The 72,089-nt window shown below is 40.8% G+C and overlaps 2 protein-coding genes and 1 pseudogene across 2 annotated transcripts; 2 read left to right on the top strand and 1 right to left on the bottom strand.

Annotated features, from left to right (window-relative positions):
• Positions 1-29,593: 29,593 nt before the first annotated feature.
• LOC116744793 (SNRPN upstream reading frame protein-like) lies at positions 29,594-29,782 on the top strand. The gene has a single exon (XM_032614865.1). It carries the CDS (start codon positions 29,594-29,596, stop codon positions 29,780-29,782), a length of 189 nt encoding a protein of 62 aa, XP_032470756.1.
• A 223-nt stretch (positions 29,783-30,005) lies between these two features.
• Positions 30,006-30,727, top strand: LOC116744739 (annotated as a pseudogene).
• Positions 30,728-34,912: 4,185 nt separating this feature from the next.
• On the bottom strand, positions 34,913-35,316 carry LOC116744521 (programmed cell death protein 5-like). The gene has a single exon (XM_032614361.1). It carries the CDS (start codon positions 35,314-35,316, stop codon positions 34,993-34,995), a length of 324 nt encoding a protein of 107 aa, XP_032470252.1. The 3' UTR covers positions 34,913-34,992.
• Positions 35,317-72,089: the final 36,773 nt, after the last annotated feature.

The raw sequence follows: 72,089 nt of genomic DNA on the forward strand, positions 1-72,089 counted from the left end.
GTGGCCTTTGTAGGAGGTGTCCTATGGGGCCCAGCAGCACACTTCCCTCTGATCACTAGAGCTATATGGTCTAGGGGTACCCCCTGAGTGGGCCGTGTGAACCCTTCTGTTGTGGTGGGGCTGACTACTGTGGGTATGTTGGTAGGTGGGACTGGCCTCTGGCCTGGTTGGCTGCCAGTTCCTGCCTCATGCAGCCTCTACTGGCTGGTTGGTGGCAAGGTCAAGTTCCAGGGGATCCCAGGGGGTCCTGATGCTGGTGTTGGCCTGCTGGTGAGTGGGGCTATGTCCCCACATGGTTGGCTGCTTGGCCTGGGGGGTTCCAGAACTGGTGCCAACTGGCTCGTGGGCAGGTAAGCCCCTGGCGCTAATAGGCTAGGGAGAGGACTCCAAAATTGCACTTGCCAGCACTTGTGTCCTCGCGGTAGATCAAGCTCCCCATAATGGCTGCCGCCAGTGTCTCTGTCATTAGGGGAAGTCCCAGTTGCCTCCTGCCTCTCTGGGAGGCTCTCCAAGATCCGCAAGTGAGTCTATCTCAGGCTCCATTCAAATTACTGTCTCTGTGCGGGATCTTGGAGCATGTGAGATTTTGCACTCACCTTTTAAGAGCAGAGTCTATGTTTCCTGCAGCCCTCTGGCTCTCCCATATGCAAGCCCCACTGGCCTTCAAAGCCAGCATTCTGGGGGCTTATCTTCCCAGTGCAGGACCGCTGGGCTCGGGAGCCTGATATGGGGCCCAGAACTCTCGCTTCTTGGGGAGAACCTCTGTAGTTGTGATTATCCTCTTGTTTGTGGGATGCCTACCAGGGGGTGTGGGTCTCGACTATACTGTGTTGCCATCCCTCCTACCTGTCTCATTATGGTTCCTTCCTTATATCTTTCGATGCAGAAAATCTTTTCTGCTAGTCTTCAGGTCACTCTCATCTATAGTAGTCTGTAAATAGTTGTAATTCTGGTGTGCCCATGGGAGGAGGTGAGCTCAGGGTCTTCCTGCTCCATCTTGGCCACACCTCTGTCTAGAAGTTCTTAGAGTCTGTGCAGGCACAGGGCTATATCCTCTAAGAAACCCTGCAATTCAGAAAGCAGTGATACTCTGTGGTCTTTGTGACAGCTGCTTCTTTGGAGGTTCATTACTAAAGCTTTGTCATTGGGATCTTTTCTTTTCCCCTGTGTATGTCCTGTGCTTCTTCCCTCTTATGGAACCTAACTGGCAAATGAAATCTTATGCAGAACCATAATATGTTGGATGCCAAATAAAGTCCCCCTGCTTGAATTAGATAGTTTCTTAGAGAACTGAATGCTAGAAAATGGAGAAGAAAGGGTATGCGGACCCTCATCTGATCTCTTTTGGATGCCCCTGAGGTATTTAAAAAATCCACTAAGAATCAAAAGAGCAGTTAGAAAATGATTGCCTTGGGGCATGAATTAAAGATTCTGGACATTGGAGCTTTTACCACATTTAAAGCCAATCTCAAAATGTGAGCTACATGAAGGCAATGACATTGTTGTATTCAATTGTGTATTTCCAGAACTTCTAAGCATGCTTGGCACATGCTAGATCTCAGTGTTTGTTGAATAAGTGAGTGACTGCTGTGTTCAATGTGCTGTGCTACTATTTGTTTTTCAGTAAGTTGGGAAAAGCTAGTTTTGGTTCAATACTGATTTTTTTAGTCCTTCGTCACTATCACCATTTGTGAGATGAATGGCCACGATTAGAACATAAGTCTGTTGGCCTCAAAATACAGCAGTACTAACTGACTTTGAAGAGTCAAATCCATGACATCAGTCTACTGAGAAATATCCTCTCATTGAGAGTTGGTCAAACATAGAGGTCAAAATGGCCTGGGGAGGAATGGGGTCCATTAAACATGGAATCTGGAAAAGAACAAACGTGCAGGAGGACACAGTCATGAGATCTCATAGAGAAAAATTAAATGTATTTAGCATAGACATAATGCTGGGATTATTTTGACTCCTGTATAAAGAAAAATAAATAAGTAAAACCCTGTGGTAAGGGACTGGCAGTTCTAGAAAGTATATCTATCAGAAATCCTTGATTGGTCCTATGACACTGAAAGTATTCCTGTAGCCATCCAAAACAAATATTTTTCTTGTTTAAATGTTTAACTTGCACATTACATGTTGCCATATAGAAAATATGTTCTCTGTTGATGATGTTAGCAACAATAAAATTAAATATATCGACAATATTTGAGTTACCACCAAACTTCTGGCTACAGAGAATGATTTATTCAATGAGGGTGGCAAATGGCAATTCCTGGCGGCAATCCTAGCAATGGTGGGTTTACCGTAAATACCTTGGAATTTGCTTTTTATATCTGAAGAGGAAGATTACCTTTGTGTATTACAAAGGTTGTAAAGATCAGTTTGTCATTGGAAATCCTTGTCTCTGAACAACTTATATTGTACTATATTTTTTGGAAAAATTGTTTCTACAGTGGTGTGTTTTAACAACAGAATTGTTCATGTAGGATCTATCAATAGGGTATCACAATCCTGATAAAGTCTTGTGTGGAATCAAACAGTCTCTCATTTTACATTATACCTTTGTTGTTTTTAAATTATAATTTATTTTTCAATAATGGAGTAATACTTGCTCGTTGTAAAGAAGTAAGGGGAAAGCATAATCCTAAACACCTAGGGACAATCACTGCTTTCATATTTCTAACTTTTAATTTGTCTTGAGTATACAAGTTAAACATGTTTAGAGAAGAAATTTAGAAGATTCAGACATGCAAATATGAGAAAATGAAATCACTCACAATTTCACCACTAAGAAATGACACTTTCAACATGTTGGCCAAAGTCCTTATCTAGATTATATATTTGTATACCAGATATTTAAGATATGCATTTTATTTTGAACAAAAGAAACCACACTATTGGATGACAATTTTTTATTGTGATTTATTACTTCATTTTCATATTTCTAGGCTAATAAGACTCTTTTATAATACCACTCTTACTGAATCTATAGAATTCTATCACACTACGATTTATTTTAACAGTCTCCTATTATTGGCATTTTATATACAAACCTCTGAAATATTTCTTCATTAAAACTTTACACCTACTCTTCGTTATAATTTTTGGATAAATTCCTACAAGTAAAATTTTTGTGCAGGAAAGTGGAATAATTTTCATTCTCACTGAGAGTGTATGAATTGTTATGTATACTGTATATCATCATGCTTGGGGATTATGTATAATTATATAAATATATATTAATGTCCTGGACAAAAAGGGGAATCTGACTGTGTCCATGTCGTTTGGTTGGAAGGAACAGATTTCACTTACGTTGCTTCATGTAATGAGGATTTTGTGAGGAAGCTTGTGTTAATTGGGCCTCATAGGATCATAGAAAAGCCAAGCACCAAGGAGTCTGATGCTGAATGTGATAGAGGAAGGCTTTTCAAGATGAAGTACAACTCTAGCTATCAGATCTGGTCACCTTCTGCCCTTGGTAAGAGATTTAAAAAATATATTTTAGGGGCTTCCCTAGTGATGCAGTGCTTGAGAGTCTGCCTGCTGATGCAGGGGACACAGGTTCGAGCCCTGGTCTGGGAGGATCCCACATGCTGCGGAGCAACTGGGCCCGTGAGCCACAACTATTGAGCCTACGCATCTAGAGCCTGTGCTCCGCAACGAGAGGCCGCGATAGTGAGAGGCCCATGCACCACGATGAAGAGTGGACCCCGCTTGCTGCAACTGGAGAAAGCCCTCGCACAGAAACGAAGACACAACACAGCCAAAAATAAATAGATTAAAAAATATATTTATTTTAACTTTTTATTTCATCTAAATTTTTAAAAAACTCAGCTTTTGAGGGGGGACCTTGAAGATGGCGGAAGAGTAAGACGCGGAGATCGCCTTCCTCCCCACGGATACACCAGAAATACATCCACACGTGGAACAACTCCTACAGAACTCCTACTGAAGGCTGGCAGAAGACCTCAGACCTCCCAAAAGGCAAGAAACTCCCCACGTAACTGGGTAGGGCAAAAGAAAAAACAGAGACAAAAGAATAAGGACGGCACCTGCACCAGTGGGAGGGAGCTGTGAAGGAGGAAAAGTTTCCACACACTAGGAAGCCCCTCCGCGGGCGGAGACTGCAGGAGGCGGAGGGGGGAGTTTCGGGACCGCGGAGTAGTGCACAGCGACGGGTGCGGAGGGCAAAGCGGGGAGATTCCTGCACAGACGATCGGTGCCGACCGGCACTCACCAACCCGAGAGGCTTGTCTGCTCACCCGCCGGGGCGGGCGGGGCTGCGAGCTGAGGCTCGGGTTTTGGTTTTGGACGGAGCTCAGGGAGAGGACTGGGGTTGGCGGCTTGAACATAGCCTGAAGGGGTTAGTGCACCACGACTAGACGGGAGGGAGTTCGGGGAAAAGCCTGCACCTGCCGAAGAGGCAAGAGACTTTTTCTTCCCTCTTTGTTTCCTGGTGCGCGAGGAGAGGGGTTTAAGAGCGCTGCTTAAAGGATCTCCAGAGAAGGGCGTGAGCCGCGGCTAAAAGCGCGAACCCCAGAGACGGGCGCGAGCCGTGGCTGAGGGCGCGAGCCCCCGAGACGGGCGCGAGCCGCGGCTGAAAGCGCAAACCCCAGAGACGGGCGCGAGCCGCGGCTAAAACCGCGGACCCCAGAGACGGGCGGGAGACGCTAAGGCTGCTGCTGCCGCCACCAAGGGGCCTGTGTGCGAGCACAGGTCACTCTCCACACCCCTCTTCCGCGGAGCCTGTGCAGCCCGCCACTGCCAGGTTCCCGGGATCCAGGGACAACTTCCCCGGGAGTACGCACGGCGGGTCTCAGGCTGGTGCAACATCACGCCGGCCTCTGCCGCAACGTCACGCTGCCTCTGCAGCTGCAGGCCCGCCCCGCACGTAGTGCCCCTCCTACCCCCATCCCCCAACCCCCGGCCTGAGTGAGCCGGAGGCCCCGAATCAGCGGCTCCTTTAACCCCGTCCTGTCTGAGCGAAAAAAACAGACGCCCTCCAGCGACCTACACGCAGAGGCAGGGCCAAATCCAAAGCTGAGCTCCTGTGAGCTGTGAAAACAAAGAAGAGAAAGGGAAATCTCTCCCAGCAGCCACAGAAGCAGCGGATTAAAGCTCCACAATCAACTTGATATACCCTGCATCTGTGGAATACCTGAATAGACAAGGAATGATCCCAAATTGAAGAGGTGGAATTTAGGAGCGAGATCTATGATTTTTTTCCCTTTTCCTCTTTTTGTGAATGTGTACGTGTATGCTTCTGTGTGAGATCCTGTCTGTATACTCTTGCTTCCACCATTTGTCCTAGGGCTCTATCCGTCCATGACTTTTTTTTAAAAATTCTTTTTCTTAATAATTAAGTTTAATTGTGATAACTTTATTATACTTTACCTTCGTTCTTTCTTTCTTTCCTTCCTTCCTTCCCTCCTTTAGACAACGAATCACCCCAAATTGAGGAGGTGGTCTCAGGGAGCAGGATTTATGATTTTTCCCCCTTTACCTCTTTTTGTGAAGGTGTATGTGTATGCTTCTGTGTAAGATTTTCTCTGTATAGCTTTGCTTCCAACATTTGTCCTAAGGTTCTATCCGTCCCTTTTTTTTTTTTTTCTAAATATTTTTAAATTCAATAACTATATTATACTTTATTTTATTTTTACTGTATCATCTTTCTTTCTGTCTTTTTTCCTTCTTTCCCTCCTTCCTTCCTTCCTCCCTCCCTCCCTCCCTCCCTCCTTTCTTTCCTTCTTTGCTTCTTTCTTCCTTCCTTCCTTTCCTCCTTTCCTTCTTTCTTTACTCATACTTCTACTAATTCTCCCTACTTTTTCTCCCTTTTATTCTGAGCTGTGTGGATGAAAGGCTCTTGGTGCTCCAGCCAGGAGTCAGGGCTCTGCCTCTGAGGTAGGAGAGCCAACTTCAGGACACTGGTCAACAAGAGACCTCCCAGCTCCACATAATATTAGACGGTGGAACTATCCCAGAGACCTCCATCTTAACACCAGCACCCAGCTTCACTCAACGACCAGCAAGCCACAGTGCTGGACAACCTATGCCAAACAACTAGCAAAACAGGAACACAACCCCACCCATTAGCAGAGAGGCTGCCTAAAATCATAATAAGGCCACAGACACCCCAAAACACACCACCAGACGTGAACCTGCCCACTAGAGAGACAAGATCCAGCCTCATCCAGCACAACACAGGCACTAGTCCCCTCCACCAGGAAGCCTACACAACCCACTGAAACAATCTTAGCCACTGGAGACAGACATCAAAAACAACGGGAACTACGAAAGTGCAGCCTGCAAAAAGGAGACCCCAAACACAGTAAGATAAGCAAAATGAGAAGACAGAAAAACACACAGCAGATGAAGGAGCAAGATAAAAACCCACCAGACCTAACAAATGAAGAGGAAATAGGCAATCTACCTGAAAAAGAATTCAGAATAATGATAGTAAGGATGATCCGAAATCTTGGAAGTAGAATGGACAAAATGCAAGAAACAGTTAACAAGGACCTACAAGAACTAAAGATAAAACAAGCAACGATGAACAATGCAATAAATGAAATTAAAATCACTCTAGATAGGATCAATAGCAGAATAACTGAGGCAGAAGAACGGATAAGTGACCTGGAAGATAAAGTAGTGGAAATAACTACTGCAGAGCAGAATAAAGAAAAAAGAATGAAAAGAACTGAGGACAGTCTCAGAGACCTCTGGGACAACATGAAACGCACCAACATTCGAATTATAGGGGTTCCAGAAGAAGAAGAAAGAAAGAAAGGGACTGAGAAAATATTTGAAGAGATTATAGTTGAAAACTTCCCTAATATGGGAAAGGAAATAGTTAATCAAGTCCAGGAAGCACAGAGGGTCCCATACAGGATAAATACAAGGAGAAACACGCCAAGACACATATTAATCAAACTGTCAAAAATTAAATGCAAAGAAAGCATATTAAAAGCAGCAAGGGAAAAACAACAAATAACACACAAGGGAATCCCCATAAGGTTAACAGCTGATCTCTCAGCAGAAACCCTACAAGCCAGAAGGGAGTGGCAGGACATACTGAAAGTGCTGAAGGAGAATAGCCTGCAACCAAGACTACTCTACCCAGCAAGGATCTCATTCACATTTGATGGAGAAATTAAAACCTTTACAGACAAGCAAAAGCTGAGAGAGTTCAGCACCACCAAACCAGCTTTACAACAAATGCTAAAGGAACTTCTCTAGACACGAAACACAAGAGAAGGAAATGACCTATAGTAGCGAACCCAAAACAATATATAAAATGGAAATAGGAACATACATATCGATAATTACCTTAAATGTAAATGGACTAAATGCTCCCACCAAAAGACACAGATTGGCTGAATGGATACAAAAACAAGACCCTTATATATGCTGTCTACAAGAGACCCACTTCAGAACTAGAGACACATACAGACTGAAAGTAAGGGGATGGAAAAAGATATTCCATGCAAATGGAAACCAAAAGAAAGCTGGAGTAGCAATTCTCATATCAGACAAAATAGACTTTAAAATAAGGACTATTAAAAGGGACAAAGAAGGACACTACATAATGATCAAGGGATCGATCCAAGAAGAAGATATAACAATTGTAAATATTTATGCACCCAACATAGGAGCACCTCAATACATAAGGCAAATACTAACAACCATAAAAGGGGAGATCAACAGTAACACATTCATAGTAGGGGACTTTAACACCCCACTTTCACCCATGGACAGATCATCCAAAATGAAAATAAATAAGGAAACACAAGCTTTAAATGATACATTAAACAAGATGGACTTAATTGATATTTATAGGACACTCCATCCAAAAACAACAGAATACACATTTTTCTCAAGTGCTCATGGAACATTCTCCAGGATAGATCATATCTTGGGTCACAAATCAAGCCTTGGTAAATTTAAGAAAACTGAAATTGTATCAAGTATCTTTTCCGACCACAACGCCATGAGACTAGATATCAATTACAGGAAAAGATCTGTAAAAAATACAAACACATGGAGGCTAAACAATACACTACTTAATAATGAAGTGATCACTGAAGAAATCAAAGAGGAAATAAAAAAATACCTAGAAACAAATGACAATGGAGACACAACGACCCAAAACCTATGGGATGCAGCAAAAGCAGTTCTAAGGGGGAAGTTTATAGCAATACAAGCCCACCTTAAGAAGCAGGAAACATCTCGAATAAACAACCTAACCTTGCACCTCAAGCAATTAGAGAAAGAAGAACAAAAAAACCCCAAAGCTAGCAGAAGGAAAGAAATCATAAAAATCAGATCAGAAATAAATGAAAAAGAAATGAAGGAAACAATAGCAAAGATCAATAAAACTAAAAGCTGGTTCTTTGAGAAGATAAACAAAATAGATAAACCACTAGCCAGACTCATCAAGAAAAAAAGGGAGAAGACTCAAATCAATAGAATTAGAAATGAAAAAGGAGAAGTAACAACTGACACTGCAGAAATAAAAAAAATCATGAGAGATTACTACAAGCAACTCTATGCCAATAAAATGGACAATCTGGAAGAAATGGACAAATTCTTAGAAATGCACAACCTGCCAAGACTGAATCAGGAAGAAATAGAAAATATGAACAGACCAATCACAAGCACTGAAATTGAAACTGTGATTAAAAACCTTCCAACAAACAAAAGCCCAGGACCAGATGGCTTCACAGGTGAATTCTATCAAACGTTTAGAGAAGAGCTAACACCTATCCTTCTCAAACTCTTCCAAAATATAGCAGAGGGAGGAACACTCCCAAATTCCTTCTACGAAGCCACCATCACCTTGATACCAAAACCAGACAAGGATGTCACAAAGAAAGAAAACTACAGGCCAATATCACTGATGAACATAGATGCAAAAATCCTCAACAAAATACTAGCAAACAGAATCCAACAGCACATTAAAAGGATCATACACCATGATCAAGTGGGGTTTATTCCAGGAATGCAAGGATTCTTCAATATACGCAAATCTATCAATGTGATAAACCATATTAACAAATTGAAGGAGAAAAACCATATGATCATCTCAATAGATGCAGAGAAAGCTTTCGACAAAATCCAACACCCATTTATGATAAAAACCCTCCAGAAAGTAGGCATAGAGGGAACTTTCCTAAACATAATAAAAGCCATATATGACAAGCCCACAGCAAACATCATCCTCAATGGTGAAAAACTGAAAGCATTTCCACTAAGATCAGGAACAAGACAAGGTTGCCCACTCTCACCACTCTTATTCAACATAGTTTTGGAAGTTTTAGCCACAGCAATCAGAGAAGAAAAGGAAATAAAAGGAATCCAAATCGGAAAAGAAGAAGTAAAGCTGTCACTGTTTGCAGATGACATGATACTATACATAGAGAATCCTAAAGATGCTACCAGAAAACTACTAGAGCTAATCAATGAATTTGGTAAAGTAGCAGGATACAAAATTAATGCACAGAAATCTCTGGCATTCCTATATACTAATGATGAAAAATCTGAAAGTGAAATCAAGAAAACACTCCCATTTACCATTGCAACAAAAAGAATAAAATATCTAGGAATAAACCTACCTAAGGATACGAAAGACCTGTATGCAGAAAATTATAAGACACTGATGAAAGAAATTAAAGATGATACAAATAGATGGAGAGATATACCATGTTCTTGGATGGGAAGAATCAATATTGTGAAAATGACTCTACTACCCAAAGCAATCTACAGATTCAATGCAATCCCTATCAAACTACCACTGGCATTTTTCACAGAACTAGAACAAAAAATTTCGCAATTTGTATGGAAACACAAAAGACCCCGAATAGCCAAAGCAATCTTGAGAACGAAAAAAGGAGCTGGAGGAATAAGGCTCCCTGACTTCAGACTATATTATAAAGCAACAGTAATCAAGACAGTATGGTACTGGCACAAAAACAGAAAGATAGATCAGTGGAACAGGATAGAAAGCCCAGAGATAAACCCACGCACATATGGACACCTTATCTTTGATAAAGGAGGCAGGAATGTACAGTGGAGAAAGGACAGCCTCTTCAATAAATGGTGCTGGGAAAACTGGACAGGTACATGTAAAAGTATGAGATTAGATCACTCCCTAACACCATACACAAAAATAAGCTCAAAATGGATTAAAGACCTAAATGTAAGGCCAGAAACTATCAAACTCTTAGAAGAAAACATAGGAAGAACACTCTATGACATAAATCACAGCAAGATCCTTTCTGACCCACCTCCTAGAGTAATGGAAATAAAAACAAAAATAAACAAATGGGACCTAATGAAACTTCAAAGCTTTTGCACAGCAAAGGAAACCATAACCAAGACCAAAAGACAACCCTCAGAATGGGAGAAAACATTTGCAAATGAAGCAACTGACAAAGGATTAATCTCCAAAATTTACAAGCAGCTCATGCAGCTCAATAACAAAAAAACAAACAACCCCATCCAAAAATGGGCAGAAGACCTAAATAGACATTTCTCCAAAGAAGATATACAGAATGCCAACAAACACATGAAAGAATGCTCAACATCATTAATCATTAGAGAAATGCAAATCAAAACTACAATGAGATATCATCTCACACCAGTCAGAATGGCCATCATCAAAAAATCTAGAAACAATAAATGCTGGAGAGGGTGTGGAGAAAAGGGGACACTCTTGCACTGCTGGTGGGAATGTGAATTGGTTCAGCCACTGTGGAGAACAGTATGGAGGTTCCTTAAAAAACTACAAATAGAATTACCATATGACCCAGCAATCCCACTACTTGGCATATACCCTGAGAAAACCAAAATTCAAAAAGAGTCATGTACCAAAATGTTCATTGCAGCTCTATTTACAATAGCCAGGACATGGAAACAACCTAAGCGCCCATCATCGGATGAATGGATAAAGAAGATGTGGCACATATACACAATGGAATATTACTCAGCCTTAAAAAGAAATGAAATTGAGCTATTTGTAATGAGATGGATAGACCTAGAGTCTGTCATACAGAGTGAAGTAAGTCAGAAAGAAAAAGACAAATACCGTATGCTAACACATATATATGGAATTTAAGGGAAAAAAATGTCATGAAGAACCTAGGGGTAAGATAGGAATAAAGACGCAGACCTACTGGAGAACGGACTTGAGGGTATGGGGAGGGGGAGGGGTGAGTTTTGACAGGGCGAGAGAGAGTCATGGACATATACACACTAACAAACGTAGTAAGGTAGATAGCTGGGGGGAAGCAGCCGCAAGGCACAGGGATATTAGCTCGGTGCTTTGTGACAGCCTGGAAGGGTGGGATGGGGAGAGTGGGAGGGAGGGAGACGCAAGAGGGAAGACATATGGGAACATATGTATATGTATAGCTGATTCACTTTGTTATAAAGCAGAAACTAACACACCATTGTAAAGCAATTATACCCCAATAAAGATGTTAAAAAAAAAAAAAACAAAAAACTCAGCTTTTATATATAGTAATGACATAGATAGTAGAAAAGACTAAGAGAGAGGAACTCAAACAGCTTAACAGCAGAAAAACAAATAACTCAATTGAAAAATGGGCTAAGGACCTGGATAGATATATATTAAAAAGAAGACATACAAATGGCAAATAGGTATATGAAAAGATGCTCACCATCACTAATCATCAGGGAAATTCAAATCAAAACCACAATAAGATATCACCTCACACTTGTTAGATACCTATTATTAAGAAGACAAGATAATGAGTGTTGGTGAAATGTGGAGAAAAGGAAACCCTTGTATACTGTTGGTGAGAATGTAAATTGATACAGCTGTTATGAAAAATAGTATAGAGGTTCTTCAAAAAATTAAAAATAAAACTACCATATGATCCAGCAATCCCACTTCTGGGTTTTTATCCAAAGAAATAAAATCATTATCTTGAAGAGATATCTACACCCTCATGTTTACTGAAGCATTATTTATAGCATTTGAGACGTGGAAACAACCTGTGTACTTCAACAGAAGTGTGAATAAAAAGAATTACACACACACATACATAAATATACACATACACACTGGAATATTATTAAGCCACAAACAAAGATGAAATCCTGCCGTTTGTGAGAACATGGGTGAACGTGGAGGACATTATGCTAAGTGAAATAAGCCAGATACAGAAAGAAAAATAGTATATGATCTCACTTACATGTAGAATCTAAAAACAAACTCTTAGAAGCAGACAGTAGAATGGTGGATACCAGGGGCTGAGCGTGGGGGAAATGGGTAGACATTGGTCAAAGGGTATATAAGTTATAAGATGAATAAGTTCTGGAGATCTAATGTACAGCATTGTGACTATAGTTAATAATGCTGTATTGTATACTCTAAATTTGCCAAGAGAGTTGATCTTAAGTAACAGAATTTTTACTAAACTTCAGCACCCTTCTGTTTTGGTTTCTTACATAATATTTCTTACTGCTTTCTGCTCTTATTATCAACTTTATATACTCTCTATTTCTCATATTTAAACTTCTAGATAAATAATATCATTGGGTCAGAGCATAATGAATGTACCTCCTGGGTCATGCTTTTGCTCCACACTGCTTCATAGGTCAACTGGATTTCCAAGTCCAATGGGCTATGACCTGAGAAGCAGGGCAGAGATACAGAGAATGGTAAACTGTGTAAGAACCCCATCCACAGAGGGGTATATTTCTGGCAGAAATTAGGAGCAAAATAGGCTTCCCTCCTCTTTTTTATTTTAAATTACATTTTACTGTATATAAACAGCAGTGGGGCTTCCCTGGTGGTGCAGTGGTTGAGAGTCCACCTGCCGATGCAGGGAACACGGGTTCGTGCCCCGGTCCGGGAAGATCCCACATGCCACGGAGTGGCTGGGCCCGTGAGCCATGGCCGCTGAGCCTGCGCGTCTGGAGCCTGTGCTCCGCAACGGGAGAGGCCACAACAGTGAGAGGCCCGCGTACCACAAAAAACAAACAAAAAACAAACAAAAAAACCCAGCAGTGAATAAATGTTATATAACCACTGGTCATTTGTATTTCTTGTTTTGAAAATTTAGTGTTAATATATTGTATTCTAAGATTAAAATAAATGGAAATGCAAACATTATTATTTAACAGGAAAATGTTTAGTTAATGAAGTTTTTATTTCCTGTTTGTTTGAATCAAGTACCTTTGAAGTTGGGAGAGTATTTTGGAAATCCTTAAATCACTTAAAATAATTTAGACCTGTTATTAATTTTACATCACAGTGAGTAGTTAATGCACAGTTAGCAAGTTCATCACTGCTTTTTAATTAAACATGAGTTGATTGTGTAGAGAGAATATTGAGCATTTGAGAGATATATCTAATGGTTCTATAATTAGATGAAAATTACATAATCAAGGAATGCCCAATTTAGTTCTTGCTATATATTAGCTGTATAAAAAAAAGTCGATACTTCATTTACGTTGATCAAAATAGCCTACAGCAAGATAATTAGGGATCACTTTTGCAAATGGTGGTGCTTAATAGACATATTAATTGATATCAATCTTCCTTCAAATAGCCCATTAAGTGGAAAACTATTACACAGAAAATAGTTTATCAATAAAAATAAAAAATGCGTTTCTTTTTTATGCAAAGCTAATTGACTGCACTCATATATTTTCATTTATTAAAGTTAAATAATGCTTTGTTGATGACTAGCCATAACTGTCAATGAATCTCAAATATTGATGGTAGTTAAAAATCACTTTATAAAAATAATAATGATATACCGCATAATCAGAAACAATAAAATGTAAAATTATTATATTGAAATAAGAAAACAATGAGACTGGGACTTCGCTGGTGGCACAGTGGTTAAGAATTCGCCTGCCAATGCAGGGGAGCTCTGGTCTGGGAAGATCCCACATGCCTCAGAGCAACTAAGCCCCTGAGCCACAACTACTGAGCCTGTGCTCTAGAGCCCACAAGCCACAACTACTGAGTCCATGTGCCACAACTACTGAAGCTTGTGCACCTAGAGCCTGTGCTCTGCAACAAGAGAAACCACCGCAATGAGAAGACCGCACACCGCAACGAAGAGTAGCCCCCGCTTGCCACAATGAGAGAAAGCCCGCACACAGCAACGAAGACCCAACGCAGCCAAAAATAAATAAATTTATTTAAAAAAAATATATATATATAACTGCATCTCTAACTTCTGATCAATGGAGCAGTTCTCAGAGCTTCTTAGAATCTGTTTCCTGTGTTATCGTCCTCAGTTTGGCTCGAATAAAAAATGCTCTTTAAAAAAAAAGAAAAGAATATGACTTAGTTTATTTATTTGTGCTTAAGATTAGGTAAACTTCTAATAATAATTTTCAAAATAATCTCTTTTTGAGGAGATTTCAGTAAATTGGTGGAATATCATACCAGAACTTTTGTCTTCTGAAAGTGCTGGATGATTGAGGTCTGTCCTTAAAAAAATGAACATTTCCAATCAATCCACATTATATATCAGATACCAGTTTGTGATAAAATTCACAAAGCTGAAAAATTAAGTAAATAATAATAGCAAATTCTACAATAATAAATAAAATTTCAAGGTTTGGGAAAAATATAACTAACTTATAATTAGTCTTTGGATCTACTTGATTACTGTAAAATTTCAATCAAATAAAATCACAGCAAAAGCCAGGGAAAAGACTGCAATCTCAGAAGGAGGTCTTAGAATAAATGGATTCAATTAACATTACATAATTTTGTTTTTCTAATTGAAAGTCAAATCTATTAATCATAAAATTGATTTGAGTTACATAAGCATTAATAATAAAATACAAAAAAATCAGCACCTATAATAACAGTAAATATATTGCCATTAGATTTTTTTTTTTTTTTTAGATTCCATATATATGTATTAGCATACGGCATTTGTTTTTCTCTTTCTGACTTACTTCACTCTGTATGACAGACTCTAGGTCCATCCACCTCACTACAAATAGCTCGCCATTAGATTTTGGTTTTAGTTATGTACTTGATGCGTGTGCGTGTGTGTGTGTTGTGCTGCATGGTGATGGTGATATAAACTATATTTCTATTGTAGGTCACAGCCTGTATTAGTAAGGATTCTTCAGAGAAACAGAACTAATAAGATCGATCTATCTATCTATCATCTATCTATCTATCTATCTATAGATATAGATATATCTATTAATATATAAATCAGCTCATGTGCTTCTGGAGGCTGAGCAGTTCCATGATCTGCAAGCTTGAGAATGAGAAAAGCTGGTGTAATTCAGTCTGAGTTCAAGGGCCTGATCGCTGGTTTGGAGTTCAAGGCTGATGGTATAAGTTCTGATCTGAGTCTGAAAGCCCAGGAACCAGGATTGTAGATGCCTAAGCCAGCAGATACATGTCTTAGTTCAAGTAGAGAGAGAGAGAGAGAGAGCGAGCGAGCAATTTCACCTCTCCTCCACCCTGTTTTTCTATTTAGCTATTCAACAGATTGGATTATTTCCATTGGTAAGGTTCATCTTTCTTTACTCAGTTCACCAATTCAAATGCTAGTGTCTTCCAGAAACACCCTCACAGGCACACCCAGAACTAATGTTTTGTTAGCTATCTGGGCATCCATTAGCCTATTCAAGTTGACACGTAAAATTAATCATCACACAGCCAAAGTTTGAAAAATATATAAATGTATTATCTCTTGTATAATGATTAAAATTTTTATAGTTTGTGATTATTATAATATGTTGTGATATACAGGTGTGGATATAAATTTGAATCAAACTATCCAGGTTTGAAATATGGCTTCAGCATTTAAAAGCTGGACGTTAAAGAGCAGTTTTCCTGAACTCTTTGTTTCCCCATTTATAACATACGTGTAGTAATAGTATTCAACTGACTGGGTTGTATATGTGTGTGTGTGTGTGTGTGTGTGTGTGTGTGTGTATGTGTGTGTGTGTTGGTGGCATCAAGACTTATTATAAAGCTATAATAATCAAGACAGTGAGTTATTGGCATAAAGATAGACAAACAGAACATTGGAACAGAATAGAGAGTCTGAAAACAGACCTGTACACGTACAGGTATACATGATCATAAAACAATGATTGAAAACGACTAGATTTTATGGTATGTGTGTGCTTTCTGAGCCTAGAAATGTAGGCAGGGGTCTTGAATATCGTTTTGGAAAGTTTGAGTGTATTATCCTGAATGTAATATATAGTCATTGAAGAATAAAAAGGGAGAGTGACAGGATAAGATTGACTTTAGACACATCAGAAAGAAGTGATATGGAAGATGGATTATAGAAGGGTAATGTTTGACTCTGGCAGTATAATTAGGAGGCAGTGAGATTGAGGAAAGAAGAGGGGGTAGATTTGAGATGTATTTAAGAGGATAGAACCAATGGTCGTGTCTGGCTGATGTAATGGGTGAAGGATAATGGAGTAAGAGGTATAAAGGACAGCTCATAGATTTCTGTCTTGGGGTTCTGAGCACAGACCCATGCCATTCACTGGGATAAGGGACAGGAGAAGAAGTAAGCTTTGGAGGGTACTTGATGATGCAATTTTGAATTTGTTGAGTTTGGGGTTCTTTGAGGACTGCTAAAGGGAGTTTCCCAGTACTCAGAAGGATATTTGGGACTAGAGGTGAGTGGAGAAGACTGGTATTATGCTAAGAATTTCGAAGTGTTCAGCATATGTGTGGAAATTGAAGCCATAGACTTGAAGCTTCACAGAAAGAGTCTATATAATAAAAAGAGAAAAGCATGGAAAAGGTCAAAGGTAAATCTAGAAAGTAACAGTATTTAAGGGATAAACAGAGGAAGAGAAGTCAGAGTGAATCAGAATTTATTTTTTGTAGGTGCCTAGGGGCATAAAACTGTCGACGAAAAAAATCAATAATATTAGAGACAAATATGAGGATTGTAACCTGGGGAAAAGCATCTCAGAAAGCTCCGAGAACTGTTCCGTTGGTTAGAAATCAAGGCACAGTTATATGCTTTTTTTTTGAGACAGAGGGCTGTACATCAAATAACGTATTACTGACAGTTTACATAATCCAGATCTATGCGTCATCGTGGTGGGTCGTGTGACCCCTCACAAGATGAAGAAGGAATGTTTTCTTTTAAAGAGTCATCTTGTTGATGCTAGGCGGATGTTGCTCTTTATGGTTGAGCAGGCATTCCTGCTGATGGAGGAGGTCTGGTCGATGCGTAATGTAGATACACAGTACACAGTGGGAAGAGAGGGGAGGCCAAAGGGCAGAGAATTTTTATGCTTAAATTTTTCGTGTCTTGCCATAAACATGAATTTTATTTCACAAAACTAATTTGGATTGTGTGTGTGTGTGTGTGTGTGTGTGTGTGTGTGTGTGTCTCAGTGACAGTAAGGGAACTTGTCTTGAAGCTGTGTTTCCATCAAAGCACATTGTTTTTACTCAGAGTGTATGTTAATGGGGGAGGGCTGTTGAAGATTAATGTTGTTACTTTTTCTTGACCACACTAAGACAGACTCTTTAAGGAGACTAAGCAGGTAGAGTCAGAGATAAGAAGAGAGTGGACATTGGCATCAAATGTTGGAGAGCAGGAAAGTAAGATAAGGACTGTAGTTTGTCAGATTGCCAGCAGGAAACAGATTGCACTCTCAACTTGGGTAATTTAGGAGAGCTTAATAAGAGATCGTTTACCAAGGTGTTGAGAAAGATGCAGGGAAACTCCAAGTGACAGTGCCTTTCAGCAGGGCTGGTAAAGGGTGATGCCATGACTGCTTCTCAGCCTAACAGGGCAGGAGGAAGGAGCAACTGTCGGAACCTGGCATGAGAGAGCTTTGTGGGAGACTGCCGCTGAAGGAGCTCTAAGTTGTGATGGAAGGGCTTTGCAGGGAGGTGCTGGAGTGTAGTTACCCTGACCCTCTCTTGACTCCTCCCCTTGCTGCTCTTGCCTGTGCTTTCTATCGTCCAACCCCAATCAGAAGCAAGGCAGTCAATGAACATAGTCCATATAGGTCAGCCTCTGGGGTAGAGCAGGTTGGAGGAGAGATGGGAGTGGATCTAAGAGGGGCAAACAAAATATACACAGCACAGACTGAGAAATATCTACTGGAATTCATCACAAGAGGTTTTGCCCCTTTATTGAGGTCAGGGCAGTATTGGGGCAGAAGGTAGATTGCGGAGAGTAAATCAAGGATGGAACAGAAGGGAAGAGGAGGAGTTACTGTTAAGGGAGAGCGTTTAGGGAATGACTGGAAATAAATTTTGGGTAATGGTTGGCAGATGTGAGTTAAGATGGCAGACCCTTATTCATATACAGAGTCACAGACTCAAAACAGTACCTTGCAAGATCTCCCTGTAATTTTCCAAAACCGTGACAACAATAAAGGCCAGATCAATAAAAGAGACATCTTAGGACCAATCTGTAAGGAGATGTGTGTATGTCCTGCTTACTGCATGTTCACTGAAACTTGTATATGCACATGAGCTCTGTAACATGCTGTCTCCCCCACTGGAGATTCTGCTTTAAATGTCATTACAGGTCTTCCTTGACTTACAGTGGGGTCATGTCCCGATAAACCCATCGTTAGGCCAAAAATGCATTTTATACACCTAACCTACCAAACATCATAGCTTAGCCTAACCTACCTTAAACGTGCTCAGAACACTTACATTAGCCCGAAACTGGGCAAAATTGTCTAACACAAATCCTATCTTACGAGAAAGTGCTGGATAGCTTGTATAATTTATTGAATACTGTTCTGCAAGTGAAAAACAGAATGGTTGTCTGGGTACATGATGGTTGTAAGTGTTACCGGTTGTTTACCCCCGTGATCACGTGGCTGACAAAGTAGGGAGCTGCGGCTCCTGCCACTGCCCAGCATCAGGAGAGTATTGTACTGCATATTGCTAGCCTGGGAAAAGGTCAAAATTCAAAATTCCAAGTATGGTTTCTACTGTATGTGTATTCCTTTCTCACCATTGTAAAGTTGCAAAATTTTAAGTGTAGCCATCATCTGTATAACCTCAGTGCCTAGTGAAGTGTTTGAAACATAGCAGGTGCTCAGTGAAAATGATTGAATACAGAAATGTTCAAATGTCCAAAACCCTAAAAACATCCCAAAGGCATAAACTGATGCATGAACACGATCAGTTACATTTAGAATAGCTAAAAAAGCTATTTGTCTCTTCAGTAGAGCCCCATCCCTCTTCAGTATATGCTATACATCTCACTTTCATCACTCCTTTTGTTCCTCCCATAAGTAGTTTTCCTTAAAAGAGTTTTGACTCCTCCTACCCAGAGAAAGTTTGATTCTTATTTGACAAGTCATATCAGCTTTGCACAAATGCTGGAACATCTCTCATGTGAATTTAAGTGTATTGCTAAACTCTTTCTCTCCATGAAGCTTCTTTGGAAGGCTTTTCTAGAAAGTAGTTTTTCTCCCATCTTAACTGGTTCCATTTCCAACGTGCTATTACAGTGTCTGAGTTCTAAGACTGACTGAGAAATATTTCCTGTCTAATTGGCTGAAGGGGGTAGAAAGTTGCTTTAAGTGCTCTATGACTATTTTAGATATGGTTCTCTTGTTTAAGAGGTATTTTGACATATTTAAAAATTCTTAGTAATATTTTTGGAAAGAGAAGTATAGAAAGAATCTTGCTTCTTCTAACCCTTTAATTTTTTGACAATTTCCATTTCTCTGTTCTAAGTTACACAACTTGAAACCAAATTCTACTTTTTATTTCGTTTACAAACCATAATATCACAAAGTATGATAAAAGCAAACTAGCCTGAACAACAAAATATTAAAACATAACGAAACTTGGAAATTCTAAGTTCTAGAACAAAAGGTGAAATTAAAATCTCTATTATGAAAAGGAATCTGGCACATTTCAGTCTGGCCCCTGGGGCCTTAATACGACAGGCAGAAGTGTAATATATAAAAGATAGTAAATCAAGTTGAACTTGGTGTTTCTCAGATTTTAGTGGTTTGTTTTTAACCCTTAAGACTAAACTCTCCAAGTAGTTGTTTAAATTACCATAGTAGGATTAGTAGGCAGAGTTGTGTAGGAAAAGCAGAATTTTCTGCTTCTGAAATGTACATATTTCACAGGTCATGTACTTCCACATGCTAAGATACATTAAAATTTTACTTGTTTAGGAATAGCTCCATTTTTAAGCTTCCAAAAGAGATCAGCTGAAATGATACACATTTTGCACATAAATATTGGAAGGGCTGAGAGAGTCAACGTGATTCTTGCCTTGTGGAGACTAGACACAGTGGATTTCCATGTTGTACATAGTCCTGAGTCTTTGTGGTTCCAAAACACACCCACTTTACAGGATGTGTTATAAATACATTGCTCTTCAAAATAATCACTTAACATTTGATTGTTATTAAAATACTGAAAAATATCTACTTGACTATTTGGATTATTTCATTCTGAACATATTATTTTTTTGGTGTATATAATGCTACTTAAGTAATTGAGTGTTTTTTTCCCCAATTGTTTGAGTGCTGCAAATTCAATCTTATGTAATTAAAAATAAACCTTCGAAATGAACACAGCTGTTATTTTTCCATATACTTTATTGAAAGTGATAAAAATGGATCAAATATAACCATGAATTGTGCCTCACTCCTATGACATATCAAGCTCCCATTTCCTTAAGCTTGGGGAGGTGTTTTTTGAAATAATATGATACTGAAAGAAGGGAAATAAAATTCTTAGAAAGATTTAAAAAGATTTTTAATAGATGGGATTTGATAAGACTGATCAAATGCTGGAATGGATGCTTTCTTTTCTTTCTTTCCTTTTTTTTTTTTTTTTTTGATTGCCTACATTGTCTGAAAACTGTTCAGCAGAACAAAGGGTTTTATGGATGAAAGACTAGTATGAAGAAACATGAATGTCATCTCAGGCTCTGAAAGACAGTCTGCTAATGAAATATTCTAAAAGTCATTTTCAAGGTGGTTGAAAGTTCTCACTGATGTGCACCAATGCTTTTGATAAAAAAATTATATATATCAAATAATTACATAAATGTTGGCTCTGGGGATAGAGAAAAAAGGTTAGCTTATATGCACCCAAATATTAATGAAAGATTTGTGTATCATTCTTTCCATGGGTAAAAATAATGAGACACCTGATAACATTAGTTTGGTAGTAAATTTTTTACTTTTTACATATGAATAATGTCTTTTTCTGCTATCTAGGTAACGTTAACTAACTGTGATCTATGATTTACTACCTTAATGGTTAGCTCTTTATGTGCAAAGTGTAGATCATCTTTAAAAATTGAACTTTCTCAAAACATCCTTGAGTGAACTTTCCTGATAAATGCAAGTAGTGACTTTTCCCCAAAGATCCACTGACCCACTCTATTAATATACATACCTGCCAATGACACCTACTTATCCTCTGTTCTACAGTATGCATTCTTTCTTTAGGATATATGTATCCTAAGTAGTTATATATATATATATATATATAAAATCTCAGTAATATTTTTAGTGTATATATGTATATATATATATCCCCATATATATATATATATAAGTATACCTGTCATATATATATATATATATATATATATGACATATACATTTGTGTGGGTTTATAATTTGATGGTGGTCCAGTGGTAAAGAATCCGCCTTGCAATGCAGGGGATGTGGGGTTGATCCCTGGTTAGGGAACTAAGATCCCACATGCTGCGGGACAGCTGAGCCCTGTGCCACAACTACTGAGCTCATGCACTTCAACTAGAGCCCACGTGCCATAAACTACAGAGCCCATGCACCCTGGAGGCTGCACGCCACAACTAGAGAAGAGAAAACCCGCACACCACAACAAGGGAGAAGCTGGCGCACCACGATGAAAATCCCGCATGCCTCAACAAAGATCCCACGTGCCACAACTGAGACCTGACTCAGCCAAAAATAAGTAAAATAAATAAATGTAATTGGATGGAACTTTATATTCAGATGTTCTTGGAATCTGTCTGCAACAGTTTTCTGTGACTTTGATTTTAATCATGCAAGGATGATGAGGACTCTCTTAAAGGAATGTCTATCATGGTGTCCCATACAGAGAGACCCTTACTTACGGTTACAATGGTTCTATGACATGATCAAATTAATGGAGACATGGTTCGTAGGTTTCTTTAAACACTTCATATCAGATTGACCGTGGGGCATCTACCTTCTGCTCCTGTCACAATCCCAGATGACTGGCTAAATCACGGTGGTCTAATAACAAAGTTAAGCTTTGTATGCTTGGGTTTGTGTTGGGCTTGATTACAAAAGGCAACTAATCTGGAGGATGGACTCTATCTCCATTCCATTTTATACTTTCATGAATGAAATTTTAATTATATGCATTGATACAAACATAAACAAGAATTTTGCATGACATTTAATACGTTTGGGGACCAAACTGGTCCCAGTCTCTCAAAGCCATCTGCCTTTGTACATATGTTATTGCCAGTTTATAATGCACTTTTCTCTTACACTTTCTTTTCAACTTGAAACTCCTTCTCAGCAGTCTAGATCAAAATGTCTATTTAGGTCTTCTGCCCATTTTTGGATTGGGTTGTTTGTTTTTTTGATATTGAGCTGCATGAGCTGCTTGTATATTTTGAAGATTAATCCTCTGTCGGTTGCTTCGTTTGCAAACATTTTCTCCCATTCTGAGGGTTGCCTTTTCATCTTGTTTATGGTTTCCTTTGCTGTGCAAAGGCTTTTAAGTTTCATTAGGGTCCATTTGTTTATTTTTGTTTTTATTTCCATTTCTCTAGAAGGCGGGTGAAAAAGGATCTTGCTGTGATTTATGTCATACAGTGTTCTGCCTATGTTTTCCTCTAAGAGTTTGATAGTGTCTGGCCTTACATTTAGGTCTTTAATCCATTTTGAGTTTATTTTTGTGTATGGTGTTAGGGAGTGTTCTAATTTCATTCTTTTACATGTAGCTGTCCAAAGAAAATATGCAGATTGCCAACAAACACATGAAAGGATTCTCAACATCACTAATCATTAGAGAAATGCAAATCAAAACTACAATGAGGTATCACTTCACACCAGTCAGAGTGGCCATCATCAAAAAATCTACAAACAATAAATTCTGGAGAGGGTGTGGAGAAAAGGGAACCCTCCTGCACTGTTGGTGGGAATGTAAATTGATATAGCCACTATGGAGAACAGTATGGAGGTTTCTTAAAAAACTAAAAACAGAAATACCGTATGACCCAGCAATCCCACTACTGGGCATATACCCTGAGAAAACCATAATTCAAAAAGAGTCATGGGGCTTCCCTGGTGGCGCAGTGGTTGGGAGTCCGCCTGCTGATGCAGGGGACACGGGTTCGTGCTCCAGTCCGGGAGGATCTCACATGCCGCGGAGCGGCTGGGCCCTTGAGCCATGGCCGCTGAGCCTGCGCGTCCGGAGCCTGTGCTCCGCAACGGGAGAGGCCACAGCAGTGAGAGGCCCGCGTACCGCAAAAAAAAAAGAGTCATGTACCACAATGTTCATTGCAGCACTATTTACAATAGACAGGACATGGAAGCAACCTAAGTGTCTATCGACAGATGAATGGATAAAGAAGATGTGGCACATATATACAATGGAATATTACTCAGCCATAAAAAGAAACGAAATTGAGTTATTTGTAGTGAGGTAGATGGACCTAGAATCTGTCATACAGATTGAAGTAAGTCAGAAAGAGAAAAACAAATATCGTATGCTAACATATATATATGGAATCTAAAAATAAATGGTTCTGTAGAACCTAGGGGCAGGACAGGAATAAAGACCCAGATGTAGAGAATGGACTTGAGGACATAGGGAGGGGGAAGGGTAAGCTGGGATGAAGTGAGAGAGTAGCACTGACGTATATACACAACCAAATGTAAAATAGATAGCTAGTGGGAAGCAGCTGCATAGCACAGGGAGATCAGCTCGGTGCTTTGTGACCACCTAGAGGGGTGAGATAGGGAGGGTGGGAGGGAGATGCAAGAGGGAAGAGATATGGGAACATATGTATATGTATAGCTGATTCACTTTGTTATACAGCAGGAACTAACACACCATTGTAAAGCAATTATACTCCAATAAAGATGTTAGAAAAAAAACAACCCACAATGATGTATTCTCTTTGAAACGTCAACTGACATTGTTACAGTATTTTTTTACATATGTATATGAGACAATTTCATATCATATTGTAATTTTCACGTATTTTTATACATATTATACTAGTCAGAGAGGTTCTAGAGCTTAGGGGCTAGTGCTTACTCAATAAAAAAAAAAATCCCCAAGACCAAGGTAGGCACTCAGTGAATATTAGTTTTAAAAAATTGTTCAAAGGTAAATACGAGTATGTAAATAGGATATTTACAATTTATAAGAAAGACTAAAAGAAAATGGAGACCAAGATGTGGTAACATTTAGAGATAGTTGAAAAAATGGAGTCACCTTGTAGAGAAATTGTGGTCCTTGTGCACTCTTTGTGGAAATATAAAATGGTGCAGCTGCCATGCAAAACAGTATAACAGTTCCCCCCAAATTAAGAATGTAATTACTATATGATTCAGCAATCCCACTTCTGTGTATATACCTAAAAGGATTGAAAGCAGGGTCTCAAAGAGGTGTTTGCATGACCATGTTCATAGCAGCATTATACATAATTGCCCCAAAGTTGGCACAATTTAGGTGTCCATCGATGGATGAATGGATAAACAAAATGTGGTGTGTACATACAATGGAGTATTATTCAGCCTTAAAAAGGAGGGGAATTCTAATGCATGCTACAACATAGATGAACCTTAAGGACATTCTGCTAAGTGAAATAAGACCGATGCAAAAAGGCAAATGCTGTGTGATTCCATTTATATGAAGTACCTAGAGTAAAAAAATTCATAGAGAGAGAAAGGAGTTTAGTTGCCAGTGACTCAGGGTAAGGGGAAATGAATTGTTTAATGGGTGTAACATTTCAGTTTTGCAAGATGAAAAGAAATTTTGAGATTGCTTGTACCAAACTGTGAGTGTACTTAACACTACTGAACTGTATTAACCTCAAAATGGTTAAATGGTAAATTTTATCTTATGTATATTTCACCACAATTTAAAATAACTGATAAAGAGAAGACATCCTCATTATATATATCACAATTATGTCAGACTAATTCATAACAAAGGTTTTTTAATATCTATAACTTTGGTTATAAATTTTGGGGCAGCGAGTTTATTTTTTATTTTTTATTTTTTAACATCTTTATTGGAGTATAATTGCTTTACAATGGTGTGTTCGTTTCTGCTTTATAACAAAGTGAATCAGTTATACATATACATATATTCCCATATCTCCACCCTCTTTCATCTCCCTCCTACCCTCCCTATCCCACCCCTCTAGGTGGACACAAAGCACTGAGCTGACCTCTCTGTGCTATGTGGCTGCTTCCCACTAGCTATCTATTTTACATTTGGTAGTGTATATATGTCCATGCCACTCTCTCACTTCGTCCCAGCTTACTCTTCCCCCTCTCTGTGTCCTCAAGTCCATTCTCTACGTCTGTGTCTTTATTCCTGTCCTGCCCCTAGGTTCATCAGAACCTGTTTTTCCTTTTAGATTCCATATATATGTGTTAGCATATGGTATTTATTTTTCTCTTTCTGACTTACTTCACTCTGTATGACAGACTCTAGGTCCATCCACCTCACTACAAATAACTCAATTACGTTTCTTTTTATGGCTGAATAATATTCCATTGTATATATGTGCCACATCTTCTTTATCCATTCATCCGATGATGGACACTTAGGTTGTTTCCATCTCCTGGCTATTGTAAATAGAGCTGCATGAACATTTTGGTACATGCCTCTTTTTGAATTAGGGTTTTCTCAGGGTATATGCCCAGTAGTGGGATGGCTGGGTCATATGGTAGCTCTATTTTTAGTTTTTTAAGGAACCTCCATACTGTTCTCCATAGTGGCTATATCAATTTACATTCCCACCAACAGTGCAGGAGGATTCCCTTTTCTCCACACCCTCTCCAGCACTTACTGTTTGTAGATTTTTTGATGATGGCCACTCTGACTGGTGTGAGGTGATACCTCATTGTAGTTTTGATTTGCATTTCTCTAATGATTAGTGATGTTGAGCACTCTTTCATGTGTTTGTTGGCAGTCTGTATATCTTCTTTGGAGAAATGTCTACTTAGGTCTTGTGGCCATTTTGGATTGGGTTGTTTGTTTTTTTGATATTGAGCTGCATGAGCAGCTTGTAAATTTTGAAGACTAATCCTCTGTCAGTTGCTTCATTTGCACATATTTTCTCCTATTCTGAGGGTTGTCTTTTAGTCTTTTTTATGGTTTCCTTTGCTGTGCAAAAGCGTTTAAGTTTCACTAGGTCCCATTTGTTTATTTTTGTTTTTATTTCCATTTCTCTAGGAGATGGGTCAAAAGGGATCTTACTGTGATTTATGTCATAGAGTGTTCTGCCTATGTTTTCCTCTAAGAGTTTTATAGTGTCTGGCATTACATTTAGGTCTTTAATCCATTTTGAGTTTATTTTTGTGTTTGGTGTTAGGGAGTGTTGTAATTTCATTCTTGTACATGTAGCTGTCCAGTTTTCCTAGCACCACTTATTTGAAGAGGCTGTCTTTTCTCCATTGTTTATTCTTCCCTCCTTTATCAAAAATAAGGTGACCATATGTGTCTGGCTTTATCTCTGGGCTTTCTATCCTGTTCCATTGATCTATCTTTCTGTTTTTGTGCCAGTACCATATTATCTTGATTACTGTAGCTTTGTAGTATAGTCTGAAGTCTGGGAGCCTGATTCCTTCAGCTCTGTTTTTCTTTCTCAAGATTGCTTTGGCTATTTGGGGTCTTTTGTGTTTTCATACAAATTGTGAAATTTTTTGTTCTAGTTCTGTGAAAAATGCCAGTGGTAGTTTGATAGGGATTGCATTGAATCTGTAGATTGCTTTGGGTAGTAGAGTCATTTTCACAATATTGATTCTTCCAATCCAAGAACATGGTATATCTCTCCATCTATTTGTATCATCTTTAATTTCTTTCATCAGTGTCTTATAGTTTTCTGCATACAGGTCTTTTGCCTCCTTAGGAGGTTTATTCTTAGGTATTTTATTCTTTTTGTCGCCATGGTAAATGGGAGTGTTTCCTTATTTTCTCTTTCCAATTTTTCATCATTAGTGTATAGGAATGCAAGAGATTTCTGTGCATTAATTTTGTATCCTGCTATTTTACTGAATTCATTGATTAGCTCTAGTAGTTTTCTGGTAGCATCTTTAGGATTACCTATGTATAGTATCATCTGCCAACAGTGACAGTTTTACTTCTTCTTTTCCAATTTGGATTCCTTTTATTTCTTTTTCTTCTCTGATTGCAGTGGCTAGGACTTCCAAAACTCTTTTGAATAATAGTGGTGAGAGTGGGCAACCTTGTGTTGTTCCAGATCTGAGAGGAAATGTTTTCAGTTTTTCACCATTGAGAACAATGTTGGCTGTGGGTTTGTCATATATGGCCTTTATTATGTTGACGTAAGTTCCCTCTATGCCTACTTTCTGGAGGGTTTTTAGTCATAAATGGGTGTATCCTTACATTCCTGGGATAAACCCCACTTGATCATGGTGTATTATCCTTTTAATGTGCTGTTGGATTCTGTTTGCTAGCCTTTTGTTGAAGATTTTTGCATCTATGTTCATCAGTGATATTGGCCTGTAGTTTTCTTTTTTTGTGACATCTTTGTCTGGTTTTGGTATCAAGGTGATGGTGGCCTCATAGAATGAGTTTGGGAGTGTTCCTCCTTCTGCTATATTTTGGAAGTTTGATAAGGATAGGTGTTAGCTCTTCTCTAAATGTTTGATAGAATATTTTTAATTTTTTAAGTATAGTTGATACACCATGTTGTGCTAATTTCTGCTGTACAGTGAAGTGACTCAGTTATACACATATATACATTCTTTTTTTATATTATTTTCCATTGTCCTTTATCCCAGGAGATTGGATACAGTTCCCTGTGCTATACAGTAGGACCTTGTTGTTTATGCATTCTGAATGTAATAGTTTGCATCTACTAACCCCAAACTCCCAGTCCATCCCTCGCTCTCTCCCCCCACCTCCTTGGCAACCACAAGTGTGTTCTCTTTTACTGTGAGTCTGTTTATGTTTTGTAGATAGGTTCATTTTTGCCATATTTTACACTCCACATATAAGTGATATCACATGTTATTTGTCTTTCTTTTTCTGACTTGCTTCACTTAGCATGATAATTTCTAGTTGCATCCATGTTGCTGCAAATGGCATTATTTCCTTATTTTTTTATGGCTGAGTCTTATTCCATTGTATATATATGTACCACATCTTCTTTATCCATTCATCTGTAGATGGACACGTAGGTTGTTTCCATGTTTGGCTATTGGGAATAGTGCTGCTATAAACGTAGGGGTGCATGCATCTTTTTTTTTTTTTTTTTTTTTTTGCAGTACGCAGGCCTCTCACTGTTGTGGCCTCTCCCATTGCGGAGCATAGGCTTCGGACGTGCAGGCTCACCGGCCATGGCTCATGGGCCCAGCCGCTCCACGGCATGTGGGATCCTCCCAGACCAGGGCATAAACCCGTGTCCCCCGCATCGGCAGGCAGACTCTCAACCACTGCGCGACCAGGGAAGCCTGCATGTATCTTTTTGAATTATAGTTTTGTCCAGGTGTATGCCCAGGAGTGGGATTGCTGGATCATATGGTAGTTCTACTTTTAGTTTTCTGAGGACCCTCCATACTGTTTTCTGTAGTAGCTACACCAACATACATTCCCACCAACAGTGTAGGAGGGTTCTTGGGGCAGCTAGTTTAAATAGAGATTATCTGGTTGTTACAGAGATATCCACATGCAAAAGAGAATTTACTGTTTTATAATTTTAATACCAATCCATTAAGATGTATTTATTGCATATTCACAGTGTTTCATAGCCTTTAGTCATTGGGAGAAAGGATAAAAATGAATATCAAAAAGGTGACTACCTGACTGTATTCTAAGGGTTTTTATATAGCGAAGTCATAGCTCATAACACATTAAGGGAATTGACACAGCTGCTTTGTAAAGTCAGACATTCTGGAATTGTTCTAGAATAAATCTTAGCTGAAAATTAACTCAAGAAATTCAGAGCACTGACACCAGTAAGAAAGGACAATGAGCTTTCCAGCAACATTCTTGGTCAGTTGGATCTACTATAATTGTTCTTAAATGCTCACCTAGCAGTTGCTTTAGCAATATATCTCTCCAGGGGGAAAATGGCCAAACAGGAAAACCTGAGTGTCCTCAGCTATTTCTCAGCAGTGATGTAAGTCTTTTAAATCAGATCTGTCGAGTTTCACGTTCCTACCTCTGAAGCTGTTGCGGATGGCCTAGAGAAAGGCAAGTTGAAAGGCAGCTATCAAAAGTGGGTTCAGGGGTGTGGCCACCCATGTGCAGCCTGAGCCGGAGTGATTGGATGGTGCTGCCGTGGCAGGAGCAGCACAGAGTGGGGTGGCTGCTGGAGATGCCTGACCTGTTCTGTTCTGTTCTGAGGCCAGTGGTGTGATGGAGCGGGCCAGGGACCATTTACACCTGAGGTGGACTGTTGAACAGCACGTACCAGAGGTAGAAGTCCAAGTCAAACACAGAAGGATAGCCTCACTGAGCAACCAGGAGTGTCACCTGTACCTGAGGCGATCTCAGCAGCAGCAGCAGCAAGTCCCTGTGGTGGATTTCCATGCAGAACTGAGATAGGCGTTCTTGGCTGAGATACCGAGAGGTTGTTAAAGCAGTATTGGAACACCCAGGTAGCTGATTTCAAGAGAACAAACAAAATAAAAATAGGCTCTATCTACTGTTTGAAGCTTCTGCCCCAGCTTGCATTGTTTGGTGGAGAACCTTCGACATACCTCAATCTGTAGCCTTCCCTTAGGTCTTAGGGATCCCGAAACTTTCCTGTGGGCATTGGATTTGGTGGAGCAGCAATCATGACTGTGGGGAAGAGCAGCACATTGACTATAGGGTGAGATGTGTCCTGCAAGATGATTGGATCTTCACTGGCACCTTTAAGGCTTTTGACGAGCATATGAACTTGATGCTCTGTGATTGTGATGAGTTCAGGAAGATCAAGCCAAAGCATTCGAAGCAGCCAGAGCGTGAAGAAAAGCGGGCTTTGGATCTGGTGTTGCTGTGCCAGGAGAACTTGGTTTCCATGACTGTGGAGGGACCACCCCCCAAAGATACTGGCATTGCTTGGATATCACTTGCTGGAGCTGGAGGAGGCCCTGCGGTTGGCAGAGCTGCTGGCAGAGGTGTTCCACCCGGTGTTCCAATTCCCCAAGCTCCCGCTAGATTAGCAGGCCCTGTCCGAGGGGTTGCGGGGGAGGCATCCCAACAGGTAATGACCCTACAGGGAAGAGGCATTGTAGCAGCTGCTGCAGGTGCTGCTACTGCCAGCACTGCTGGAGCCCCAACTCAGTATCCACCAGGACAGGGGACTGCCCCCACACCTGTTGGTTGAGCAACCCTACCTCCAGGAATTATGGCTCCTGCACCTGGTATGGGACCACCCATGGGCCCACCAATTAGGCTTCCCCTACTTGAGGGACTCCAATAGGCATGCCCCCTCCAGGAATGAGACCCCCTCCCCCAGGAGTAAGAGGTCCACCTCCACCATGAATGTGGCCACCAAGACCCTAGGATACTATTGATCCTTCTTAGTCACTGTTTTCCTGCAGTGCGTCTTGTGGAATGTATGTAGTGTTTGTGAGCTTTTGTCCCCTCTGCTGCATTAATATTAGCTAATAATGCATAGAGCAATAAAGAAAAGTGGGTTCAAAAGGAGGTAGATGAACTTCATCTAGAAATTTCAGAGATTGATTGGGGATTGAGACAACTATCAAGAGGAAAGGTGTGGACCCAAATAGAAAACCAATACTGGCAAAATTAAGGGGAAGTAGGTCAGAGGAGACAAATAATATTAGATAACAACTCACAAATAACATTTATGAACCATAGACTACATCCCAGGCACTCTTCTAATCACTTTACTTGTATTAACTCAGTGAATCCTTTCAACAACTGTATGTGATAGATACTTACATAATTCTCCAATGTCTTACCTCATATCATCCCAAAAGGATACCTGGGGACAAGGATTTGGATTCAATCCCAGGGCAATGATATCAGGTGCTCTGTCTTCTGTGAGACAGTGGATAAGTCAGTCAAGGAAGGGAGGAAAACCAAATAAGTTCTGTTAATTAGTGGTGTCTGCCATGGGCAACCAGGGCTCCAAATGCCACTGGAAATGCTGTATAGAATATGCCTCAGCATTGTTTCACTGAAGGACAGGGAAGCATTAGATTTTATCCGTCAGCTCCTACCCTTCATTAATTGAGGATTGCTTCTGAGGCATTAATTCCTAGGCACTGTCATGTTATCATATTCCAAGACATCATCAGGAAGAGAAGCAGCCCTTGGTATATAAGGAGCTGCAGATGGTGTCAGAGCAATGACAGCATCTGCCTCACTGAGTTTGCGTATGAGGAACATGGGACACAAAATTAACATCATTCAGTTTGGATTTATTCTAGAAATAATGACCATTGACTGAAGCTAGGTTTCTATATTCTGCCTGTGTTTACATGGGTAACTCAGTACAGCTAAAGCTGATGAAACAGACAAGAATAGAAAGACATCTTACACATGAAATCCATAGCTAACAGTGAAACACAGTTCATTGGTTCATTCATTTATTCAATCGTTTGTACTTTCATCCAAAAATTTATTAAGTGCCAGTGTTGAGTTTAGTAGTGTTTTATGCACTGGGGATGGGGTGCGGAGAGGGATATAAGAACAATTATGACAAGATTTCTGTTGTCATGCAGCTGACATGTTGTTGGAGAGACAAAATAAATAATTTCAAATGATAATGAGTACGTTGAATAAAATAGACATCTACGTGACTAATTACAATGCTAATAGTTACTCAGAGCACCAGCAACTTGCCATAATTGCCAAAGAAAAAGGGAACATCCACTTCTTACCAGAATTAAACTTCTAAATATCATACTGAGGACTGTGTAGTTAGCAAGTGGATGGCGGTACAGCAAAGGAGAGGTGGATGAAGAAACTGGAAACACATTGCCAGCAGGGCTTGGTGCATACCTGCTCTGATTAGAATGATGAATTGTGATGTTTCAAAAGGAAGAAAATGGTTGTGTATATTATCCTATATTTAACTTTGCATAAAAGATTAAAAGCATATCATCACATATTCTGTATCATTCATTTTAGTAGGCTGAGTGTGTGCTCAAATATGTGATAACTCTAGATCAGGGATTAAGAACTTCAGGGCATGCTTTTTTTTTTTTTTTGGCCACTGCTCGACTTGCGGGATCTTAGTTCCCCGACCGGCCCTTGGTAGTGAAAGTGTGGGGTCCTAACCACTGGACCGGCAGGAATTCCCAGGGCCTGCTTCTTTCTATGGAATGTAGTTCGAGTTACATGCTGTAGGTCACCCTTGGAGACTAGTCTGTCGTGGGATGTCTGTAATCAAAGTCTGCTCATGCATTCTCTCACTCTTTTAGTATTATCTTTATTCTCACATTTACTGAGTGCCCGTATGGGGCAGGTGCGGTTTGGGGCACTGAATTGAGCAGGAGAGACGTGGTAACTGGAGCTCACATTCTAGTGGGGGAACCTGACAACAAGTAAACAAGAAACTGATCAACAAAAATGTTAACAACCCTTTCAATTCGGCCCCAGCAGGGTCCTCCAGCCCAGTGTCGTTGGAGCCAAATAGAATGATATACTGAGTTCGGTTCAGAAGCAAAGGAAAGTTTTATTCGTTGATCAAAAAATGGAGAGGTGCGAGCTCGCACTCTCCCCATGGGCCGCGGGCAGGGCTGCTAGGGTTCTCCTAGCGGGGAGGGGGGCCGAGTTCTCGCGGGTCTGGCGCAGGCGTGTTGCTCACGCTCCAGGTCACGGTGTCACGCAGTGTCTCCGCCCGCGGGCTCGCCGCCTCCATCTTGAATCGCAGTGCTGTGCGCCGCCCCTGTGCACGGGGCCGTGGAGCTGAGGTGTATGGCGCAGCTGTGCGGCTCGAGGAGCTCTGGTTCAAAGGGCTGGGTACAGGGCCTCTGCGTGTAGCAGCCTATGGGCAGGTGAAACTGAATAAGCACAAAGGAAAAGAAAAAAAAAAAGGTAAGACACTATTACCCAGCTTTTATTTTTATTTCCTGGGAATTGTTAATGGGCTTTACCGGTGGCAAATCTCTCCTCTGGCATTTGTCCTGCTCTTCATTCTCGAGGGGCGCTGAAGGGCGCAGGTTCACTTTCTGTAACTACTGCCTCCTGATTTCGGGTGTCGTCATAACCCAGGGTAGAGGAGTAGAACTCCCCAGCTCCCTTTAGCTATGTATGTCACCAGGCTTTGGCCCTAACTGTTCATATCCCTGAGTGAGACAGTTTAACCTTTTGGAGACAGAGGATGTCACCGAATTAGACGTGAGGCCCCCCTCTTGGGGTCCTAGCTGAACCGAAGCCCCCCCGGCTCGGTCAGGGTGTTCTTTCCCCCTCAGGTTCGTGCTGCCAATAATGAAATTGAGTTTGGCGCAAGCAAGACCGGCTTTTATTCATTGGCTAGGGAATGGAGAAGGGTAGCTCATGCTCTAAAGGCACCTTCTTCCTGAAAGGAGGAAAGTGGGGGACTTTTAAGGGGTGAGAGGTAAGTGCGTCATCAGAAACTGGGGAAAAGGACAGAGATTTCCAGGAACAGCCCGGGTATGCGCAGTCCCTCAGGCTCTCTTGCACACGCAAGGCCCTCTTGCACATGCACAAACTGTGTCTAGCAGAGTACAAATGCCCCTTTGGGTGGAGATCTTAGTGTGGTAATGAAGTAAAGGTAACTTGCAGACACCTCCAGGTTTCACCTGCGCAGGTGCGTTCCTGCGGTCAATTCAGAGCCGGTTTGGGGCGGTTGACCACTGTATATCTCTCAAAACATATACCTCTCAAAGTACAGCTGCAAAACATCTCTGCCAAACACCAGGTACTTTTGAAACAAACACAGAAATGAATCTGGGCAGGTGTTGTTCAGCTCTCAGGAGTTGGTATGGAAACAGAGATAAATGAGGGGAAGAAAAGCGGTGACCTTTAGTTTACTTTGCCTGCTACCTTGGATCTAGCCAGTTTGGTCTGGTTTTGTTGTGGGCCTTTGTGGTAACCTGTTGATAGAACACAACTAGCTTCTATAGTTAAAAGCAGTTTCTGCACCCAGGGCCTGGGCCGCATGGCGTGGGTGACAAGGACACCAGTTAAGTCAAGGTACATGGCCGACATATTAGCAAGAGCAGCATGTCTCAACTATCTGACTGATTATACTTTTCATGCCGGGAGTTACCGTGACCGCAACTAACCAATTATATAGGGCTTCCCTCCCATAGTGAGTTTCTTGATGAGCCTCCCTGATGGCTTGACAAGCTGCAGTTGGGGAAAGAAGTATGGCTCGTGTTCATTAACTAGCCACCCATGGCCTCCTAGATCTCTGATGAAGCCCTGTTTTGCACTTTGTCTGATTCTTCCTTTGTGCAGATTGGGGAATAATTGGATGGATCTGGCCTTCGAGGTATGAGGGGTAGTTGCCAAGTTACTAGTTCTCTGGCCACCCTTTTGGCAAGCGCATCTGCCTTGTTGTTTCCCTCTGCATCCCCCTTTTGGCGACCCCTACGATGCGTTACTACCATCTTTTTTGGAAGCTGTACTACTTTTTTTTTTTTTTTTGCATAACAAGTTTATTTTTAGAAGGCATATAGACAATAAACAAAATAAACATCCCATCAAGATCTTAACTTATGCCAAATGTTATCTGTCCTAGAATTGCTCCATTGAGTCCCAGTGTCTAGACGTCTTAAATTCAATAATTGTCATCTTCATCAGAGTCCATTACTTTTCTTCTGTTGAATTTAACTGTTGTTTTCTTTTTGTTGGCTTACCTTTTCGAGGATTTCTATTAAACCTTGTTCTGATACCTTCCCACTTAGTTGTCCATACCGTGCCATCTGTATAAGGCAATTCTCTACTGCTTTAGTTTTCCCAGGCTTTACAAGTGCTAAGTTACTTAATCGGGCCTGGGCTGACTGATACAGAACTTGGGCTAAGGCACTGTTTCTCATTTCTGCTTCCCTTTGCTTTGCTTCCTGTTGCACTACATGGCCAGGGTCCCTGTGCTTCGCCTGCAGCTTGGCCCGCCTGTGCTTCCTCAGCGCCTCAAGCTCCTCCTCCGCCATGGTGTGGCCGTCTGGAGCGAGCAGCCGCGGCCACGCTCCAGCCCACCCAGAGAGACCTCTGGGAAGCTGTACTACTTCTGAGAGCTTCAGTATGCTTAAGCCACGTTCCAGCTGTCGCAGTAAGCATACCTCTTTCCTTCCAAATAGCCCTATGTGCATGGAGGATGGCATATGCGTACTGGGAATCTGTGTAAACATTGAAGATCCTCCCAGTCCTGAACTCTAAGGCTTTTGGACAGAAGTCCCTGGAGGGTAGCCCTCTTGCTTCTGTGACTTGGGTCCAGGAGGTTACAGTGTATCCTGCCAGACTTCTTCCCCTCTCATAAAACTGCTCCTGTTTGTGAACCATTCCTTTTTGGCATTTGGAAGAGGCTCATTTCCTAGCTTGGGGCAACTGGAATAGATGGCGTCTGTGGTTTCTATACAGTCACGCTCCAGGGACCCCATTTCTGTGGGTATCAGGGTGGCAGGATTTAGTGTGTGACAGGTTATTATGATAGCCACTGGATTGTCTAAAAGCACAGTCTGGACTTGAATTGACCTTCCAGGGGGTAGCCATTCTGTTCCCTTAGAACTTACTAAAACGTGAATCTGCTGTGGAGTCCATATAGTGAGTGGCTGACCAAACATTAACTTTTTAGCCTCCTTTATCAGGGCTGCAGTAGCTTCCTCAGCCTGAAGGCAAGGAGGCCATCCCTTTGTGCCTTGACCTAATTGTTTAGAGAAATAAGCAACCACCTGAGTAAGGGTCCCAGGTTTTGACCTAATACCCTGAGGAGATCCTCCTTCTCTCATGAATGTAAAGGTCAAAGGGTTTAACTAAATCTGGGGGGGAGGCTAGGTCAGGGGCCTGAAGTAATTGCTTTTTCAATTCTTGAAAGGCCCCTTTGCATTCTGAATTCCATTCAAAACGATCATCATCCTTTCCTTTGAACTTTTCATATAGAGGCCTAGCTAATGGACCATAGTTAGGGATCCAGATGTGGCAAAACCTGGCCATCCCCGGGAAACCCTTAAGTTGTCTTCTAGTTTTAGGAGGAGGTGAGGCTGCAAATGGCTTCTTTCCTTTCCTGGGGTAGGCTTCTCTGAACTTCTGTGAGAATGAAGCCTGAGTGGGTCACCCTAGTTTGTGCTATTTGAGGCTTTTTCTTGGACACCTCGTATCCTTTATTGGCTAGGTGGTTCAGAGCCTTCCTTAATAAGCCTGGTGATCAGAATGTTATCTACATAGTGGAGGAAGGTTCCCTCCTCCAGATGTTGATCTTTCAGGTCTTTAGCTAAAGTTTCTCCAAAGATGGTGGGGGAATTTTTGAACCTTTGGGGCAGGACTGTCCAGCAGTATTGTTTTTTTACGTGTTTGGGTCCTGCCACTGAAAAGCAAAACTTTCTTGTGAGTCTGGGGCTAATGGAATACAGAAGAAGTCATCTTTTAAATCGAATACAGAATACCAGGACTTGGGGAAAATACAGTGGCCAGCAGGGTGTAGGGCTTAGGGAGGACTGGATGTATATCCTTGGGGGCTTCATTGACTGCCCTGAGGTCCTGCACCATCTGATATTCCCCATTGGGTTTCCTTACAGGGAGAATGGGTGGTATGACAGGCTTATTAGCATAGTCTAATTAGGTTCTGGTCAGTTAGGCCCTGTATAACAGGGGCAATGCCCAGAAGGCCTCCTGATGGAGAGGGTACTGTTTTCTGTTGGGCCATGTGTGTCCTGGTTTTTGATGAACTATCATGGGACTGGCTCCTACAGCTTGTCCTACCCATCCCTAGGCTCATACCTTGGGATTTACTCCATGGAGGTCGACTTGCTCTGTGTGGGGAGGTTTGTCCTCAGCTGTTAACATTGTCATCTTGTACCCCCTTTCTAGGGGACACCAATCTCTAGTTTGTCTCCCATTAGGTGGATAGTATCCCCCAATTTATGTAAGATATCTCTTTTTAGCAGGGGTATAGCACATTCAAGAACATATAGGAAGGGATAGGTGAGTGTGTATTCATCCAATTTACATTCTAATGGCTCTTTGAATGCCTTTTCTTGGGCCTTCCCTGATACCCCCATAATTTTACAACTCTTATGACTGAGTTTGCCTAATCTGGTGTTCAGAACTGAGTAAGTGGCACAAGTGTTGATTAAGAATTCGACAGGCTTTTCCCCTATGTCCAGTGTCAGCTGGGACTCCTCGGGGGGCTCAATTGAAGTGCCAGCTTAGGAGCCCCCTGACCCCATTATTCTTCATTGGCTTGGACCATCTGCCTTTGAGGGTGGTGGCTGGGATCTGCCATTTCCTCCCCCCTTCCAGGGCAGCGAGGTCATTCTTCCTTCCAGTGTCCCTCTTGTTTACATATGGCACACTGATTGGGTCCTTGTTTCCTCGGTTTGCTATCCCTCGGTGGGGGTTGGGGGTCACTCACTGGAGTTAAGAGTCTCTGTGGGCAGTTAGTCCAAATTCCCGTGCCCCCCCCCCCGTTGACATTGGAGGGCAACGGCCAGTGGGTGGGCTTGCCTCCGTGCCTTTTTATCCTCTTTTTCTCCTCTGTATCACTGTTATTAAACACCCAGTAGGCAACCTTGACCAGGTGAGAGGTAGGAATATCTGGTTCTATCTCTAATTTCTGAAGTTTAAGCCTAAGGTCAGGAACACTTTGGGAAATGAAATATGACCTCAGGATTGCATTCCCTTCCAATGACTCAGTCAGTGGTCATATAGATTCAGAGACATTCCCTGAGGTGCTCTAGGAATGCTGAAGGGTTTTCCATTGGCTCCTGGTTGATTTCCCTTATTCCAATTTGTTTCTTTCCTGCTGCCTGGATTCCCTTTAGGATCATATTTTTATAACGGGTCAGTCTCTGTCTTCCATCCGCTTCTCCATGGTCTCAGTGGTCCTAGTTGGGTTCATTATCTGGGACCACTTGCTTCCCTGGTCTGAAAATAGCATGACCTGCATGATTTCTGTTCTCTATGTCTGCTCCTCTCAGGCTTTTGAAGACTGTGGCCTTTTCTTCCCCCATTAAGAGTACATTGAGGAGGCTCTGAATGTCAGCCTAGGTGGCGTCATGGGTCTGAAACGTTCCCCTAATCAGATTCAGGAACCCCTCTGGATCTTCTTTCAACCCCTTACTATGACTTTTCCAGCTACACAGATCCAAAGTGGTAAATGGGATGTGTACCTGGATGAGATGAGAGCCCTCCTTCTCCAGCAAGGACCTGCCTCAAAGGGAGTACGTTTCCTGGTGGGGTGTTGGCCCCTGACTGGTAATTAGTCCGGCATTGTGTAGCTCTGGGCTGGGTTCTGGAGGGAGGGGGCTGGTATGGAGGGGGCCCTTCAGGCCTGTGGCCCCAATGGGAACATATGAAGGAAGAGGGAAGGGAGGGAACAGTAGGAGGAGGGTTAGGGAAGAGATCAAGGAGGTCCTCAGAGGAGGGTCAAGGACGTACCAGCGGAGGAGAGCCCACATGCCTTTTGAAGGCCTTTGTTCTGATATAAGGCCATAAAAAAATAACCGGACATAGGGAGTTTCACCCCATTTCTTTTGTCTCTGGCATAGCAGGTCCAATTGTAAAATAGTGTAATTTAGAGATCTGTGGACGGGGCAACTTTCCCCATCTCCCAGCTGGTATTGGGGCCAGGCTGTATTATATAGGAAGCTTAAATGTTTTGGGGTCAGGAGGTCATACCTGAAAAACTGCCAGTTCTGCAGGAGGCACCCTACTGGGCTGTCCTTCGCTATGGTAGATATTTGGTTCCCTGTACCTTAGGTGTTCTGACTTGAATTTGTTTCCAGCTACTGAGAAGGCAGTTAGAGTGATTTGTTGGCACAGAATTGTCACAAGGTTTGACCCAAACAAGATTTCTGAAATTTGGAACTAGCACCAAACTGTTAATGGATTCCTAAAAAGGCCCAAATAGGGGGCATCCAAATGTCATGGACTCTGATATAACTGGGGGTCCCCCTTGAACTTGTAACGGCCCATGCTTGAGATAGTCCTTCCTCAGTCAGGATATCCCACAGGAGGTTAGACAGGACATCCTCCGGGCCAGAGTAGCTTAGCCACATTAGTTCCTGACCAACTTGGTTCCTTAGGGTGTGGCATAGCTCTCTGAGGTGGGGGTCTTCTCTTTCCTCCTTTTGGCTGAAAAGGAGGAGTTTTCAGACTTCCCACTGGGTGAGAGTTAAAGGCCTGAGGGATCCCCGTAGGTTATTCACCAGATTGCTGGGGCAGCTGGGATTCTGTGCTGATACGGGGAGGAGAGCCTGTGGAACCTTGGTTGATAAAGAATCACTCAAGTGTCGCCTTGTCAGCCGAGGGAGAAGAGGTCGAGTGGTGGGTGTTTCTTGTTCTTGTCAGCAGCTCAAGAGCTTCCCAGTAATGGGGTTCCTGGTCTTGCGAGTGGCTCGCAGTGCTCCCTAGTCCACTTAGAGGAACGAGCACTGACTGGAAGAGAGATCAAGTCACCGGTTGCATACCTACCTTGGGACCCTTTCTCACTTGGGCGTCTGCAGTGCCTTTTTCTGAGCTCAGATTGCGTGACCTTGTTCCTTTTTGTCAGACTGTCCTCAATACCTGGACATCTTCCTGGTCTCGCCTCTTGGCCACTTTCCTTTACCAAACTGAAAGTGACTAGGGAGGATGGTACTGTTGACTCCTGAGGTTGGCAAGGATGGCAAAAAGTCCTGGTGTGGCCGCTACTGCCTTGTACTGGGATTAAGGGGACAGCACTACTGCTGAGGCCACAGGCAAGACTGCCTGGGCTTCCTCTCAACCCCACCATCCCCGGGCATCTGGTACCGCAAGAAGGCCAGCCAGAGGCAGCAGGCAGACATACGTGAATTTCAGTCTCTGATCACCACCGATGCCCCAGTGTGATTGCCTCAAGGGGGCGCCATCCAGATTACTCTAGGGGCTACCCTGTGTGTACACCACAACTGGGTATCAGGCTGCTGGGCAGAGTTGCTCTGAATTCGGCCTTAGGCTTCCCGCTGTTCTATCAAAGACCAAAGACCAGAGTCAGTCATCCTCACAGGAACCTCCCAAAGCCTCAGCTGTCGTCCCACTGGAGCTAGGGTGAGCCCAGAGCCTAGTGGAAAAGGCCACAGTGCATCCCACCTGGGTTGCCTAAATTTGTTACTGACCCTTTCTCCTGCCTGGTGTTATTGGAGCCAATACTAAGACTAAGTTTGGTTCAGAAGCAAAGGAAAGCTTTATTTTTTGATCAAAGAAGGGAGAGGTGCAAGCTTGTGTTTTTGAGTACACACTCTTCTGGGCAGGCCATTGGTGGCAGGACTGCATTACAGGGTTCTCTTCAGCGGGGAGGGGGTGGAGTTCTTATGAGTGGACTGCCTCTGTGCTGCTTGTGGCTCCAGATGGCAGTGCATCTCTGCACATGGCTCACTGTTGCCATGTTGAATTGAGATGTCGTCACAGCACTTCTGCTGAGCTGAGGTGATGGGCATGGCCATTTTGCACAGGGAACTCTGGTCTGAAGTGCCGGATGCTAGGCCTCTGCATGGGGCACCCTATGAGTACAAAGGAAAAAAATGGTTTGACTTTATTTTATTACCCAGCTTCTATTTTTATCTCCCGGGAATTGTTAATGGGCTTTGCCGGTGACAAAATCATCACACTAGTTGTAAGAATTATGAAGGAAATGAAGTAGGTTATGTGAAGGATAAATAACCAAGTACTGGGGAGGGGTGACACTTGATGTAAGGTGGTCAGTGTCTCTGAGAAGGGGACTTTGATGGTGGGGCCTTAAGGACCAGGGACTAGTCACATTGAAAAGCCAGGAGTGGATTGCTCAGAGCATGAACACAGAAGATAACCATTCCAAGGTCCTGAGACTGGAAAGGGCTTGGCTTATCTTAGTTTTAATAAGTCAATGAGTGAAGGGTGAGGAGTGTCCGAGAAAATGGAAAAGGTTGGCAGGAGTTAGACCAGGCCCTCCTGTTCACTTGGCCAGTTTAGTGTTTATGTGAGACAGTAAATTTAATTTTGGTTTTTTTCCCCACCAACCAGATGCAAAACAGACAACATCAAAACCGTCTCTCTCTAAAACTAGAGGGAGAAGTATCACATTCCTGGAACTGTGTGCTCTGGTGTCTCCTCCCATCCACATGAACCATGTCAGTATATCATCTCTAGCTCCTAATTCAATGCCTGGCCTGTATTAGCATTCAACAATATGTACACAAATGATTTGTAATTGCTACGAGGTATTTTATGTTTCCTGTTCTATCAGGCATGCTTAGAACTGTGGGATTAGCACATAGGCTTAAAATGATTTTAAGATAAGAGACTTTTAAGACACTATACAGTTGATCCTTGAACAGCCTGAGTTTGAACTGCGTGGGTCCGCTTATCCATGGATTTTTTTTTAATAGTAAATACTACAATACTAAACAATCCCCGGCTGGTTGAATCTGCAGATGCAGAACCTGAGATACAGAGGTACCACGTATACTGATGGCCAACTATAAATGATAAGGGATTTTTGACTGTGTGAAGAGGGTTGGTGCCCTAAGCCCTTATTGTTCAAGGGTCAAATGTGCAGTCTTTAAGGGACCAGTGAGCCACTAGAAATCACAGAGAGCCTCCTGGGACAGACGGTTGTTGATACGTTTTGACAACTTATTGATTATTTAAAATTAATTAATTATTATTTGGCTATTAGCTAGTCTTTATCTCACTTATAATATCACAGAAGTGTTTTTTTTTATTGGAGTATAGTTGATTTACAATGTTGTGTTAGTTTCAGGTATACAGCAAAGTGAATCAGTTATACATGTACATATATCCACTCTTTTAGATTCTTTTCCCATATAGGCCATTACAGAGGATGATGTTTTTGTTGATTCATTCATCTAAGGTACCTATAGAGCATCTCCCTCATGGTAGGCATTTATGCTGGATGCTGGGGAGACAAAGGCAAATGCTACATGGTCATCATTCTCACCACTTAAGGAGTGAGTTGAATATAAAAAAAAAGGAAATGTTATACAACATCAGTCATGCAGTTACAGAATCTCTAGAATGTGCAGTGCTGTCATATACAATGGTGCAGTGAGGGTCTAGTCTGGTAGGGAACATATGCAAAATAGCTGTCATGCAAATCACGGCATGCTGACATTTATCACCAACAACTGTTAAATGATGTCAAATGATAGGCTTGTTTGTATGTATAAATGACAGAAACATACATAGCAGATTCTTGGGAGTGTACTAATTCTTAGAGATTCTTAATACTTCACTAAGTAATGAGATATAACATAGAGGGTTTTTAAAAGAACTATTTCAATAAAAAAATTTCCTTTCATAAGATATTGAGAAAATTCTGATTAAAAGATGAACATATTTTTGACCTTAAAAATATAATCCTGGGAATATTTTCTGAAGATATATGTGAAAGATTCAGACACAAAAGTTTTTTGGGTTTTTTTTATGCTTTTCTCCTTTTTATTATATCAACATGCCAAGCATACTCCCTTTTCTACCTCTTGTTTTACTGTATCTGGAAGGCTTGTCGCCCAGATTTCCACTGGGCCGATGCCATACCGTCATTCAGATCCCTGTTCGAAGATCTTCCTATCATAGAGACCATCTACTACTTCTTGTCACTCTTTGTCTTCTTAACCTGCTTTATTATGATTATTACAGTTTTATTGTAGGACTTAATCACCAGCTGTTATATTTATTTGTGTGCATTGTTTTTCTTGTCTGTCTTTATCCCTCAGTCCCAGAAATGTAAGCTCTGTGAGAACAGACTTTGTATTCCCAATTTGGGACAAGGTAGATATGAGCAATGAACACATATTCCATAAATAATCCTTTAACAGATAAATAACATAAACAAAACAAGCTAAATGTCTATCAGTAGGTTATTCACCAGTGCATTAGGTAGCCATATAATGAAACTCTATGCAGCCTTTAAAATGGCATTTTTAGAAATATGTGTATGTATATATATATTTTAATGTGGTAAAATGTTCATAATAGAGTGTAAGAAAAGGTATAGTTTGCAAAGCAGGCTTTTCACTGTCCAGTATTATTCTCTCTCTTCCTCTCTCTCTCTCTGCATATACGTAGCATCTTTGTGTGTTTTTATGTGCATATGAAAAAAGAAACAAAATGTTAATGTTAATTATTTCTGAGTGGAGAAATCAGTTTAATTTGTTCTTCTTTGAATTTTCTATGCAGTTTTAAACTTTGTTCTTTCTGTTTCTATTTTTTAACAAGTTTTTGGGTATGTGTGTGTGTACAAAAACTCTAAAGTAATAAAGGCATTTTTAATCCTCAAATAAATTAAGCACTTGTGTTGAGCATTGCAGATTTTGGGGGTTTTGCTAGTTTGTCTCTCTGGAGTGACCCATATTGATTAATTTCAAACTTTTCATTAGATTGTTACCTGTTGCCTCTAATATCTTTATATAGGCAGCCAGTGACGTAATGCTTAATTCAAGAATTTGGTAGAGTTTCTATGTGCAAAGGTATACAGTAATATTACTGCAATATATGATATTTTAGCATCCTAAATACACACTTTTAAAATCGACCCCTAGTATATGTTTTTAAACAAATGATAGTTTAATGTAAATAGCAAACTTTGTCTTCTGTATTTAATGTGGCTTTTGAGTTTTGGTTGCTTACTTTCCTCTTTTCTCTGGCAAATTTAATGTTACTACTGTTACTAAAAGAACCTATTTATCCCTTCAGTCTTTTGATAAGCCTGAGATCTTTAGATATAGTATTTACAAGAAAGTTATGGTGCTACTGCTATGAGAGTCTAAAAGGGTAATTTTATGATAATAATGCTCCATATAAATGACAGTCCTTAGGCAATCTCTTAGTATTTCCCCCAATATGGATCAGCCCATGAATTTCTGAGGAAGATTAAAAATACATTTTAAACTTCTTTAAACTTTTAAAATCTTAAATTAAGTGCTTAACTCTTTTAAATGTGTGACACCATCCATCACAATTTTATATTTAGACATATAATAATGTATAATCTCAGCTCGCTGTCCACTTGGAAAAATGGGAATAGACTTGGAGAAATAAGCAATTTCCCAACAGAAAATTGGAAGTTCTGCCAACCAGTTCCAGGTGACCTGCCATCAATCAGTGTTAAATTCTCTGGGGTTATTGTTGAAGGGTATTGCTATTAGTGAAGGGCTTCACTGGTGACTAATGATATATAACAAATACATTGAGGAACTATAGAAACCCCCCGAATGTGTAATTGTCTGGCAGCTTTCAGCGGAGACCTATACTAGCAATTGAGAAAGTGAGATTTTTATAACCTCCTTGTAGTTCTCTTTTTAAAATATGTTTTTAGAGAAATAGGTGAAACGATTATGCCATGCAATTAAATTAACTGACAAAATATTTCTTTATGACTAAACTGTTTAATGTAGGCATTTGGAATGTGTGGTATCATTTAGAATAGGTGCGAATGTGACAATTATTCTGATTCTGAAGTTAAATAAGAAGTCTCAGTTTGCAATAAAATCTCCTTGTTTGGTATTATTAAGCAATTATGATTAATGTCTGAAATGTAATGTTCCATGGTTATAATTTCCTCATTTGCTTGAGTGAGTACATTAGGAATTCATTAAAAATATAAGCCTTTTAGATACTTGCAAACTACAAATTCAGTGAGGACTTTCTGGAGGTTAGGAAACATTTTTGAATAAGAAACCATGACTGGGGTGAACCAACAGCTGGCGGATAATTATGATGGATTTCTAGTCCTGCAGTGCAGGGATAGACAAATGAATTTGTTCATTGATGTCAAAAATCAAATCCATTCTGATGTAAAAATTTAATTGCAAGACATACCTTCCATTCCTCCAACTCTTAACTGTAAAGGCTGAAGCACGTAAGGCCTCAAACTTACAAAAGTGGCTAATGCTGATGGATAAGCCATAGATATATGAAGGCAGCTAAGAATCTGATGTTCTCAAAAAGCAGTTTGTCTTAAAGTAGTGAAAATAGTAAAATCAATTGATTACTTGATCAATCAATCCAGCATTCCTAGAGTACCTGCCTCACCAGATGGTTGTGAAAAGTAGATGAAATGAAGTATGGAAAAAACCCCAATCTTGTGTTTGTTCTGTCTGGAAAGTGTCATTTAAGGTGTTGACCCAGTTAGTTGTGTGGTGGTCAGTCAATTGACCTTTGTCTGCTTAGGATAAAGGCAAGCAGTGAAGAACCTCTCCATCCTCTGGGGAGATTGTTGCCAATCAAAGAAGGCTGAGCTCTGGTGTCACTCCCTCTTTTTATAAGGACACAAATCCCATCATGAGGGCCCCATCCTCATGACTTCATCTAAATCTAATTATCTCTCAAAGGCCCTACCTTTTAAAATCATCATAATGGGAGTTAGGTCTTCAGCCTGTGAACAGTCAGTCTATAACAAGGGGTATGAGGGCATATCCTTAAAGCCTATAAATCATGACAGGTATACAAAGAGGAGCCAAGATGTCTCTTACTACCATTTTATAGCTTGAGAGAGTTACGTGGCATGTAACATGTACAATTTTACATGCACAATTTTCGGTACAAAAATTGATGGAAAAGGGACCATTATCACAGACAGCCGCTACACTGAAGAGAAAGGACAGGGAATCACATTTGCCTTATAGCCTTAACTCATCATTTGTTCTTGGACACATCTGTTCAGTACTCTACAGCTCAGTTTCCTTATCTGAAAAATGGAAATCATAAAAGTAAATTGTGTAATATATATAAAAGTGGTGTCAGCCAATGGGCAAATGGAAGGAATTATTGTCTGTATTAGTTTCCTATTGCTGCCTCAACAAATTACTACAAACTTATTAGCTTAAAACAATACAAATTTATTATCTTATGTTCTGGAGGTCAGAAGTCCAAAATGAGTCTTCAAGGCTAAAATTAAGATGTAGGCAAGGCTATGTTTCTTTTGGAGGCTCTAGGAGAGAATCCATTCCTTGCCCTTTGTAACTTAGAGAGGCTGCCCGTATTCCCTGGCTTCTAACCCCACATCACTCCAACCTCTGCCTCTGTTGTCACATTGCCTTCTCTTAACACTCCTGTCTCCCCACTCCCTTTTTTTTTATTATGTAAAAACCACACAACATAAAATTTACCATCTTAACTATTTTTAAGTGTACAGAAGTGTTAACTGTATGTACATTTGTTTTGCAACAGAACTCTAGAACTTTTTCATCTTGGAACACGGAAACTCTATACCCATTGAATAACGACTCCTCTTTTCCCCCTCCCTCCTGCCTCAGTCTTATAATGATCCTGATGCTGCAAGTTTGGCCTCTGTGCAGTAGTGCCACTGAAATCTTGGAGACATTGGGTGAAGTAGAAAAGAATAGCTTTATTGCTTTGCCAGGCAAACGGGGACACAGTGGGCTCCAGCCCCAAAAAACTATGTGTCCCAACCCAGGAGGATTTGATGAGGGGTTTTATAGCAACTGTTCAAGGATGGGGTTGCTGATAAGATTAGGGTGTGTGAAGGGCCTCCAATCCTCTAATCTGGTCTCCCGTAATCTTCTTGATGAGCTTCTCTGGTTCCTTTAATGTAGCCTCAGGTGATCTTTCTCTGGTATGAAAAATTCTAATATGGTAAAGAACTTAAAGGCATTGTTACCTGTATCCCTTGAGGTGGAGCCAGGACTGTGCCCCAGGCTGCACTATTGTTTCCTGGCTGCCTATCCCTTGTCTTTGCATCCCTTCCCTTCCTGGATTAGCAACTGTTTGAATCTGCCCTTTGGAACTCAGGGAAGGTCATGGAGGCTGGAGTCAAGTAATGGGGGACAGAAAGGCTTCCGTGCCCAGGAGCCCCACAGGGTCCTGCTTGGTTTAAGTCCTTGTGATTATATTGGGCCCACCTAGATAATCTAGGATGATATTCTCACCTCAAGATCCTTAATTATGTCTACAAAGTTCTTTTACTTTTGCAGGTTTCGGAGATTAGGATGTGGACATCTTTGAGGAGCCATTATTCTCTACCACATTATCTGATGAGCTAGTTTCAGGTAGTTAATATAAAGAACTTAGAAAAAGAATCAGAAATACTGTAATCAGAAATGCTCAGCAGAGTGAGACATCAACTAATTTTGTATAACTTTATTTTCTTTTCTACAATTAACCTGCATCCTGGGAAAATTCAATTAGGTACCTTAATGGATGATAGAATCATGTGGGTTAATTAAGAATATGATTTAGGGTTTCTTTTGAAAGAAACCCATTTGAAACAGATGGCTTGTCTTGTGTTTTTAAAAGTTCTCTAATAAAAGTACTGCCTGAAGATGAACTATCGTATGTATGTTCTGTAGGCTAGGGCACATCATGTTGGTGTGAGATGCGGGTATAAACCAAGAAATAACAAGGCTAGTCTTCTTTCCAATGCTAGTTATAACTTAATTTTCCCCCTCTTTTTAATATTAACAAGCCATATGCTCAGGTTTATGACTAAGAGACCAACCTCATACAAGTCTTCAGGAGAGAGGGCTTCTGTGAATTTGTTTGTAAACATTAGGGAAATGAGGTCCATCTTGATTCCTTGAATTTTAAAGCTAGAAGGGGCAACTGTGCAATTTGAGGTGCTTCTTGTTTTGTTTTCCTGAATGCCTGAGGGACAAGACAGCCTACCAGACACACAATATAATCTGAGAATCTAAGAGAAATGTTGCAGGATCCCCCTCAATGAGAACAGAGACTCTGAAGCAGTTGCCTCTTTCAGGGTGCAGTCATAACCACACAGAGTACATGTTCCTTGAGGGCACAGACCTCTTGGCTGAACTTGATACTCCTGAGTTTATCAGGAGGCACAGTTTCATGAGTTACATTTAAGAAGAGAGGATGAGTGATCTACACTGAGAGTTCACAATGTCCCTCAAAGGGAACCCAGCATGAAAAGGAGAAAGAAAACCAGAGAATGGGGCTTCCCAGTATTTTGGTTCTGCTTCATATTTGGACTGAGTGGAGAGGAGACAGCCTTATATTCTGGACCCTCCAAAATAAAAGAGAGAATTAAGCATGGTGGGAGCTAGAATGATCCTGCATTGCTGGATTCTCCAGAAGTTTGCTGATTGATTGGTCTTCATATGGGTAGCACTTGAAGCTCTTCAGTTGCTGGACCCACATCTGAGCCCAGCAGACGAGAAGACTACCACCACCATGGGAAACCTTAGTTCTCTGTTCTGAACTGCCCCTCGCATGCCGCCTGTGAGTGCTATACTGATGCTAAGCCTTCTGAGTACAACCTTAAGAACCCCTTTGATCACCACTCATCCGCTAAATAGGTCTCCAACCAGGGTCACCTAGAATACACTTTCTCCTTTCATTATCTTATAAATTCATAATTACCCTTAAAAGGTTGGTGCATGTGTGATTTCCTTCAGGAAGGTTTTCCCAAAGCCTACTGTGATGTAAGTCATGACCTCCATCTTCACTTCTAAAATGCTTCTTTTGGCATTTTGTGCTTTTTTGTATCATAACCAATTTAATAGAAATGTTTGTTTACTATTTTTTAAACCTGTAAGACTGTGAGGATAAGAAGTGTGACTTATTCCTTTCCGTATTACGCCCAGTACATGGCATAGGGTCCTGCACATGATAATGAATATGTAAATGAAGGAATGAGTAAATGAACGCACAAGAGCTATTCCAGCCCAAGGCTGTTCTGCTGAAAGATAACTGCATGACTTTTTTTTTTAGCATCTTTATTGGAGTGTAATTGCTTTACAATGGTGTTAGTTTCTGCTATATAACAAAGTGAATCAGTTATACATATACATATATCCCCATATCTCTTCCCTCTTGTGTCTCCCTCCCTCCCACCCTCCTTATCCCACCCCTCTAGGTGGTCACAAAGCACCGAGCTGATCTCCCTGTGCTATGTGGCTGCTTCCCACTAGCTATCTGTTTTACATTTGGTAGTGTATATATGTCCATGCCACTCTCTCATTTTATCCAAGCTTACCTTCCCCCTCCCCATGTCCTCAAGTCTATTCTCTATGTCTGTGTCTTTATTCCTGTCCTGCCCCTAGGTTCATCAGTACCTTTTTTTTTTTTTTTTTAAGATTCCATATATATGTGTTAGCATATGGTATTTGTTTTTCTCGTTCTGACTGACTTCACTCTGTATGACAGACACTAGGTCCATCCACTTCGCTACAAATAACTCAATTTCGTTTCTTTTTATGGCTGAGTAATATTCCATTGTATATATGTGCCACATCTTCTTCATCCGTCGATGGACACTTTGGTTGCTTCCATGTCCTGGCTATTGTAAATAGAGCTGCAGTCAACATTGTGGTACATGACTCTTTTTGAATTATGGTTTTCTCAGGGCATATGCCCAGTAGTGGGATTGCTCGGTCATATGGTAATTCTATTTTTGGTTTTTTAAGGAACTTCCATACTGTTCTCCATAGTGGCTGTATCAATTTACATTCCTACCAGCAGCGTAAGAGGGTTCCTTTTTCTGCACACCCTCTCCAGCATTTGTTGTTTGTAGATTTTCTGATGATGCCCATTCTAACTGGTGTGAGGTGATACCTCACTGTAGTTTTGATTTGCATTTCTCTAATAATTAGTGATGTTGAGCAGCTTTTCATGTGCTTCTTGGCCATCTGTATGTCTTCTTTAGAGAAATGTCTGTTTAGGTCTTTTGCCCATTTTTTGATTGGGTTGTTTGTTGTTAGCACCTCTCTAAACGTTTGATAGAATTCTCCTGTGAATCCATCTGGTCCTGGGCTTTTGTTTGTTGGAAGATTTTTTTTTTTTTTTTTGCGGTACGCGGGCGTCTCACTGTTGTGGCCTCTCCCACCGCGGAGCACAGGCCCCGGACGCGCAGGCTCAGCAGCCATGGCTCACGGGCCTAGCCGCTCCACGGCATGTGGGATCCTCCCGGACCAGGGCACGAACCCGTGTCCCCTGCATCGGCAGGCAGACTCTCAACCACTGTGCCACCAGGGAAGCCCTGTTGGAAGACTTTTAATCACAGTTTCAATTTCAGTGCTTGTGATTGGTCTGTTCATATTTTCTATTTTTTCCTGGTTCAGTCTTAGAAGGTTGTGCTTTTCTAAGAATTTGTCCATCTCTTCCAAGTTGTCCATTTTATTGGCATATAGTTGCTTGTAGTAATCTCTCATGATCCTTTGTATTTCTACAGTGTCAGTTGTTACTTCTCCTTTTTCATTTCTAATTCTGTTGATTTGAGTCTTCTCCCCTTTTTTTTCTTGATGAATCTGGCTAATGGTTTATCAATTTTGTTTATCTTCTCAAAGAACCAGCTTTTAGTTTTATTGGTCTTTGCTGTTGTTTCCTTCATTTCTTTTTCATTTATTTCTGATCTGATCATTACGATTTCTTTCCTTCTGCTAACTTTGGGGTTTTTTTGTTCTTCTTTATCTGAATGCTTTAGGTGTAAGGTTAGGTTGTTTATTTGAGATGTTTCTTATTTCTTGAGGTAGGATTGTATTGCTATAAACTTCCCTCTTCGAACTGCTTTTGCTGCATCCCATAGGTTTGGGTCATTGTGTTTTCATTGTCATTTGTTTCTAGGTATTTTTTGATTTCTTCTTTGATTTCTTCAGCCATCTCTTGGTTATTTAGTAGTGTATTGTTTAGCCTCCATGTGTTTGTTTTTTTTACAGTATTTTTTCCTGAAATTGATATCTAGTCTCATAGCAACTCCAAAGCCAGAGCCTCAGCTCCCAGCCCCTAGCCCCCACCCACCCCAGCGGGTGAGCAGACAGGCCTCTCTGGCTGGTGAGTGCTGGTTGGCACCAGTCCTCTGTGTGGGAATCTCTCTGCTTTGCCCTCTGCACCCCTGTTGCTGCGCTCTCCTCCTTGGCTCCAAAGCTCCCCCCGCCCCGCCCACCCCCTGTCTCCACCAGTGAAGGGGCTTCTTAGTGTTTGGAAACTTTTCCTCCTTCACAGCTCCCTCCCCGAGGTGCAGGTTGCATCCCTATTCTTTTGTCTCTGTTTTTTCTTTTTTCTTTGCCCTACCCAGGTACGTGAGGAGTTTCTTGCCTTTTGGGAGGTCTGAGGTCTTCTGCCAGTGTTCAGTAGGTGTTCTGTAGGAGTTGTTCCACATGTAGATGTATTTTTGACGTATTTGTGGGGAAGAAGGTGATCTCCACGTCTTACTCCTCCGCCATCTTCTGCATGACTTTCTGAATCATGCCTGTTACTGTAAGATGAGTCTTTATGAAAACAGAAACTCTTCATTCAGTTTGAGTAAGTCATTATTTTACCTAATTTAGAGAAGGCACAGGTAAACATGTTGGCAGTTACAAACTAAACTTAATAAGATAGACTATTCTTTACCTTCTGGTTTTGGAGAGAAAGAGTCAAGTGATATGTTTATTTTGAAATGTGATACTACATATTAATAATATCAGTGTCTTGTGCTAGGCCCTTATGTGTTAGGTGCTGTGCTAGGTGCACTGGAGCAGAATTCAATTCTTAGAACCATCTGCTTCCATTATAGAAGGGGAGACAGGGTTAGAGAATTGAAGAGGCTTGCTGTCTGCCCCAGAGCCAGTACATGCCTCAGCTGGGGATCTAAACTTGGCTGCTGCTATTCTGAAAGCTATGCTTCTAACCATTCTGCAACCCTGCCAGATTTGGTCATCTGAAAAGTCTAAAATGCTTTAGTCATACATTTTGTTTATGATACGCACTTAAGTCAGAATCTCTGTAGCAACAGTAGGAAAAAAAAAAAAGCAAAAAACCTCTGTAACAAGTAGCCAGTAGAGGCAGGATCATCTGGAAGTAAAGCAAGATTCATATCATGTAGTTCCGTAAAAAGTAGTCATGTTAATTTAAGAAAATGACCAGTTGAGTGTGAGAGAAAGGACTGTATTAGATTTCCCATAGCCTAGGATTTCCTGGTTTCAATGCCATTTCTTACCACTCCCCGGGTTCACCATATTGCAATTGTGTTAATTTGCTTTCTGATCTTTGAATTTATCAGATATTTCTCTCCCTGGGCCCTTGTACCTATCTCTGCCCCCACTTTCTGGAACTCTCTTCTTTAAATGTTTGGATTACTTTAAATGTTTGGATTACTGTCATCCTTTGTGCCTGGAGTATAGTAGACAACCAGTAAATACTTTCTGAATAAAGGAAAGAAACAGAGGCACATGAGTTACTGGCCTATTTAGCATAATTTTTATAATTTTTATACTGATTTGCATCAAGGTCTCCCTCCCCTACTGTTCTTTGAGATATTAAGCATGTGCCTTTTTTCCATTACATCTCCAGAAGATGGAGAGGGAAAATGAACACATCATAATTATTTGGTTTATAACATTATATAACATTATATAAGCTTCATGTGTACATTATATTTTATATTTTGCTCACCACCAAAAGTTTAGCTTCCATTTCTGATGTACCAGGTTCTTACATATAATTGCCCCTTAAATCCTCAAAATATCTCTTCATAGCAGTTTACAGACATGAAATTTGAGGTCAGAGAAGTTAATGGTGTAGTCAAAAGTATTAAAACATAGAACCAGCATTGTAACCCAGGTCTATCTGATTCCAGAGGCTGTCTTCTTTTTATTGTACCAGAGTGACCTGTATTGATGAAATAATCAGAAACATTTCTTACGGAAGGGAAGAGGTGAAGGAATAGGGACTAACTTTAGGAGTGGTTAAGAAGGATGTTTGCATAAGGTGGAGGTCATGCGTTTCTTTCCTTTAGTGCATCTCATTCCTAGTCCTGGGATCATTGTATTAGCTCTGGGTATTGTGGACAAAATCTATTTTGATAGACTCTTGAGAGAACAAGAGGTTGAATGGTATTTTAGTAGTAAATAAGTTACCCTAGACAAAACAAAAGTATACTTTTCTCTTCCAGTAAAATAAGAGAAACAGGAATTAGGCTATAGAAGTAGGAACATACTACTTCTAGTAAATGAAAAAGGAAAACAAGAAACTGATTGTAGAGGACACTGAATGCAAAATTGTTCTGCTCTCAAATGCCATTTTGGGCTAGCACATGTAGAGAAACACCTCTGTCATTGTATTGAGCGCTGAACCCTATTATATCAAGTGTGTTATCTTTGACCCTCATAGCTGGTGGTAGTGTGGGAGGGACCAGAATCATGGGCTTTGGAGACAGGCAGACACAAACTGATTTCCTAGGCAGGTCTTCTAGTTACTAGCTGATTGACACTTAGGCCTTTAAACTCTTTTAGCCTCAGTTTTGATGCCGAAAACTCAGCCTCTGTGTATCAGTGCCAAATCAAATCTCAGTTTTGGGTGAAGTAGAAAAGAATAGCTTTATTGCTTTGCCAGGCAAAGGGGGACACAGTGGGCTCGTGCCTCTCAAAACTGTGTGTCCCAACCCAGAGGGATTTGATGAAGAGTTTTATAACAATAGTTCAAGGGTGGGGTTGCTGATAAGGATCAAGGTGTGTGTAGGGCCTGCACTCCTTTAATCTGGCCTCAGGTGGCCTGATGAGTTTCTGTGGTTCCTTTAATTTGGCCTCAGGTTGTCTCTGGAAGAGCTTCTCTGGATCCTTTAATCTGGAATGAAGAATGCTAACATTCTCCATTTTTGGGGGGCTTTAGTTTTGTAAAGAGCTCAAAGATATTGTTATGTGTATCCCTTGAGGCAGAACCAGAACCTGTCCCACAGCTGCACTGTTGTTTCTTGACTGCTCCTCCCTTGTCTCTGCATCCCCTCCCTTCCCTGATTAGCAACTGTTCGAATTTGCCCTTTGGGACTCAGGGAAGGTTCATGGAGGCTGGAGTCTATTCTCTACAAACAAGAAATGGTGGACAGAAAGGCTTCCATGCCCAGGAGCCCCACAGGGTACTGCTTGGTTTCAGTTTCTTCAATAAGAAATGAAGAATATCTAACTCTAGTGTTTTGTGGACTAACTTCAGTAATGCTGCAAAACGCTATGCACAGAAAAAGGTGTTTTATAAAATGAGCTATAGTTATAGTTAATAATAATATTACTGTAAGGTTGGATCTTAACAAACGGCATCAGGAAACAGCGGAAAGCGTCAAGTGAGCTTTATTAGGGAGCGCTCCCTGGCAAGGGTTGGGCAAGATTTTATAGGGGAAGAAGGGAAAGGGGTGTGGTGAATCTGGGAGGGCGCAGGGTATTCCTTATTTGGTGGTCTTTCCCGGTATCCTGGGGGACCGTTGGTCCTGCCCCTCAAAAGGCGGGAAGGCTGGGCTGGGTTCAAAGTCTCCAGGTCAGTTCCTGGAACTGGGTGGTCCGGAATGTCTCCAGGACAGTTTCTGGAACTGGGTGGTCTGGAGAATTTCTGTCTGATGCAACCTGTGAATCTGATTGTGTTCCCCTGCCTCGGGCCAGTTGGCCTTACAATTATTAATGTTAACAATAGTAATTTGTAATGATTAAAGATATTTCTAATATCTCTGTAATGATAAAGATGTTAGAAATAGTAGTGGTGCATTATTTTGTACATAACATATAATCATTAGATAGAATTACTTGTAATTTGCTTTTTATGAAGTGGTAAAGTGCATAATAAAGATGCTTCACTTGAATTGTATATCACTTATGTACTTTATCTTAAAATGAGATGTTATTCCTTTAATAGATATTTAGTACAGTTATGGATTATGCTGTCTTCCTTCATTTGTTTGAATAATTACTTTCTGACTGGGTCTTATAGAAACCTGATTAAAAATCACCAATAATACTGTTTCTTTACTGCTCTTCATGTTCTTTAGTAAGGTGTGAAAAATAATTATATCTGTTAACAAAAACTGACTACTTAAGCAGCCGAGCATCAGTATCTTTACCTTTACTTGGCCTGGATTTGCAAGATAATCAATGGCCATTTTTTTTTTTTTTTTTTTGCGGTACACAGGCCTCTCACTGTTGTGGCCTCTCCCGTTGTGGAGCACAGGCTCCGGACGCGCAGGCTCAGCGGCCATGGCTCACGGGCCCAGCTGCTCCGTGGCATGTGGGATCTTCCCGGACCGGGGCACGAACCTGCGTCCTCTGCATCGGCAGGCGGACTCTCAACCACTGCGCCACCAGGGAAGCCCCCATTTTTTTAACAGTGAATAATTGAGCTCCCCTTTTGGAACCTGAAAATGGAAAAGTAGTGAAAAAAAAAGGCTTAAAAAATTCACAGAGTCATGCATACAGGTTCTGCATACTAATCTAAAACTCTGCCTGAGGGCACGGCAATCCCCTCCCATTCTGAATTCAGTTCCCACCCCATGGCTCTCAGGAGAGCAGGAGTTCAGAATCAAACAAGCATCTATGCTAATAATACTTTTAAGGCATTTAAGGAAGGCATTTATCAGAATCAGGACATTTCTAAAGTGGTGTTGTCAGCTGAGACGTTTCGATTTGTTCTAATGACAAAGAAGAATGAGGTTAAGTTAATCAAGCAATTGCCAACTTTTGCTTTGGTAAAGAAATTAAATATTCAATCTGGAAATCAGATTAAGGGTCCATGTAGAGCTGGGTCTATGTGGCCAATGAAAAAGCATTTCAGAAAGGAATATTGATGTATGGTCTCATAGAACGCTGAATCCCCTTAGAGGTTTCCCTCCTTTGTGGTAAAAGTATAAAAATTGGAGCGGGGTAGTGACTTTTTCTGAAAATGATTTTTGTTTTATTTAAAAGGCACACATTCTGAGATTATATCATTCTATATGTATCCATCTATCAACTATCAGTGAAAAAAATTGGTTGATCTAAGAAAGATACGGAAACTTTTATTTGAGCCAACCTGAGGATTATAACCTGAGAGACAGTCTTTCAGAAAGCTCTGAGGCTTTTGGAGGCTCTGGGAGATGAAACACACCCACTTGGTGAGAAGGCACTCATTGTTTTGCCTCAAAGAATCAGTAATTTCTTTGTTCTGTTTTTAATTAAAGTATAGTTGATTTACAATGTTATATTAGTTTCAGGAGTATAATACAGTGATTCAATATTTTTATAAATTATACTCCATTTAAAGTTATTATAAAAATATTGGTTATATTCCCTGTTCTGTACATTACATCCTTCTATCTTATTTATTTTATACCTAGTAGTTTGTACCTCTTAATCCCTTTTCCCTATCTTGCCCCTTCCCCACCCTTCTCCCCATTGGTAACCACTGATTTGTTCTCTGTATCTATGAGTCTGTTTTTCTTTTGTTTTATTCATTTGTTTTATTTTTTAGATTCCACATAGAAGTGATAATATATAGTATCTGTATTTCTCTGACTGACTTATTTCACTAAGCATAATATCCTCTAGGTCCATCTATGTTACTGCAAATGGAAAAATTTCATTTTTTTTATGGCTGAGTAATATTCCATTATATTCCAACATTCCATTATATATATATACCACACCTTCTTTTTTAAAAAAATTTTATTGGAGTATAGTTGATACAGTGTTGTGTTAGTTTCAGGTATACACCATAGTGATTTAGTTATACATATACATATATTCATTCTTTTTCAGATTCATTTCCCATACAGGTTATTAGAGAATATTGAGTAGAGTTCCCTGTGCTATATAGTAGGTCCTTGTTGGTTTTCTATTTTATATATGGTAGTGTGTGTATGTTAATCCTGAGCTCCTAGTTTATCCCTCCCCCCCCATGTTTCCCCTTTTGTACCACATCTTCTTTATCCATTCATCTGTTGATGGACACTTAGATTGTTTCCGTATCTGGGCTATTGTAAATAATGCTACTATGAACATTGGGGTGCATATATCTTTTCAAATTAGTAGTTTTGTTTTCTTTGGATATCTACCCAGTTGTGGAATCCTGGATAATATGTAGTTCTGTTTTTAATATTTTGAGGAACCTTCATACTGTTTTCCGTAGTGGTTGTACCAATTTACATCCCACCAACAGTGAACTAGTGTCCCTATGTAGTCTGCGTGTACCCAGTGGCTTTGGTGGGAGAGCTGGATCTGAAGTGAGCATGGACTGTGTCTTCCCTCAGGGAGTGCTGCATCCACTGTCTTGGTGGGAGATAGGGCTGGAGATGGAGGGGCCACAGCCAGAGCCAGGTGCAAGGTGGGGCTTCTCCTGTGTTCAGTGGCTGCCACCACCCTGTTGGGGTGGGGTTGGGGGCTGAGGGGCTGGAGCAGGAGCCCTGAGGGAGTTGGGTTTCTTCTGGGTATGTGGCAGAGCCTGAGGGCTTGGGGCTGCACTTCTGTGCTGGTTTCACTTTTTCCCCAGTGTGTGTGCCTTGGTTAGAGGCTGGGTCAGGGCTGGAGGGGTTGGTGCCACATCACTGAGCTGGCCATACGCCTTCCCAAGTGTGTATAGGGACAGGTTCTCCAGCAAAGGTGGTCTCTGCCCTGGAGCTAGCTTCAGGTTGTGTGCAGGGACACGTGAGCCGGCAGTGCTTGTCTCTGTCCTGGTCAGAGTCAGGGCTGGGGTTCGGGCTGTCTTTGTTTCCTCCAATTTTGCGCACTTTTGTTGGCAACGGAAATCTCCACCTTAGTGGGGAGCAGTGCTGGACCAAGAGGGGCTGGGGCAGGAGCCTGAAATGTGTCCTGGGGTGGTTCTGGCAAGCTGACCAGAGACCTAGGCAGTTTTCAATCTGCTGCCACCACACTGTGACTGTAAGTCAGTGCGTGTGCTCTTCAGGAGCACAGTCTTGGTATCTTACAGCCCTTTGGTAAGCCCCACTGGTTTTCAAACCAGATAAGGGGTCTCATCTTCCTTGTGTCAGACTCCAAGGCTGAGGTGCCTAATATGTGGCTCAAACCCCTCGCTTCCCAGGGAAGAGCTCCTATCCTGTGATATCCTCCTGCGCTTCTCTGTCTCCCAACCAGTTTCTTTCTCCTTGCTTCCTAGCAGAATCTGTGTGTATCTTTCTTTATAGCCTTGGTTGTAGAAGAGCTGTTTTGCCAGTTCCCAGGTCCATTTCAGTGAGAATCTCTCTGTGGGTAGTTTTAGTTTTGGTGTGTTCACGAGGGGAGGTGAGCCCAGTATCCTCCTACTCCACCATCTTGATCTCCAAAACCCTCCATAGTTCTTGCTGAGAAGAAAATACTTTGTGAAAGAGAGGTGGTAATATAGTAAAATGGGAGAGAATGCTGGTCCTGGATTTATTTTCTATTGGCTCCCAACTCTTACATAAGATCAACAGCCTTATTAACAGCCTTATTAACCTCCTAGGGCCTTGTAAATGATGATCATTAAAGGGTTTTGTTAAGATTAAATGGGGTAATGCATACAGAAAGCTTATCCCTGGTCCTAGCACATAGTGAGCACTAAATACGTATTACTTATTTTTGGAGATTAATATGAACTTTCTTGTAATGGGATGGAGGCCAGAAGAAGGAAAAATGTTTTGTGAACTTCATTCTCAGGAATAAAAGAACAAAAGTGCGTTGGGGCATATATCCACCCTATGACCCAGCAATTTTAGTTCTGGTCATTCACCAATGAGAAATACAAAATATGTCCAAAATGGGCAAGAATTTTCCTCACAGCTTTATTCATAAAAGCCTAAAACTTGAAACAACTCAAATGTCTACCAGCAGGTGAATGGACATACAAATTGTGATATTTTCATACAATAAGATATTAATCAGTAATAAAAAGGAATGAACTCCTGATGTGTACAACAACATGGATATATCTCAAAACATTATGTTGAGCAAAAGAAACCACACACAAAAGTTGCTTATTGTATAGTCTGTATAGTCTGTAAATGAATTTCTGCAACTGACAAAACTAAGCTAATGTAATAGAAATTGGAGCAGTAGTTGCCTTAGGGGGAGGGTTGACTAGAGAGGTGCACTGGGAACTTTGGGGTGATGGGAAATATTCTATATCTTGATTGGAATGGTAGTTACGAAAGTGTATACATTGTCAAAACACATCAAAATATACACTTAAAAAATGAGCATTTAATTTTACGTAAATTAAAATTCAGTAAAAAATAACTCCCAAGAAAATGCACCAGGTCTCCTCCTTACTATCTCAGAAGTTCATGTGAGATCACAATCTATAAGAACTTTGTATAAGATTTCATAACCTTTAGGAATTCTTCATCGTTTCTTCCGATGTGTAATTCTCTGTGGTGAAGAGCAGTTCAACTCTGAAGTGAGAAATGATCAATGACATCATTGGGAGCAAAAAGAAGCTGGAGATACAGGGCTGTATCCAAACTCAGTTTACGAGAAAACTGCGCGTTAGCTGCAATTTATTATCTTCTAAATCCCACAGCGAAATTTTGTTTTGTTTTCAAATTCTCTTAGAAATATTTGGTTAAAATTAAGAGTGATTTGCCTTGGATCTATTCCTATTACTACCCACTATCTGTTGCCGCTAAGCCCAACATATTGAGTACTTTCATTCTGCAGCAGTCAGCAAGCATTCATTGAATGCCCACCGCCTACTCAGGAGGGTCTTTAAAGAGGTAAAAAAATAGGTGTTAACATGACATTTTAGAGCTGGGCAATCCATGTGGTTAAATAGCCTTTTATATCTGCGGAAATTGCAACACAGAGAGGGCAATTGGCTTAATCAAGGTCGCTTTTGCACTCCTGGGCTTAAATCTCCTGAATGCCAGTCAAAGAATCTCTTCATGGAATCCCATTGGTATAGTTCTTGCTTTTAGAGGATTTATGATCTATTTGCAGTACTCCTGCAAGCACAAGACAGAGATTAATTAGAGCATAAACAAGGAGACAGGAGAACAGGGAAGAGAGATTTAACATTTGAGCACCAACTAGGTACCAGATAATTTCCTGTGTTTTAATTCTCTGAACTATCCAAGAAATGCATGTTTTTATTGCCATATCATCGTTGAGAAATCTGAGGCTCAGAAGGTTCCCATGACTTATATAAGGTCATAATGGTAGAAAGTGGCAGAACCCAGGTATGTCAGGCTGAGTCTTTACATTAATGAAGCTGGAGCATTATAAAGCAATCTTTTAAGGAAGGGATTTCAGCGAGAAAAATACTCAACAGACCAGTTGAATGAATTGCCTTGTTTTCAGTAAGGAAAACAAAATTTCAAAGCCAGTTTGGGGTATCCAACGTAGAATGGGAATTTGCACGTTCCACAATGACGGAGAAGAGAAAGTCAGGTTGGGAAGATGGGATGTAAGAGAGGAGCATTTACCTGGCATTTTTTTTTTTTTTTTTTTTTTGCATTCACCATTAGCGACATAGAGCTTCTAATCAAGCATATAATACTTTCTTTTTGCCACTCAGTAAAAGGCTTTTTATTTCAGTTCGCCTCCTAGGTGTTCTATGTCAGGCAGTTACTGTACCTGAAGGTTTTCAAAGTCTAAGAAATTAAATGGGCGATTCTTAAAGCAACACTCTCTTGAAAGCATAGTTGCAGTTAAGCAATAACAACCTGAGCGCACAATATCGGGTTTTCTTCTCTCAGCACCTGGGTGGTGAGTTCCTGATGTATCAGAAGGAAAAGCAGAACCCTAGGCCCAGAGCAGAACCCTAGGCCCTTGTGATCCAGGAATGAGAGCATGCTGCCTTACTATATCATATTAGGTTTGCAGAAAATTGCTCCCGCCCTTTCTTGTTTGGTTATTTTCTTAGTTTCTTGCATTTTTATGGCTGGTAGTTAGATTATGGGAAGCTCCAGTGTGTCAGAAGGACTGAGATAGGGCCCTGGAGTGTTTAACAGGGAATTCTGGGGCTGACCTTGGTGTGATTGGCATTAATGCTGCTGGAACCCAGGATTCCCAAGGGCATTCAAATTCACCGACCTGACCAACCACAAGATAGACAGCACAGCTTTCATCATGCCAGAATCTGTTCATGCTGAGTTATTTTATAATGTTGTGGTAGGCAGAATTCTAAAGGTGTCTCCCAAGATTCCTGTCCTCTGGTTATTAATCAAACATGAATCTAGGTCCTGCTGTGAAGGATTTTTTGCAGGTGCAGTTAAGATTACTAATCAGCTGACTTTAAAATAGGGAGATTATCATGGGGGTGTCAGGGTGGGTCCAGTGTAATCACATTAGCCCATAAAAGCCAGCAGAAGAGGAAGGGAGAAGAGCCAGTCAGAGAGATGCTGCAGGTGAATAGGAGACAGAAGAGACGGGCAGTGTGAGAAGGATTTGTCTTCCCATTGCTGGTTCTGACATGTAGGGGGCTATGTGCAAGGACTAGAGAAAGGCCTCTGGAAACTAAGGGTGGTCCCCTGCTGACGGCCACCAAGAAAACAGGAAAACTGTATGGAACTAAATTCAGCCAATAACTGAATGAACCTAGACCCAAGTCTCCCCTAGAGTCCCCAGAAAGGAACACAGCCCTGCTGACACCTTGATTCCAGTCTTCCAAGACTTTAAGCAGAGCTGAGCCCATCAGGTTTCTGATCTACAGAACCATTATATAATAAATAGGTGTTGTTTTAAGCTACTACATTTGTGGTAATTTGTTTTGCGGCAGTAGAAAATTAATACAAATCTCTTGGCGATGGGGACTTCCTGTGACATTTTCAGCCTCACTTTTTCAGGTTTTAGGATGAGGCACTCTTTTTGGATCACTTTTCAGAGATTCCAATTAAGAGCCGCAATTATTTTGTTTGAGTGTGGAGGGAGTAATAAAATGCACATTGAGCCAAAGTTTTATTTGGATGGATTTTCCGTGACTGAGGTTCTTCTCTCCACCTTATTTTCCACTCAACGGGCTCTGAAAGGTTAGTTCTCAAAGTCAGGACAGTGGGTACTTCAGGAAGTCTCTAGAGAATTGTTATTTGATGGATCCAGTGCAAAATAAAAAGACTTTGTGTTAGTTTCCTAGGGCTTCTGTAACAAATTACCACAAACTGGGTGGTTAAAACAACAGAAATTTATTGTCTCAAAAATTTATGTCTTATTCTAGTTTTGGAGGCTAGAAGTTTGAAGTCAAGGTGTTAATAGGGACTTTGCTCTCTCTGAAGGGTTTAGGGGTGCTTCCTTCCTTGTCTCTTCCTAGCTCCTGGGGGTTGCTGGCAACCTTGTCATTCCTTGGTTTATAGACCTGTCATTCCATCTCTGTCCCCTTTGTCACATGGTGTGCTGCATGTCTTCACATGGCATTCTCCTTTCTCTATGTTTGTGTCCAAATTTCCTTCTTCTTGTAAGGACATCATCATTGGATTAGGGGTTACCCTACTACAGTATGACCTCACTTTAACTTGACAAAGTGAAGTCCCTATTTCCAAATAAGGTCACATTCTGAGGTTCTGGATGGGCGTGAATTTTGGGGGAACCCTATTCAACCCAGTACAGATGTGATGTTTGGTTCTTACTGTAGGTTTGGAAAGATAAGGCACCTAAGGAAACTTTAAAATATTATCCAAATTCACGGTGGTTTCCTCAGTTAAACACCTAATGTATGGTTTTTGTCTATGTGGTACTAAGCCAAAATGGATGAGATTTAACTCTCAAACCTTACTGAAATATTTCATAATATTTTAAGGCAATAGAACAAAAATTTTGGTTTTATTATGTTACCAAAGGAGGTAGTGACTAGTTTAGAGTTATAGAATGTTGGATTTGGAAGTTACTACTTACCTCCCTGCAATCACAAAAACTGTTCCAAGGCAGATATTCTCTGCTCTATAAAGACAAACAGAACAGGGTGCGTGTGTGTGCGCGCGTGCACACACACACACACACACACACACACACACACACACACGTTGGTCTGACCAGTCTGCGTGGGAGGGTGTGATTGGAGGGAATTCATAATACCAAAGGGTTAATAAATGAAAAAAGTTTTTTATGCCAATAAGTTGTATTTAATATTTGGGCAATAGCCCTAAATTCAGTTCCCAGACAACTTCTATTGTGGAAAATCAGGCACACCTTAACAAATCACATGTGTCCATCCACATGCTGAATTTGCTTGGATTTTATTTTTTCCACTCTCCGATTAAGATGCAAGGTTCGAATATTTGGATATTTGGAACTGAAGCTTTCCTCAGCCTTGGCTATTCAGTACTTTGTATTCCTATGTGTTCCATGACAGACTAATCCGTAGTAGATTAACATATTTTCATCAGCTTTGATATTACATCCAAAGTGCAGTGTGTTTGTGTGTATGTGTGTATACTTTACTAAATGCTTCAAATTACCCTTTGGTAATGATGACAGGTGGTATTTTAAAAAATTGAATAGGCTCCCTCTTCATCCCCCTCTGTCCTCTTTGAAGGTTTCTGTGGCCTGGAGAAGTGCATATTGCCCTGAAAGAACAGCTAGTGCCTGTTGCCTTGTTTCACCAACTTCTCCCTTTTCTTCACCATCTTCATTGTTGGTCTTTCTCCCTTTCCATTCTGACTTTGCCTGATCTCTTCATGGGATGCACTAATCAGATCCCTCTGGGCTTCAGAATCTCTGCTTCATTTCCTTATTACTGATCTTATCTCTTGAGCCTTCTGTAGAGCTCTGCAGACAGATGTCAGGAGCCCCTCCTTACCTCTGAACCTGTGTATCTCTTATCTAGTCTCCCTACCTCTAGTCCTACCCTTCTCCAGTCTATTCCCCAAACAGCAACCAAAGAATCCCAAGAAGTTAGTCTGAGGCTCCAACTCCCATTGCATTCAATAGCCAAACTCATTAATATGGCTTAGGAGGTTCTTCATGATGTGTCTCCTGCTTACTCCTCTGATTTCATCCTTTGTGCCCCTTGTCTGTGACCCCTTCCTATACTGTAGACATAGTGGATTACTCCATTTAGCTTCCCAGTTGTTGTTATTATTATTATTTTTTGGCTGTGCTGTGTGGCTTGCAGGATCTTAGTTCCCTGACCAGGGTTTGAACCCGCGCCCTTGGCAGTGAAAGCATGAAGTCTTAACCACTGGACCCCCAGGGATTCCCCCCAGTTGTTTAATGTTCCCTCTTCCTTCTAGGCCTTTGTACATTCTGCCTCCCACCCCCCAATCTGGTACATTCTTTTCTTTCCTTTCTGTGTTCATCAAATAGTTGCTATTTGTCCACACTGACTTAAATGTCTTCTTCTCTAGGTAACATGCTCTGATCTCTCAGGATTTTATTAGGGAATCTTTTTTTGTACTTATATTACCCTAAGTTTTCCCTAGTTAGTGCATATAATTGAGCATCATAATGTCTGTTAGGTTATCCTATTCTCTCCAAGGTTAATTGTAAGCCTGGATGTGTTTTGTCACCAACATGGCATATAAAAACCATTCAAGGAATATTTACCATTCAAAGTAAGCTGGAAAGAGAAAAAGAAGAGAGAGAGAAAAAGAAACATTTACTATTCAAGAAACGAATGTAGGGGAACTTCCCTGGTGGTACAGTGGGTAAGACTCTGTGCTCCCAATGCAGGGGGCCAGGGTTCAATCCCCAGTTGGGGAAATAGACCCTGCATGCATGCCACAACTAAGAAACCCGCATGCCACAACTAAGAAGTCCGCATGCCGCAACTAAAGATCCCCGTGCCACAATGAAGATCCTGCGTGCTGCAACTAAGACCCAGTGAAGCCAGAATAAATCAGTAAATATTGAAAAAAAGAAACAAATGTAGGAATGTATGAGTAATACCTTTTCTATTCTATAAGCACTGGAATTTTTTCCAGAGTGCCTTTTCAGAGATACCTACAACATATGCATGGTTGAAGCTTATGAGCAAATCCTAGACATGTCCTGTATCACATAAGATAGATGTTTTGAGAAGTGAGGTATTAGTGTTAGTGAGTAAGAATGATGGTTGCTGGCACAAGCTTGACTCTGGGAAAAATAGGCCTGCTATTGTAAGGTCAGTTCAGAATTCAGAATATGGATGTTAACAGACCATCAGACCATGATCATCATGAATGTACAGCCTCTCATTTGCAGGGCTCTCCACATAGGAGAGATGTGCAAATGATTAATAGTTACGGTTTCCACAAGCCAGGTGTAAATTCACAAATTGTGCTCTTACTGATGAGCAGACTCATTTTGGATGCATTTGAATCAGGATGCTTGCTGGGCTTGTCTAATGCCTGCACGATTAACACATAATCATTTTGCAATTTGGGCTGCCAGTGCTCTGTTTGGACATAATAGACGAACAGGCAGAAGACTTTGCTGTGTTTCTCTGGATGATGGAAATATCTAGAATAAGGCTATTCAATCTTTCATGTGCATGGGATCACCTGGGGATCTTGTTAAAATGCAGATTCTGAGTGGGGCCCAAGAATCTATTTCTAGCAAGCTGCCAGTTAATTCCAAGAAACTCACCTTAATTAATTAAAATTTGCCAAATTTATTTATTTATTTAATTGAAGTATAGTTGATTTATAATATTATGTTAGTTGCAGGTGTACAGCATAGTGATTTAGTATTTTTGCAGATTATACTCCATTATAGGCTATTACAAGATAATGGGTATAATTCCCTGTGCTGTATAGTATATCCTTGTTGCTTATCTGTTTTATATATAGTAGCTTGTATCTGTTAACCCCATACCCCTAATTTGTCCTTCCCCCCTTCCCTCAAGTTTGTTTTCTATATCTGTGAGGCTGTTTCTATTTTGCATATACATTCATTTGTATTTTTTTTAGATTCCAAATATAAGTGATGTCATACCATATTTGTCTTTCTCTGTCTGGCTTATTTCACTAAGCATAATATTCTTTAGGTCCATCCACATTGCTGCAAATGGCATAATTTCATTCTTTTTTATGGCTGAGTAATATTCCATTGTGTGTGTGTGTGTGTGTGTGTGTGTGTGTGTGTGCGCGCGCGCACGCACGCACGCATCCATGTCTTGGCTATTATAAATAGTGCTGCTTTGAACATTGGGGTGCATGTGTCTTTTTGAATTCGTGTTTTCATTTTTTCCAGATATATACCCAGGTGTGGAATTGCTGGATCATATGGTAGCTCTACTGTTAGTCTTTTGAGGAACCTCCATACTGTTTTCCATAGTGGCTGCACCAATTTACATTCCCAATGAACAATGTACAAGCAAGAACCCCACTTTATTTTTTATTTAAAAAATTTTTTAAGAACCCCACTTTAAATAAGAGGTGAGGTTTTTAATTTTTCTTTGTTTTTTTTTCTGTCAGTCACCTTTAAAATGAATATTATGAGGGGTTAAGCTAGAGAGACACAGATGGGAGGTTCAGAGAATGGATCTTTGGCTTTGGTGGCTGGGACAGACAAAGAGGTGAGGGAATTCAGAAGCCACTATGTAATGTCATCTAAAACAGAGCCATTGACAAATTTGTTGCCCCTGCCTCTGTTTCCATCTTGACTTCTGAAAATGTAGAATATTAAGAAAACAAAGGTTGTATATACTTTTTCCTCCCTTTTACCTATCATCTCCAAATAGTAAAAAGAGAAAATTCCACATCTATCAAGAGTGATTTCTCTAAACCTCTCTTCACCATACAGGCTTTTTTTTTAAAAAATAAATAAATTTATTTATTTATTTATTTTTGGCTGCATTGGGTCTTCGTTGCTGCATGTGGGCTTCCTCTAGTTGTGGTGAGTGGGGGCTACTCTTTGTTGTGTCACGTGGGCTTCTCATTGTGGTGGCTTACCTTGTTGTGGAGCATGGGCTCTAGGTGTGTGGATTTCAGTAGTTGTGGCACGTGGGCTCAGTAGTTGTGGCTCATGGGCTCTAGAGCACAGCCTCAGTAGTTGTGGCGCACGGGCTTAGTTGCTCCGAGGCATGTGGGATCTTCCCGGACCAGGGCTCAAACCCGTGTCCCCTGCATTGACAGGTGGATTCTTAACCACTGTGCCACTAGTGAAGTCCCAGTATACAGGCTTTTAAAATTTAGTTTTGCTCATGATAATTCCATGGCTTAGCTCTGGAAAACACATTGACATAGTTCCTTCAGGATCATTCTCCAAATGAGGAGCAGGGATGTAACTCAAAAAAAAAAAAAGGAACTTTTTTTTCCACTTCCTTTTGTTCTTCCAAGTTTGTACTGAAAGAAAAAAATCATCAACAATAATAACAAAAGCCTGTGCTTCCCTGGCAAACACTTCATTCAGATTTAGAGTCTAGATGGGCAAAAATTGCAGTGGTCGGACTTAATAACACTTTCTCCAAGAGTGTGTTAATTGACAGAGGCTCTTTTTACTTGAATATTTAACTCCTATTGTATTTATTTATGTATCTATGTATTTATTTATTTATTTATTTTGGCTGCACTGGGTCTCAGTTGTAGCATGTGAGATCTTCGTTGCAACATGCGGGATCTTTTAGTTGCAGCATGTGGGCTTCTTAGTTGTGGCATGCATGCGAGATCTAGTTCCCTGACCAGGGGATGAACCCAGGCCCTCTGCATTGGGAGCACAGAGTCTTACCCACTGGACCACCAGGGAAGTCCCCCTATTGTCCTATTTGACATTGAAAACAAGTAGTTTAGCTATGGATACCCAGAAGGAGGCCAAAAGATTCCTGATCTTCAGTTTTCTCCATGGTCATCGGCAAGCGTGACTAAGATCTCTCTTGACAGGTAGACTGGATGGGTCATGTTCTGCTCCATCACTTTCCTGCATGTTTCCTCAGTTGGTTTCTCAAACCTTTGCTTTTATGTACTTTAAAAGAAATAAAACCAAGTCTTCACCTAACATTTGATTCAGTCAGCTTCAGCACCTCATCTGTGTATGAAAATGAATATATTGTATTGATGTATGTGATGCCCTTTATAGTTAATCGATGAATATAATCAGATTTTACCTTCTTGTATTGTTGAAGTTTTCAGTGTTTATCTCAGAGTAAAGTGGATCTGTTAACTCTAACGGTCTGATTAGGAAGATAATATTCAAAACTCTGACCATCACAGTAAGACCTTCCTTTTACAGAATACCCCATATGTGCCAGGGATTATGCTAAGTACCTTACATTTGTTATATAATTTAATAGTATAACAACAAAAACTGGATGAGATGGTGTATTTATATCTCCTTACCGTCCAACCAACTAATACACAAATATTTTAGAAATAACAAGAAAAATAAAACCAAAGCAGCATTGAGAAAAAGTAAGCAAACTACTCAAGACCATACAACTAGCAATGTTAAAACTAAATCAGATCTAGGTTGGTTTGTTGCTGGTATTAATGCTTTAACCAGTAGACTCTACTTTCTGCTACTTCTCTGTCTATGCTATATTTTTTTCTGAAGGTGCATTTCTAAGGTATGGTCTTCATGATGTAATATCACTTTTAAAATGTAACATGGAAATAGCATAAAATTGAGGAATCTATAGTTCTGTCTCTGGTAGTGCAAGAAGATATATACTTTGGAAAGCAGTGAGCCATTTTACTTCTTGGGACTTCCTTTTGCTTATCTGTCATATAGAAATTGAACTAGATATTTAAACAACTTATTTACACCACTGTCATTCTAGTAATTTATAGATTATATGGTGGTTGAGGGTCTCGGATTTTGGCTGTGCACTTCTTTCTCTGGCTGAAGTGCCTCTTTTACATCTCCTACTCTTTCATCCCACCCTTCTGTGGAAGGTTAAGAATTTTCTCTCAAATCCTACATTTTCCATCTTTCTCCGCTCCCAAATTTCCTGTTTATAAGTCCATTGCAATCATTATATGCCAGGAAGTACAACGTGGATTCACTGCAATTTGAAAACATTTTTTGAAAATTGACCCAGCACGTGCACAATTTCCCTGGTCACCTGCCAAGTCTTGCTTTATCTTTGGTATGCTGTCAGGCTAACAGTTGTAAATTAGATAAAGTGACTGTCTTAACCCTGGGAAGCTGAATTTAGAAGACATTTTATCAAAATAAATTATCTGAATTAAAAAATGTTGGCTGCTCTTTAACTCAATTGTAGGTAATAGGTTTAGGGGAAACTCAGCTGGTCCAGAGAAACCCAAATTCTGTTGGGCTCTTGGTTTATACCAGTGAACCCTAGGACAACACCACCACTCACTTCACACTGCAGCATTGCAACACACAGAGATCTGTTTACAACAAAGACCATTTTGGTTTTACTCCTCAGAAGGCAGAATTAAAAGTTCATCACAGCTCCAAATTCTAACTTGGGATGTTGCTTCGTATTTGGATGCCATCATTGAGTTCATCTTTTGCTTGAATTTTGTGAAAATCTCTAGCCTTTGTAATGGTGATGGTTGAATAGATGAGGCCAAACTTTGAGAGCCAGTGAACTTTTTTTTTTTTTTTTTTGCGGTATGCGGGCCTCTCACTGCGGTGGCCTCTCCCGTTGTGGAGCACAGTCTCCGGACGCGCAGGTTCAGTGGCCATGGCTCACGGGCCCAGCCGCTCCGCGGCATGTGGGATCTTCCCGGACCGGGGCACGAACCCGTGTCCCCTGCATCGGCAGGCAGACTCTCAACCACTGCGCCACCAGGGAAGCCCCAGTGAACTTTTAATTAATGAACAGACACACGCATCAGACCTTTAAAGAACTCATGACTATAGCTACACTTATAATGTACCCTTACAATTTTCCAAGAACTATGCTAGACACATCAAATATATTTTCTCATTTAACCCTCAGAACAACTCTCAGTTTACAAATGGGAAAGTTGAAACGCAAGAGAAGTCATGCCATTTTCCACAAGGTAATGTAGTAAAAGCAAAGCTGGATTTTGACCTCATGCCTGTATATTTGCAAAGCTCATGCTCTTTGCCTCCGTGTCATGAGCCCATGACTGTTGTATGGGTTCAATTTGACTGAAAGAAGCAGGAAATGTCTTCTAGCAAGAGATTCTCTTATTAAGAGCTCAAGAGTTAAATATTACAAAAGACAAATTCTGCAGTGTGATTGTTTTTTCTCATCCAGGTTTTTATTTCTATAAGTTTGCACTTACATTGAAATTTTAAGAAATTCAGTTGTTTTTTTCCTGAGCATTTTGAACTTCTGTCACATATTCTGTCTTTATTAATGTATCAGATTTCTTAAAGTTTTATGTAAATGCTTGAGAGGAAAATACAACCAACCTAGGGTCTCCATAGACACGTTTCCTCTTTTTCGAGGCCGTCACTCTTCCATTAAGACCCATGCCTGGCTTAAAGCACCATGGAAGCTAACACTTGCTCATAGTTCACTATGCTGTTTCTGACCCACTTACTTTGCCCCATTCCCTTCACTGGTTTCTGACTTTTTCTCAAAGTTTCCTGATCATGTTATTAATTCTCACTTTTCTTGCTTCTTCTCACCCTCAGACTTGACACTGTTTCCCTGGATACTGACGTCCTTCCCTCTAAACTGTAGTTTGTGTTCACTCAGTGACACTTTCTCATACTTTCTTGGAAAAATAATCTTGGTGGCACACCAGTAGGTAACATTCCTACCAAGCTTTTGTCCTGGACCCTCAAAGAAAAGTCAGTCTGAAAAAAAGTAAAAAAAAAAAATTTTAAGCTTTAAGAAGGTAACTTCTTGTTATTATAACCTATAGTATAATAAGGAAAGAAAACAAACATCAAATTTGTATGTCAATTGGAATGTCAATAATAGAGCAGTTTAAAAAAATTATTCATTCATTCATTTATTTGGCTGTGCCACGTCTTAGTTGTGGCACGTGAGATCTTTAGCTATGGCATGCAGGATCTTTTTAGTTGCGGCATGAGGAATCTTTAGTTGCAGCATGCGAACTCTTAGTTGTGATATGTGGGATCTAGCTCCCTGACCAGGGATCAAACCTAGACCCCCTGTATTGGGAGTGTGGAGTCTTAGCCTACTGGACCACCAAGGAAGTCCCTAGAGCAGTTTTTTTTTTTTTTGAATTAATTTTATTTTTGGCTGCGTTGGGTCTTCGTTGCTGCGCATGGGCTTTCTCTAGTTGCGGCCGGGTGGGGGGCTACTCTTCGTTGTGGTGCGCGGGCTTCTCATCGCCGGTGGCTTCTCTTGTTGTGGAGCATGGGCTCTAGGCTTGCGGGCTTCAGTAGTTGTGGCACACGGGCTCAGTAGTTGTGGCTTGCGGGCTCTAGAGCGCAGGCTCAGTAGTTGTGGCACACGGGCTTAGTTGCTCTGCGGCATGTGGGATCTTCCTGGACCAGGGCTTGAACCCGTGTTTCCTGTGTTGGTAGCAGATTCTTAACCACTGCGCCACCAAGGAAGCCCGAGCAGTTTTTTAAGAAGCCAATATTTTGATTTCTCTTCTTAACATATCCATCAAATGATTATTAAGTATATACCTATGTATTCCAGTTACAGAGAACTCAGTACTTCCTGAGGCAGCCCAGTCCATTTTTATTCCACTCTTTTGGAATGTTCTTCCTTCTATTAAACAAAATTATATTTCATTGGTTTAAATTCTAAGGCATGCACCCACACAGAGCAAATCTATCTCCTCTTATAAGACAATATTTCAACATTTATGGATAATTCTCACTATGCTAACTATCCCATTTATTTTTACGATTCCTTGTAGGAACTGGGTTGGGAACTGTCATGTGCTTGTCTCTTGTCTTGTTGGGGTAGAGGGACCCTACTTTTTCAATATTCATTTTAAATGAACTAACTTATTTTAATCCCAGTGTGGTCTGCTCAGAAGAGAGTGGGACTGTTACCACTTTTGTTATAGACACTAAATATGTTTGTTCATTAGTAAATATTTATTAGACCTCTTTTGGTTGCAAGTTGTAGAACAATCTAACTAAAAAACTAACTAAAAAAAAACCAAACAACCAAAAAAGAAGAATTTATGTTAGGAGTTTGCTGAGGTGTGAACAATTTGACTAGGCTTCAGGAAGATCTGGAGCCCAGTGCAAATGCCTAAATATCTTGAACCTAACCCTTTTAAATTTTGGCTGAAATAATGGAGTAAATAAGAGAGCAGAGCACAGTATATCCTGCTGACTCTTAAATATCTCTCCAAACTATCCCT

This window comes from Phocoena sinus, chromosome 19 (assembly GCF_008692025.1).
Source record: "Phocoena sinus isolate mPhoSin1 chromosome 19, mPhoSin1.pri, whole genome shotgun sequence".
Classification (NCBI taxonomy): Eukaryota; Metazoa; Chordata; class Mammalia; order Artiodactyla; family Phocoenidae; genus Phocoena; species Phocoena sinus.

Coding starts and splice junctions, on each gene's coding strand:
- LOC116744521 (XM_032614361.1), bottom strand. CDS start 35,316: ATGGCGGAGGAGGAGCTTGAGGCGCTGAGGAAGCACAGGCGGGCCAAG.
- LOC116744793 (XM_032614865.1), top strand. CDS start 29,594: ATGGAGCGGGCCAGGGACCATTTACACCTGAGGTGGACTGTTGAACAG.